Source organism: Euleptes europaea, chromosome 6, assembly GCF_029931775.1.
Source record: "Euleptes europaea isolate rEulEur1 chromosome 6, rEulEur1.hap1, whole genome shotgun sequence".
NCBI lineage: Eukaryota > Metazoa > Chordata > Lepidosauria > Squamata > Sphaerodactylidae > Euleptes > Euleptes europaea.
This window is the reverse complement of record NC_079317.1, coordinates 104,324,048-104,396,136: the sequence shown is the minus strand read 5'-3', so window position 1 is coordinate 104,396,136 and position 72,089 is coordinate 104,324,048. Positions and strand designations below refer to the sequence as shown.

Sequence of the window (72,089 nt, the reverse complement as noted above, 5' to 3'; positions counted from 1 at the left end):
AAGTGCTAGGCCACAGCCTATGTTTCTTTTATATTACAATACCGATTTAAGACTAAATGAACATTTTCATAGGTTGTTGGAAGCCAGCTGCAATATACAGAGAGAAATCCAGTCCTATTCCCCAAAGCTCAAATTCAAACACAAGAACTTTCCATTTACTACAAGCTAAAATCCACACTAACCAAATTCTGCAAACTGATCATGTGTCAGGCCTGCTCTCTGCTGAGACAGCAAGACTGTGTATGTTTTGGTTCTACCAGGTGCGTCCCAAGGCCAGGCTTGTTAACTATCAAACTCCTTTCGCTAACTTTGTGGGAACTGCTCTCATAGGGAGGGTGGTTGCCATGGCTGCCACCACTATCTGATATGACCAATGCTCTTCCATATAGGCCTGTAGTTCTCATTCGTGCCAATTTACCTGTTAGCATAAATCAACTCTCTTTTGGACTACTCGTCTGTGGATGTTGTTTATGGGATTACCATGGGGATAAGTGCTCACATTTTGGCACGAATGCCTCTCTACCTTTTACCTGCCTGGCTGAAGCCCTGGAGGGATCGCCAGGATCTCGGATGGGAGCAGGGAACGTGCTCTCCGAGTGAGTTGCCTGTGGCTGAAGCCCCGGAGGGTTCGCCTGGGTCCTGGGTGGGAGTAAGGACAGTGCTCCCTCGGGTAGAGGGTTCCTGGCTGCAGCCCTGGAGGGTCCTGGACCTTGGTACCTTCCGTTGGGACCTTCGGATGAATTCCCCGACGACCCTACTCTGCTGAATGACATTCTTGCTGAGGCGCTGCGGACGGATGCGGAGATCAGTCGCCTAGTTGGACTTATTCGAGTTCAGTGGCGTCGCCTTGCTGAAACGACCCCCTGGACGACCCACGATGCAGATCAAAGTGCCCAGCACGACCTCCGGACACTGGATAGTTTGTTGGAGGAAGTTCGGCTGGCGCAGGAGGATTTAGCGACATTGACCCGTTTGTTAGCGGGATTTTTACATGAGACACAACAGGAGTCGGCGGCGGCCCAGATCTGCCCTGTGTGCGGCTCTCCCATGGCGGGAATGCGGGAGGAGGGGGTCCCGATATCAACCGTTCCCGATCCCAATGTGTGCCTGAAGGAGGCACAGGATGTGGCAGCCCGGACGGCTTTACAGTTTGTGGGACTGACCTCGGCCACGGCAACGGTGGCCAAGATCGCAAAACGATTAACCCCGGAGTTTGGACCAGACACAGCTGCTTTAGCAGTCTGGGTTCAACCATTGTTGGACCAAAAGTCCTCTGAGCTCCTTCTGCTTCTGGAGCAAGAGGCCCTCCCGATCGTCACAACGGCGATCGCCGTTAAGCTCGAGGCCGACCAAGCGCTCGCCGATTGGAAGCGAGCTGAGCAACAGTTGCGGGCCGCAGATGCGGCTGCAGCTCAGACGCTGGCCGATCTGAACAAGGCTGAGGAGCTACATTTGGCTCAAGCGGCCAACGCTCGAAGTAGCACGACAACGGCAACGGACGTGCGTCCCAAAGAAAGCACAGGGTTCGGATTGTTCCCGTTTTTCCCGACCGATGGCCCGCCTCGAGACGTGCAAGGCGCACATCGGCTCGCTGGTCGCTGGGTCAAACCGGATTACTCGGATGAGGAGGACTTATACTGTGAGGAGTCTCACTGGGCTACTGGCCTCCGAATCAGCCAGGCCCGACCTACTGGGGGAACTGGGGACGAAATGCGTCTCTTACGGGGCCAGAACCGGGACTTGACAGATCGTGTGGCCCATCTGCAGGACCAAATGGAGCTCCTAATGCGAGAAAACAAACGTTTACAGCGAGCTCAAACGCCCCCAGTTCGACCGATGCCAGGGCATCCAACTCAGCCACAGGTTCCGCCGCTGAGACCGCCAACTCTGCCCCCTCCGGGGCAACCGGCTCAGCCGGTCCTGGGGGCACCAGTCCTACCGCCTCTGGGGCAACCAGTTTTGCCGCCCCCAGGGCAACCGCCAGCGCTACCCCCAGCGCCCCTCTCATGCAGTGGAAGCAACCATGGTTAAGGGTGACTTACGAAGGCTCAGTTGAGGCTCTGCCCTGTTTCCTACACCAAGTGGACAATTATATGAGGGAACAGGGGCAGCACTTCCCCACCGAAGACAGCCGGGTACGATTCATTGCCTCACTATTGACTGGAAAGGCCGCCGACTGGATGGTTCTCCAGTTTGACACTTGGGCCCGATCCATACGCTCACTCGATGATTTCATGCGAGCATTGCGGCGATGTTTTGAGGACCCCTTCCTGGAGAGAAGGCCAAGGCAGCCCTCCTGCAACTTCGGCAAGGACCTACACCAGTGCGGGAATTCGCGGACGAATTCCAAAGGCTCGCCAGTAAAATAGTGGAACTGTACTGAGGCTACCCAAATACATTATTTCTGGGAAGCCTTACACCCTGAGATATTGAACTGGGCTTATATGCGACGAGACCCAGACACTCTAGAAGAATGGATTTTACTGGCTGAAGAAGTGGAAAACCGCCACCAATTCATTTCGCTGGCCTGACGTCGGGCCAGGGAGGGGGGCAACCAAAAGCCCCCGCCTAAGGCTGCAACTCCTACACCGCGGAGACCTGCTCAACCCTCGCAAGACCGTGTGTCTCGGTTTCAAAGGGGAGACTGTCTCGTTTGCGGAGCCATGGGCCACTTTGCTGCAGCCTGCCTGCTTCGACCGGACCGGTTAGTCCCTTCTCGACTGGATGGACCGCCCCGGAATCGGGGGTGAACTCAGCAAAGAGGCACCGCGGCCAACCATAGCGCTGCTCCAGGACGGACTGCACCGTCAGCGCTTCATGTCGGAGATGCACCCAACGAGTCTGCACCGACGGACCCATCGGGGTCCCGAATTATAAGTGCCCCGGGAGGGGACAGCTCACCTTCTTCGGATGAGGACAGAAGCTGGGACCCCCCAGCTTTGAATCTAGAGTCTCCTTTGGATCTGTCAAAAAACGGGCGGGGTCTGCGGTGAGTGGAGCGACACCGCGGACCCTCGCAGCTGTTCCTGCAAAACCCAAGGCTCCTGTAATGGTGAGTGAGATCGAAGATATTGTGTATGTGGACGTAGTGTTACAACACTACATAAAGGGCCCCCAATTACAAGTCAAAGCACTAATAGATTCCGGCTGTGCCCCGCTCCCTAATCAATGAGGCCACTTTCAAACCGCTCGAAGTCAAATCAGAGACTCTGTCAGCTCCCATTCAATTTGCCCAAATGGATGGCAGTGACTTTAAGGGTGGGCCAGTTAATCGTTGTACTCGCGGGGTAGCGATGGGCATTGACCACCATTGGGAGCAAATAACCTTCACCATAGCCCTTATCAAATACGAAGTGGTGTTGGGAATAAACTGGCTCAAGGGACACAGCCCGTATATTGACGGGGGGGCTGGGACCATACAGTTCTCTGGTCCTAACTGCCACCAACACCGTCACGAAGTAGCTGTTGTACCTCCAACCTCGGCTTTAGTCTCAGACACCCCCTCTTCCTCTCCACTGCCTGCTGAATATCAGGACTTTGCGGACGTTTCTGATGTACGGGAGTGTGATGTACTACCCCCCCACCGCAAAACGCACTGTGCTACTGAGGTGGTGGGGGATGGGAAACTACCTAAGAGTAAAATTTACCCCATGAGCGCTTCCGAACGCACAGTGCTACGTGAATTCTTGGACAAAAACTTGGCTCGAGGTTTCATCCAACCGTCTACCGCCCCTTCGGCCCCCGCTTTCTTTGTACGCAAGAAGACTGGTGACTTGCAATTATGCATCGACTTTCGCAAGCTCAATGCAGTCACCCAGTCCAATGCCTACCCCATTCCTCTGATCTCCGATCTTTTGGGGCAACTAAAGGAGGGCCGTATATTCACTAAGTTAGACTTGGTGGAAGCTTATTACAGAATCAGGATCCGGGATGGGGATGTGCCCCTAACAGCCTTTTCCAGTTACTTTGGCACGTATGAATTCTTAGTGATGCCGTTTGGACTAAAAGGGGCCCCGGGGGTCTTCATGCAATTCATTAATGAGATCCTACATGACTTGTTATATAAAGGAGTGGTGGTTTATTTGGATGATATTCTCATTTATTCTAAAACTATGGACGAACACGTTGCTCTGGTGAGGGAAGTACTGCAACATTTCAGAGACAATCAGCTCTATGCTAAGGTGTCCAAGTGCGAATTCCACCAAAAACAGTTGACTTTCTTGGGCTATATAATTTCACACCACGGTCTCACTATGGACCCTGAGAAGGTGCAGTCTGTAACCAATTGGGAACCACCCTCAACCTGCAAACAGGTTCAACAATTCCTTGGGTTCGCTAACTTCTACAGAGGGTTCATCCCCAACTTCGCTCAAGTCGCACTCCCCATCACTGATCTTCTTAATTCTAAAGGAAAGGGAAATGCAGCCACATTGCCTTGGGCTAAAATCAATTGGACCACCCAGTGCCAAACCGCTTTCGATACTCTCAAGCGACTGTTTACCTCCGAACCGGTGTTAAAACACCCTGATCCTGAACAAATGTTTATTGTCCAGGTTGACGCCTCGGACGTGGCAATGGAGGGTGCACTTTTACAGCAGGGGAGGGATGGTCTTCTGCATCCATGCGCTTCTCTAAGAGGTCCGCGCAATCTCAGCTCAACTGGCCGATCTGGGAAAAAGAAGCGGCCGCCGTCCACCATGCCCTCACGGTGTGGAGACAGTTTTTGGAAGGTTCTAAAGTCCCTTTTGAGGTATGCAGCGATCACAAGAACCTGGAGGCGCTCACAGGGGCCCGTAAACTGTCCGTGAAACAGGTACGCTGGGCAGACTTCTTTGCTCAGTTCCGTTTCGTATTAAAACATGTACCAGGGAAGCAGAATATCCTGGCTGATGCTCTATCCAGACTTCCCCAGTACCCAACCAAGGTTGAACGCCCCACAGAGTCCCTGTTCACTCCTGCTCAAAGAGGTTTGCTGCCCACTCTAGCAGTCCAAACTCGATCGCAAGCCCGGCTCCTGCCACAGCCTTCGCATGGGGGGGTAACTCCAAGCCCAACCACACCGGTCAGCCCGACCGCGCCACCCCCGCCTCCTTCGCCAGCTCCGCCTGCTCCCGGTCGCCCTGACGATCAAGCCATCCGACCCCCCTCGGGGACATCAGCTTCCCCTCCCGCCAGCACGGTGCCCACAGTGCCAGATAGGATGGGTCTAACGGACTCTTTTTTGAACTCACTTCGTTCCGGTTGCCAAGCCGAACTCTCTGCGCAAACCCTCCCCACCGCTCTGACTGAACGTGGGGGGTTTTGGTACAAAGACTCTAAGCTGTATGTGCCTAAAGAACTATGGAAGGAAGTACTACAGCTAGTCCATGGAGCCAAGACCTCAGGACACTTTGGATTTCTCAGAACATTGCATTTGTTACGGAGACAGTTTTGGTGGGCGGGCATGCGAACTGACGTGGACTCATTCGTCCACAGTTGCCCAGTATGTGCTACTGTCAAAAGGTCCCAAGGTAACCCCCCCCGGGTTATTGCGACCATTAGAGACCCCCACTAGACCTTGGGAAGTAATTGCAATGGATTTTATGACTGATCTCCCCCTCAGTGAAGGAAAAACTGTACTTTGGGTAATCACGGACCTGTTCTCTAAATAGGTGCATCTTGTCCCTTGCGCAGGTATCCCGTCCGCCCCAAAACTGGCCCGCCTCTTTGTGTCACATGTCTTCCGTCTCCATAGTTTTCCGCACAAGGTGGTCAGCGACCGTGGAAGTAGCTATGTAGCTAAATTCTGGAAAGCTTTCCTAAAATTGGTGGGGGTGGAACAAGGTCTCTCTAGCGCTTTCCATCGCCAAACCGACAGCCAGATGGAACAGGTAAATGCTGTGTTAGAATGCTACTTGCGTTGTTATGTTAACTACCATCGAGATGATTGGGTTGAATTGTTACCCTTTGCTGAATATGCATACAATAATGCTGTCCATCAATCCACTGGGTATAGCCACTTCCGGGCCGTGTATGGTCAGGACTTCGGCCCCATTGGCCACAACGATGTCTCAGGGGAGGAGGGGGGTGAAGGTGTAGCCGACTGGATACACACTATTCAAACAACCTGGCCCTGGCTGATTAAAAACCTGGAACGGGCCAAACGTAAATACAAGGCTCAAGCTGACAAACATCGCTCACCAGGGAAGGATTATAAAGTTGGGGATATGGTTTACTTGTCCACCAAAAATCTGCGTTCCAACCGCCCATGTAACAAGCTCAGTGCCAAGTACGTAAGACCCTTTCCCATTTCTCGAGTCATCAACCCAGTAACTGTGGAGCTCTCGCTCCCAAAGCCTTTAAGACGGATCCATCCCGTGTTCCATATCAGTTCGCTGAAACCGCATATACCCTCCCCAGAGTGGCATCCTGAACCTCTCCCAGAACCACCGGTGATGGTGGGGGGGGGGGGGAAGAACATTTTGAAATTGCAAAAATCCTGGACTCGCGTCTCCCATCATGGTTCCCTCCAGTATTTGGTTCGTTGGAAACACTTCAGTTCTGCACATGATGAATGGGTGCGCGCACGTGATGTTTCTGCACCCCATTTAGTCCATCGATTCCATACTGCTTACCCTCACAAACCAGCGCCCTTGCACGGGACTGTGGGAGGGGGGCCTTAAGGGGAGCAGGATGTCAGGCCTGCTCTCTGCTGAGACAGCCAGACTGTGTATGTTTTGGTTCCACCAGGTGCGTCCCAAGGCCAGGCTTGTTAACTGTCAAATTCCTTTCGCTAACTTTGTGGGAACTGCTCTCGTAGGGAGGGTGGTTGCCATGGCTGCCACCACTATCTGATATGACCAATGCTCTTCCATATAGGCCTGTAGTTCTCATTCGTGCCAATTTACCTGTTAGCTCTGTATACCTGTAGGTTTTCTAATAAATCAACTCTCTTTTGGACTACTCGTCTGTGGATGTTGTTTATGGGATTACCACGGGGACAAGTGCTCACATCATGATCAGAATTATTGTTTGTTTTATCTAGTCAGTGAAATTTGAATTTTTAACAATCAAAACTGCAGTGTCAGAAGCAGCAAACTTGCAATTATGTCCTCTATACTGGGTTATGTACTAGACCTGCACACACACACCAAAAACACAGAAAATCAGCAATCTTTTGAAAGTTTCCAGTGAGAGCATTAATTAAAACTAGTCACTTATATCTGTGCCAAGGTGGTATTCCAAAACCCCAATGATGTAAACAAAAAAAATTACCCCCCCAACCACTGTTTTTAAATCAACCTATCAATAATTGGAAACACCAGATTTGAGTTTAGCAAATTGAATTGTAAGGGAATGTTTAAAAAACTATTAATATTGGGATTATGAATAGCACTTCCTGTTCAGGGAGGAGAAATCTAATAATTAATATCACCCAGATGTCAATGCTTTCAGTCAAATGGTGGCAACATACAGTGCTGAGGCTAAGAGGAAGGTAGGGCAACAGAAAGAATAGCTTGATTATTGTTAAAAGGGGAAGTAGGGCTTAGTGGGAACAGGAAGAGACATAAACAGAAGTGTGACACTGAAGACAATTTTTTAAAAGAGAAATGCAAGAATTACACATTAAGCAACCATTTTAACACACAAAACTGCTTTCTACAGTTTCTACACTGGTTCATCACTGACTACTCTGGCAGCTTCTGTCCAGGGTTTCAAGCAGAAAAAGCTCCTACCCTGTCCATACTAAGGTCCTTTCACTGGTTCTTGTTCCCTTCTAATTGCCCAATATGTCCATGGGGAAAGTTCTTCACTTTTCTCCATTAGCATTCCATCCTTGGCTCTCTGTCTCTTTACACTGGATACATTCAGGCATCTCATCATAATTTGATTTGCTTGCAAAAGAACAATAATCAACTCATATACAACATCCAAGTAGTACAATCCTTCTCTGCCACCTCATGCTCTGACTGGCTTTTGACTTGAATTCTGCAACTTCCTTCTCTGGTTTTCCATCATCATACGTCAGCCATTTACTTCTATCCCAGAATCCAGCAAGCTTCTTTTCCTTATTACCAAAGCCTCCCTTTTATATCCTGATACATTCCTACCCATGACCATTGCTTTCCAACTCCCTCCTCTCTCACTTGCTCCTTTTTTGCATGGAACCACCTCTCAGATAAAAGCAACTGGACTGAGGACGAGTGATTCATTTAGCTGGAATGTCAGGGATTGAGTCTACAACTATCCACAAGTAGAGATGAGCTTTATTACTGAACTACAATTCCTTTTTAAGTACACCACCTTTGCTTGAGAGGCAGAGTATACATTGCTTCCATCTACCTTTGTAGTATGGCCATTATTACTTTGGGGATAAAGCCTCTCAAGACTATCATGAGCTACTGTACTGTACATGAGCACCTGCACACTGTACCCAAGGATTACCAGGTTTAACAAAGTATACCCTTCTAAGGGAACTTTACATTGAACAAAGTAAATGTCTTCTGGAGTTTGCTACGTAAAACATCTTCAGCTGGCTTTGATGTTCTCACATACAGGAAGAGAAATATGCTTTTTCACAGTTCTGAAGAGAACAAGGACTCACATACTTGTGTTTCCTCATAGCCACTATATTTCATGCTGCATTTCCTACAGCTGCTGGCTGTGTCAGGGCCTCTCGGAGTGTTGGACCGATTTGTGCGTACTTCCTCAATGAACCATTCCTATTAGCTGTTCTCTCCTCCACTGAGGACTTTCATCTTCAGAGCATGGATTTATCAGCAGCTCGTCTTTACTAGACTAGTTGCTTCTAGCAGAAGCCTTGCTGTCAACACACACAGATACTGATTTACACAGGAGAAAACACAGCAAATATCAAAGTACCAAGTTTTTTTTGATGGTTTTCGTGATGTTAATTTTCAAAATCATGGAAATTGATTTTTTTTGCCGTCTAGTCACAGCTGACTTATTGTGACCCTGTGGGGTTTCAAGACAAGAGATGGTTTGCCATTGCCTGCCTCTGTGTGGGTTAAGAGTTCAGAGAGAACTGTGATTGTCCCAAGGTCATCCAGCAGGTTTCATGTGGAGGAATGGGGAATTGGAACCTGGTTTTCCAGATTACAGTCTGCCACTCTTAATGACTATTCCACACTGGCTCTCCCAGGGAAGTATACTGGCCTAAAAAGCTACTTCTGCAATATGTGAACCCAAAGGCCAGGGTAAAAATTCAGGTACAAACCAGAAGACGACTAGAAGAGCAACAGATCAGTAGCAAAGGGCATATCTTAGTGTACCCAGCCATTTCATATTAGAAATAGAGGCCTAGATCAGAAGAGGTACTAAGTAAGCATTTGCTAACGCTTCATATCAAACTAAACCGTGGGTTCAAGAACAGCAACACATTGCGAGAAAATATTCACTTTTGTTTGGCTTCAGCAGAAAAAGCTCATCTTCCTGGCAGGATAATAGACTGAAAAGGATCCTTATTGTGAAGGTGGCTTTGCCTCCAACCTGTGAAGCACTTCAATAAATGCTGCCTAAGCAGTAAGAAGAGCCCCATGGCGCAGAGTGGTCAGCTGCAGCACTGCAGTCCAAGCTCTGCTCACAACCTGAGTTCGATCCCGACGGAAGTGGGTTTCAGGCTCGAGGTTGACTCAGCCTTCCAGCCTTCCAAGGTTGGTAAAATGAGTACCTGGCTTGCTGGGGGTAAAGGGAAGATGACTGGGGAAGGCACTGGCAAACCACCCCGTAAAACAAAGTCTGCCTAGTAAATGTCAAGATGTGACATCACCTCATGGGTCAGGAATGACCCGGTGCTTGCACAGGGGACCTTTACCTTTAAGCAGTAAGTAAGAGAATGCAATGAGAAATAAAGCAGCACCTTTCACCTTAGGGCCAGGATTTTTAAAGGCTTCAAAAGTTTGAGTCATATGACTACTGAGACTCCTCTTTTCAGCTAGTCTTAATACCCTACTCTGCTCCCCTGAAGGGAGGTTGAGTGACTAGAATGATCACTCTCGTGCAAACAACGCAGAAGGTGGCAATTGAACAGCATGCATCTAGCACCTTAGTGGCCTCCGAACACCTGAAACAACTGGGTTCAAAACCAATTATTCAAATTAAAAAACTCCTATCCAAGACCAAACAAGCTTTACAAGGGCCTATAACTTTGGGGTTTTGGTCCAGAGGATGTTAGCTGTGGCCCTTTGCCATAGAAATACTTTTTAAAATATAGGCAGAGGAGTATGCACAATGCAATTCCACAGGAGTGCAGGATGTGGCTTTGGGTGTAGAATTCAGTCTCCTAATAATCTCAGGTTCCGTTTTGAAACAAATTTCTAGAACGTATAGTTAGGAAAATGTCAGAGGGTTCTGAATAAATTTGTAGTATTTTGGAGCAGTGCTTTAAGTGCTATTTTAACTCACTCTCCCCTTCCACAAAAGAAATATGTAACCGTAAGAACTATAAATTATGCAAAAAGTTACACAAATCTGTTATACTATTACAAATCTGTATACTATACACATGATGCCGGAATCTAGCTTTTCTTGGCACACAATTTAGATTTTCTATAGACTTGGATATAATAGGTAGGCAACCTCATGGCATGAAGCTACATTTGAGGACTCAGGATGGACTGGCCCTGAATTTAAGCTCATGTAATCAATATTCAGACCCACAATTTTTTTTCTTGAAATTTTTATTCCAAAATCCACCCCATGAAACAAAGTTTCCCTCCAGAGGCTGGTATCTTTTCTTCTTCCCCCATCCACTTCTCCCATTTCTGTGGTAATATGTTTGAGGAAAGATTCTCTAAAATCATTATTGGCAAATAATTAGAAAATGAAAAACCCAACTAGCTCCCCTCCCTTTAGCCCCAAGTATCACCCAACCCTAAACATGTCAACTGAGAGAGCGCAAGACTTGAGTTTTTTTTACCCTTAATGCTTACATTTAATTTTAAAGCACAACATTGGAGATTGACTCTAAGTTAGCAACAAAATATATATTTACAATTTCTTCAAAAAAACACAAAAGAACAACCAAACCTTTTTAAACAATAGCAACTTTCTTTAGGGAGTTTTATTTAGGGAGCAGGATTTTTTTTTTTAAATCACTAAGTGATTTTCATATATAATTTCTCTTTCTTTTATGTCACCACTTGCCTTCTGAGGTGGTGGCCAGTTTAGGCAATGACATTTCACAATTTTTGCTTCTGAGTCTCTTAAGCCACAGTCATTCGAGGGCCACATTTGAGAAGGCTGTAGGACAGCAAAACCTAACCCACAATTCTACCCTCCCCAGTCTTCTGCTTGCTTCATCCTCTTTGCCGCAGGACAAGATTCCTCCCAGACTAATACTCCTGACATGCCAATCTGCTGCAGTTCAGCACTCCTCAGGTTGACCAATGCATATGGAGAGTTGTGAAGGTGCTCCCACTTTTGGAATACAAACAAAAAATGCAAAATACCCAGAGCCTAGAAATCTCCAAGGTGGGAATTATCTGGGCAGATGCACTTGAATCTCCTATTTATGGCTATTCTCACCCTCCTCCTTTGAAACAAAACAAAATTAAAAACCCAAGAGAATGATTCTACAATATTTTTTCCACAGGAGCCAATACAACAAGGCAGAAAGTTTCCACTTCTGGGAGAAGATCAGTGGGCATTTTTGCAGAAAAATTCTATTTGCAGCAAAGCTCCTGTGTACTGAGGCACTCTGGAACTTATCACACTAGCACTGTCCTCTCAGCAAAGAAGCCCGCTCCTTATATGGAAGTGAGGGGGAGCCTCTGGGTTTCAATAGACCTAAATTTACATCCTCCCACCCCCTCCCCAACAGTACAGGGCAAGGTGCTCTTCCTTGAGGCTCAGGTGCCACAACGTTCAATGCAATCGGGCAGAGCAGTTTGGAGAGCTATAGGTGTGGATTCCTCCCCCTCCCTTATTGCTTCAGAAGCAGCAAGGGTGCATTGGGCTTCTCTGATTCTATAATCGCTTTTCCTTTCCCTTGCTGCGCAGACATTGGAGAGCTCTTTTCTCCCATGCGAGGCTCAGAGGGGGAGGCAGGGGTGAAGGGCAGTCTAATTTGTGCTATCACTATGGGGAAGAGAGCAGAGTGCAAAGTGTGCATTCAAACCCTGACAAGTTCAGACAGCTGGAAGGAGTGTCCAGTCACTCAGGCAGGGGGAAATAAAATAGGGATCCAAAATATTACCTTTCTTTCTAAAGTGCAAAAAGCTCTCTGCTGCCCAAGAGAGAAGTTCTTTGGACCGGCCATTCATTGCAAAGGAAGAGAGGCAGCTAATGGGGGGCATTCACTCGTCTCCCAGCTCAAGAGCCAACAGCTATGCATCCCAAGATGTAGGCATTTCTTCTCCAGCCAGCATCTCCAAGAGTGGTTTGTTTTAGCAGACTGTAGAACATGGGGCAAGCAGAGACCACTTCCACTGGTGTAAGAAATCCCACTAGATGCCTCTCAAGCCTTCAAGCTCTGCTGCAGCTTTTCCTCTGCAAACACTGTCATCTTTTCGGAGTAGGAAAGACAGGTCATGCCTGCTTGACCTCCCTCTTGGTAAAGCCTGGACATGTGTCTAGGCATCATGGCTACCTCCATATGGAAGCTTAGCCACCCCCTCACTAGCCTGAAGTTGGAAGGTGCGTGCAGGCTAACCCAAGGCCACATGGAGATCCCTTCATGACATAAAGACACTGCTATTGGGGCATCACAGCCTCTGAGAAATCAGCACAAAGCAGTAGCTGCCCATTCAGTTGCTGAAGGGCAAGAAAAGGAAGCTTAGCAGAGTGTGGCAAGAGAAGTTACTCCCAGCCTAATGACTCTTGACAATCATATGTGAAAATGAGGGGAACAGGGAACAAAAGTGCACCTGTTCTACACCATCCAGGTCTGATTTCCCCATAAATCTGATGAGGAAGTGAAATCTGTTTTTGTGGAAATTATGGGAGAGGTGCAGGGTAAAGATGAGAGGAAGCAGCACCTTCCCCCTGAAAAAGCTGCTACAAAACATCAGAGAACGTAGCAAGTACCCCAATGAGAGCACCAGTATGGCAATCTCTAGTTGCCATTCTTCAAATGCTAACCTGCCTGGTGGGATTTCTGGTCTGCAGAAGCCCCGAGTGGAGGAGGGACAGTGCATTCACGAACAGGCTGGCCTCACCCCATGCCTGTGAAGATGGGGGAACTGGGGGAGGGTCTGCTCTCCAAGAGGGGTCTGTCTGGGATCTTTCCTTCTCTTCAGTCTGTCTGTGGTAAATCTCTAGCTGATTTTCTGGATCAGCTTTTCATCAGACAGGCAGTAGAGGCTGTTGATTGACAGGTCTGAGATGAAATGCTCGCAGGCCTTGCGGGTGATCTGCTTGCAGCCTCGCAGATCTATCAGGGTGACATTTGAGATGCGCCGCAGATACAGCAGGGTCTGGTCTGTGAGCTTATTGCAGCCTGTGGAGAGGAAGACACTCTTATGTTTTACAAAATTCTCATTCCACACTTTCACAGCAGTATGAGAGTATACAACCAAAAATACTGCACGAGTCAAAAGATGCAGTTATAACAGTATTCAGTGACTTCCTGAAGAAAAAGTCCCACACCAGCAGTATTCTGACTTCCTGAAGAAAAAGTCCCACACCAGCAACAGCCCAAGGACCAGAGTAGGAAACTTAGGTGTGCAGCTAGAGAATCAATTTAGTTCTTTATAAGCCTTCTTCAACCTTTCAGCCTGTACTCCAAAACATAATGCCCTTCAAGCTGATACACGGGAAGGAAAGCTGGCAGGACTGACAGTTGTTATGGAACAGGGCAAGTCTGATTCTTGGACTGAAATACACAAGAAGCCATGAATCAGGTAACTATAGAGCTGACATCCTTCATAGCCACTTCTTAAGTTAGAAAAAATAAGATGAAACAGACTTCTTCCTTAAGGCTATTTTTTCATTTGAAGTCATCTTGTACTCAAACATGGATGATGAAACAGCACTCTGAATGCTTCCACCACATACCTAATACAATATTTGGCAAGGGTATATCTGAATTTGAAAGGAGACAAGTGATGAGTAGACTTTCAATGAACACAAAATGTGTAAAAGCTGTGTAAAGATTGCTAGAGAGACCCTCAACAGTTATTTGACTACTGGTTTAAAATCCTTCACCTATTTTTAGGGACTATCTTAAGCTGCAATCCCCTCTTTTCACCAGTGACAGAAATCCCAGGGAAAGAAGAGGTCATGGAGCCTTTGCAGCATCATCCGTCCTTATATGTCAGGGAAGAAGGACCAAAAAGCAGCTCGAAAACATCTAACTGCACATACCTGCCATGTTGATTTCAGTGAGTGAATTTCGTGTGGAAGACCCCACAGCTGTTAATAGGTTTGTTGACTGGTCTGTAAGGTGATTGCAGTGACTAAGATCAAGTCGTGAAAGGAGAGGCATGTGACGGATGATAAGCCGGAGTGTGGCATCAGTAATGTCCAGCCCAGCCAATCGGAAGTCTATCATATTACGGAGTTTGCTGCGATTGTCTTGACCTGCACAGACAAATGAAACAATGCTGAACGAAGACGAGTCTTATCATCTACAGCAGTAGTTCCCAAACTTTTTGAGCCATGGAGCACTTTTCAGGAGAGAAATTTGTCACGGAGCACTAATTTTCACCTAGCACCTATATGCTAAACCGAATGGCAGTAGTATTTTTCTTTCCAATCTCTTCACAGAGCACTAGATGTTTCGCAGAGCACCAAGTGCTCCATGGAGCACAGTTTGGGAACCACTGATCTAGAGTGAATATGCATATATAATGTGCTGTGGAGTGCAACCTATACTTCTCACATGTAAACTTTGTTGCCCTCTCCCTAACCAGCAAACAAATATTTGGATGCATCTAAGAAGGAAGACATACTTGGTTTATCTGACGGAGGTGTGAGCAAGTCCCGAATCTGTGGATCCTTGATTCCTACTGCCCACCGAAGATCGAGGGTCCTGAGAAGGGGGCAGATGGAGGTACTAAGAGCAGAGACTGCTGACCAGGAACAGCCTGCTAAGATGAGGTCTTTTAGGCCTGCCAGTGACAGATGGAAAAGGGGAAGAATGTTATAATTTGTAAAGTATATAACAATTCCTTTCCCACACGCTCAATTAAGTTCATTGAATTCACATACATTGAGCTGTACAGCTCTCTCCCTGTATTCTTCTTCAACCCTCTGGGGAATAAACAGAACCAATATTCTGAGCCCTTATTGCAAGCTACAAGGATGGGGAGCAGAAGATCAGGGAATGCTAGTTTTGGATGTTACAAGACACATGTCACAAGACACATTTCCTTTCTATTTGGCACAATCTCACAAAAGCCAAGAGCTTGTCACATCAATCTATCTAGTGGTTATCTCCGTAAAGGACCCAGGGATACAATCTTACAGAACCACAATCCTGTATAGAAAGAACAGTCTTTGTGATCAAAAACATATTGAAAATTAAGCTCTGCACATTTAAACTGAAACAAGGGTAGAAAGATAATCTCATCTGCATACCCGGTAGCCTGGCAATGAGCCAGGTGAGCTGTTTTCTGGAAATATTGGTCCAGCTGAGGTCAAGGCTGACTGGCTGCCTCCTGATAATGCCACCTAGAGCCAAGGGTGTGATGGACTTGTATCTGCTCAAATCAATCTTCGTCCACAATCTTCTGTCACCACACCTAAACAGACACACATTGAGTTATACAGGCAATGTCCCATCCTGATACCACCACTTCTGTGTCCTTGCTATCATCTGGTAAACCTTTGCAGCAAGCTTCTTTTTGGGTAAGAATACATTTGTGGAGCAGTAGCCTGATGAGTGCCTCCTTGAAACTGAACTGTGGAGTTAGAAAGAACCTCCCAATCTCTATTGGTTCTTGTAGGTTATCCGGGCTGTGTAACCGTGGTCTTGGAATTTTCAGGAAAGAAAATTCCAAGACCACGGTTACACAGCCCGGATAACCTACAAGAACCAATGAACTCTGACCGTGAAAGCCTTCGACAATATCCCAATCTCTACTTCAGCTCTGTCACACCTCCTATTCCCCCAACAGTACTTTTTAATAGAATATTCTTAAATATATTTTGCCAATGGCCATAAGTTGGAAGCCACAGTTCTTGCAGGCATCTAAAAATAGTTTGAACGACCAGCTAAGACGTTTCTTGCTGTACTAATCGTTAATGACATCTTTTTGAGTTTCTAAAGCCCTGTAGCACTTAATACAACTTGGTCTCTGCTGATCGTCTATTATATGCCCTCCTGCAGCTAACTGGAAGGGTATTTTACTTTCTGTTCTGTAGCATCACAAACACTTTAAAGAATACATTTGAGGCTGAGTAAACTCATGCTCACAGTGAAAAGGCTGAGTAAACTCATGCTCACTCATGCCATCTCCTATTTGTGAGATGGCAACCTGCTTACAACTGGTTCAATATTTACAATCCTGAAGTAGTGATGTGGAATGGGGGAGAGTGGGAAGTTCTCTCAGCAAGTCTGAGGAAAGGAGCATAATTAAGGGACACCTCTCCACACACAAAGCTGCAGAGGATGTCAGGTGGAATCAACTTGCCATCCTCCAGTTTCCCTAATAAGTGATATCCTCCTTGAGTAGGAGGCAAACATGGGCTGATGACCCTACATCCTTAAAGTCAGTTTTTTTTCTAGGGAGTTACCTGGATAGGGTGACAAAAATTCTCTCAGCAAAAGGCTTAACATGGCTAGGTCAGAGATTAACTGGTGATTAAGAATGCCTTGCTTGCCTCCTCAAAACTTTGTGGCACAGAAACCAGATGGAGGAAATATGGCTATTCCAAGTCAGGACATATATATGGGATTCTTGGATGACTGTCTCTAGGACGAAGCCTTACCCAGCCCCTTATGTGGAAAGCATATTGCCTACACAAAATACACAACCAGCAGGGGTTATAAGGATATTCTGGTTCTAGAAATATTTTAATTAAACCTTTCTATATCATAATAAGTGACAGAATTGAGGGAGACTACCCTGCTTTATTTGCCAAACACAAGTTGTAGCTGGATGATGCCAGGCCATTGCTGGACAAGTTCCAGCTATCAAGATTGATCCAGGGTGCTGTTATTGCAAGAACTAGACATCTAAAACCTCAACAGCCTCTTAACTTTCAGGACAAAGTAATGTTGGCAACAGCATTTCAAATGTTTTAGAAGAACTGAACCTTGAGATAGCTACAGAAGTGAAATTATAACAGAAAGCCCCAAGAGGTACATCAATTTTATTGCAGCACATCAATTTTATTCTTGCTAGTGAAACTGGGATGCAAGCCAATCAACCAATACACACAGATACTCACTAAAAAGACTTGACCGTATTTGTTTACCAACAGCTTTTCTAGTAGTAAGAGTTTTGAATATACTGGTAGGATAGAGTCACAGCAGGTCTGTTTTAAAATTCCTTTGGTCAAAGCTTATAATGTACGTTTTGTTACAGACAGCAGAGTTAATGTGAAAAGCATTTCGTCCATAATTTGTTCTGGCAAATACCTGAATATTTTACATCTGGACCCAGATCACTGGTTGTGGATGACCAGAGGGAAACAAGCCTTTGCCATTTGATGTTATACAAGCAAATTTTTGGAATTTAATAACCAGTTATTAAACTGCCACGGGTTAAAGACAGTTTTGCAGGGGACCAGTACAGAGGCCAGTTAAACCATGACCAGCCATGAAGAGACTATTTAGATAATTCTAGATCAGATTAGGATCAATGCCACCATTTGGCTTCTAACAGTGACCAGACAGGTCTCTTTCTGAAGCCCCAAAGCAGAACTGGATGCCAACAGCTATGTCCCATTTGTTCCCAAAATCTGGCACTTCTATATATGCAGCACCTAAAGGAAGTTCCACTTGTAGCTTCAGGGATTTACATATTGCAGTGGGTTGAGATAAATAGCAGCAGGTTGAGATAAAGTCAATACATAAAACACCTGTTGACAGATCTATCAATGAATTTATTTAATCCCCTTTTAAAGCCATATATGCTAATAGTATTTGCCACAGCCTATGGCATGAATTCTAGAAGTTAATTATGCACTGCTTAAAGACTTCCCCCCTCCATCTACATCTCTCCCTCTTACATCTACTTATGGATGTGGGGGGAAAACACCAACTTGTGATTGAGAAGGTTAAATTGGGTCTGACGGGCTCTGAATTACAGAAATGCTACACAAAAACAAATTTTGGTTCAGTTGTCCACTTACCATTTGTACCAGGTTTTGCATACACGCATACATTCACAGAGCTCCTTGCGAGTGAGATAGCGGAAGACAGACATCCACACCTCCTTCTGCATCCAGATCTCCTCACCATCGAGTGCCCTCCCACCTTGACCATTCAGTCTAGCTACCCCACTCTCCTCAGCACTCTCGTCTTCTTCATCTGCGCTTTCTTCCTCATCATCTTCCTCAGCAGCCTCTTCATCTCCACCCCGCTGGGGTGTTCTGGTTGAACTTTGGCGCATGACAACACGGGGTGAGTGCCGCAGATTGGCGGAGGAGGCAGTGATCGCCTGCAGCTTGGGCACAATGGAAGTGCCATGCATGTCTTTGGTAGGTCTTTGTAACGTGACTGTAAGGTAGGAGCCATGGAGCTTGGCCTTTTCTACCTCTGAAAGCTCTTTCTTGCCGCTAGGGTTGTTTTCCTTTTCCCGCACCACTGTGCGCTCTGTGCCCTGCAGCCGAAGTAGCTGACGTCGCTTGAACCGTTCATCTCGGCTGGCACCATGATGATCACTAGGCCCTGCTCCTGGAGAGGATCGTGTCACCACACCACGAGGTGATACGGGGTCATGGATCAATTGCAGCATTGGGGTGGGCGAGTGTGGTGGTGGAGTCAGAGGCTCCTCACAGCTTCGTAGGGGGCGTAGGACTTTGGCTTGGACTGTGTCATCGTCACCATCATCCATTTTTCGCTTCTGCAAAGCAAGCAGCAGCAAATTACTGGACCACAACTAAGTGTAATGTAAGTAATGTGGCAGAATGGGCTAGGAAGCCAAATGAGCCTGGATGGGATGGAATCATAATGCCTACTCAACTTAAATTCAAGGGTAGCCAAATTTCTCTCATTGCTCTTATCACAAGAGTTGGTATCAGCCTATTAATCCCCATAATACTCAAAGGAATCAAGAGTTGCACTGATTTACGTGGAGGTGGGGTCTTTTAACCGACCCCCCCCCCACCCAAAATCCACCCAGTGGCCAATATGGACCACACAGACCATTTGTTCAAACATACAGAGCTATAAGAGTCAGGAGGCAGCACTTGGGAGGGGGGTGAAATTGCCCTCTCCTCTCAGCACAGCTGCACTAACAGAAGAGAGGGGAGATGGTGATTTCACCCTCCCCCCCCAGTGTAGCCCACAACCTTTCCAACTATTAGATTATGGTCTTGGGATCCCACGAATAAAGCTTCTCAAGGTGGGAAAGGATTGCTGGAATAAGGGGAATGTAGGAAATGCCTGCAGCTGGTACGACCTTCTGCTGACAGATCATAGGATCCAACTCCATGTATGAATTCTATTGTCTCCAAGCAAACAAGTCTGAGCAAAGCTTTCCAAACAGCTCTCTGCAAGTGAAGTTACTGAAACTACTTGATCACCCACTTGAATATACTAACCTCAACCCATTTCAGTGTCTGTTTCAATAATACTTTCCAAATCACCCTCAGGTTATGAAGATCTTCTGCTCTACCAAAGCTAATACAAGTTGAATGTCTATAGCCAAGAACAATCCTGCGAAGTTGCAGAAGCACATATTCTTTCCACAATGGGCAAATTTGGGGATAATAGAGCTAGGCAGCCAACAGTTATGCTAGATTTAAGTCACACAAAGTTTATCTATAGCAGCATTTTACAAGGCAGGTCACAGACTAACCTCTCATACCAGATTAAATTCTCAGACAAGCACTGAGAGAAGGATCAGAGGCAATTCCTTCACTTAGCTGGGCTGTAGCTTATTATAGCAGAAGACTCCCAACGTGGTAAAATACAAGTGGGAGAAGGAGCAAAACCAGTGCTTCTGAGGGGGGGGGGGGGGAGAAGAGAAAATTTCCTCTGCTTTAACCTCAATAATAATTAGATCTTCCCTGCCCACTTGCTTCTCCTCCTTGCTTGCCTTCATTGAAATGCTCTTTGCTAGGATAGGAGGCACAGCTCTGCGCAGGATCTTGTAACCATATTTCTGCTGGAGCAGTGCCGTCAGCCTCTGCCATCGATAACAAGCTTGCTGTTTAGTAGACGGAAGTTGATGCCGCTGGCTCCTCAGGGACTGTTTTTTCTGCAGGATGCCAGGGTTTATTCGCTGATAGGGTCTCTGCAGATGCCAGTGGCAAAGCTGTAAAGTGGCTCAATTATGAACAGTGTGTTGTGTTACCAGTGCCCATTTCCAGGTAGAGTTATTTTATTCGATTTTTGCTCCACCAAGTGCTCACCTGACAGGCACTTTTCACATGCCTGCTAAGCTTTCTCAAGGTGTGCAGAGACAAGACCTTAAGACACCCGTAAAACCTTATCCTAGCAAGAGCTTAGGTGCAGGTAAAGTGAGTGTTTGGCACAGTGCGTGACCCAAGAAGATAGCAATGCATATGCTTTATAAAGTGAACAGGAAACTGTGGTGTGCTCTTCGAGAGTGTCTTACCTGGCCCTTCTCCGACTCCTCTCCCTTGTAGCACTTTGGACACTCCCAGCAGTTGGGCAACTCATCATTCAGTATCCCTTCCCCATCCATCTGTACAGGAAAGAGTCATTTTCAGCAAGAAATTTATTCCTGATGCTCCAGTACTAAAACCAGTTGCTCCCAAGCTCAGACCTTACCCGTAGGCAGCCAGGATGAACAATTTCATTGCAGATGCAGCATTCCATTAACTTCTTCTCAAAGTCCTGTGAATCCTCATTCTTATCTACCTCCCCACAAAGTGCACATGTGACAGAGTGAGGCAGTCGGGGCTACAAAGTAAACAATGAAGCATCAAGTCACACCACAGAATTTCCCCCCTAAACTTCTGGAGTAACTTTTTTTTTTTTTGCTTTGCTCTGTGATCCACAGATGAATTCCAGTGTTAACCCCAGCCACCAGATCTGGAATCTCAATCTCATCTGTTTCCACTACTTTTGAAAAGAACAGTAGACTACCCCCTTTTCCCAAAGCAGTCTGAAACCAATTCTTCCAGATACACAAGTAGATTTCCCACCCAGTATGCCACTCACCGCCAAACACTGTCGCAATACACAAGACTGCTTCATACGACCAGGCCCACCAAACTTCTTCATATCCTTGCAGTAGTGGCACATGCCACATTCACCCTGCAGGCAGGCCTTGCATTTTCGACATCGCACCCGCCTTCTGCGAGCACCAGACACTATAGGAGAGACTGTGGGCCTCACAGTTGCAGGCCTTGGCGCTGGTTTCATGGTGTGGGGCTTGGTGATGGGGATGGTAGGTAATCTTAACTTTGGCCGAACCTGAAGTTTGAGCTGTCAGCGATAAGGAAAGATAGGGAGACGTTAGGTGGCTCCTATGTCTGTCTCACTGGAGGATGCATGTGTCTGTCTCAAGAGGTCTAGGATAGCTGTATGTGGAAGTTCAATCTCATGGACCGGAAACTGAAGTCATGGTGCACTGAATGAATTAGGACTTTGCTCCCAGTGACAGACATTCTGAAAAGGCTTATGTTTATCATTAACTAATTTTGGTTTTGGCAAAAACTGCTCCCAGAAACTGAGGCCATGATTATGACCTTTCTGGTTTATCCTGAATTTCCAAGACTTGTAATTTTCATAACCACAGCATGCAAACACCAACTTCTCCTTTAAAAATACAATGAATGGGGCAGATACCTCTTTTCAACTTTTCATCTTAAACTAGGAGGGATCTTCCAACTGCCAAATCTTCATGTTCCCCACACCAAAGTCTCTCGCTATTTGAGCCAAGTCACAGACCCATCATTTACCTTATCCCTCTTTGGCCACTGGACAATAGGGATTCCAGTAAGTGCCAGCTTGGGATCACTGCTTGCGTATTCCTCCAGTAATAGCTTCAACAGAGACAAGAAAATAAAATTTCAGTATTTTTTCATACAGTTTACGTGTTCAGAGAACTTCATTGGTTTCCTGGTAATCTTTATAACTCTGTAAGTCAGATCATTGTTGTTCTTGTCCCCATGTTGCTAATGAAAGGCTGAAGCAAGATTTGAACTGAAGACTCCTTGCCTCATAGTTCATTCACAAGCGATTACACTAGCTCTAAGGGGGACACAGACATAAATATCTTCCTTTCAGACTGTGTGGTCTTTTCCACACTGCTGCAGTGTCCTCTGTATCAGATACATATATAGCTGGGTTCTGTTTTACTCAAACAGCAAGCAGGAACCAAAGGCACCCTTTTCAATCATACTGCTTTAGGTGGTCTATCTTTCACAATGTAAGCTATGTCACTTCCAAACCATATGGCTGAGCATTAGCAACAAGTGATTGCAATCTCCATGGATCAAGGATCCTTTCCTTTAAGCGTACTTCCCAATGTATCTGCTGTCCACCCCACCTACCCCTGACTGCCATTTCAGAACTGCTTTATTTACTTGAGGTTACTATGGTTACATTTTCAGGAGCCTCCTGCTGGCATCCCCATGTGCAGGAAGTGCAGTGTTTCTAGCTGCCAAGAGGGAAAGAGCACTGCATGGGCTGGGCTAATTCTCCCTTGCAATTAACCAGAGTCAGGGGATTCATATTCCCATAGGAGGTCTTGCACTGGGAAACTGATTCCCAGCTTGGTGGATTAATTTAAATCACCCTTAGAGGGGATTAAAATAACTGATTTAACAAACTTCTACCTTTCTAATTCACATCTTTCTGAACAAAGTATATTAATTGATGCTACAGCAATTAAAATATATCTTATTTGCAAGCAATTACAGCCTTTATATTATGCAAGAGCTTATTTCAAGATCTGCAGCCTCTCATTGATGCTACAGAATCTATATCTTCTTAGGGAAACAACTGCGAGATTAAGGTTTTCTGATTGATTCTTTATGCATGTAAAAACACTAAGAAAAATCATTTAGTTATCATTTATTTTTGTCCCAGTTTGTTATTTTACATACAATAGCAAGCTCTCACTCAATGTTTGATAGCGGATCATGGATCCACTTTAAAGATATCACGAGTGCAGTGTTTAATATGTATCTTTTACTTTAATTTTTTACTTTAACTAATTTTAAACAAAGTTATTTAACGGATATAAAATAACGAACTTAAAACCAAATTTATCCATTCTTTTAAAATACACTCACACACACACACACTTATCCAGTACCATTCTCCTCGGCAGCTGTTCCTCCGCCCTTCAAGAGAAGTCTGTGGGTGGAAGGAAGTGGCTGCCTTGGCTAGTCCGGCAGAACGTGTAGTCTCCAAGCCCCACCCTCTTCCCTACAGCTTATACTTGAGGAAAGGTCGGCATTTGAGGGCATGAAGACACATGCTTTACAGGGCAGAAGGGGAAACACTCTCTCCATTAGCCTGGGGCACTTTAGGGGTGGCTGCACAGGCATGCAAGCTCTGGGATGGAAACACCCAGCTCCACTACCTCCCACAAGGGGTGTTAGAAAAGCGGCCCCAAGGGAAAAAAAAGGGCATGCGCAGATTTGCACACTACACAACACCCGGAAAAATGTCCCTATTTCAACAGCCGAGTTAAGGAGGCCCCTGTAGTGCCTCTATATCAAATACCTTTCATACAACGGTCCCCGCCAAGCAACCACCAGATAAGCACACCCCACAGTGCTGGGACGGGAAAATCCCGTTGGCAAACAGCAGCAACAATCCTGCGGGAATGCGGGAAGCAGCTCGCTTCCTCGAGAACAATTCCACTCCCAGTTCTGAGCCGTGCGCCAAAGCGCCGTATCTGCCTGACCTTGCGTACTTCGTTCCGCTGAAGGTGCCGAGACTCTCAGAAACTTCCTCCGAGACCCTTTGTTTTCTATTAGGCCAAGTTACAGAGCTTGGGCTTCGATGTCTTTTCTCCGGTACACAATCTCCTCACAATCTTCCTTCACAAGAGAAGCCCCGAAGAGCTGATCATTCCTTAACTCTACCAGCCCAAGCAACTGCCCCGCCAGCAGCATGCTCCTTCCAGAACCCTTCAGCGGAAGCTTCCTGTGCCTGCAAACAATGCTGCTGCGTCACCCACATGCAGTTCCCAGCAATGCTTTGCAGCGGAAGATGGCAGAAAAGAAAAAGAGGCCGAGAAAGCAAGCGAGGCAACGTACCGGAGGGCAGAGCCGTTCTGCTGCAGAGTTGGGGAGGGGGGGGGGCGTACCAAGCCATTGGCTGACTGCTGATTGGTCAGAATGACAGCCCAGGCCGACTCTTCTCCCCTCCCCCAACACTACTGCAATTGGAGAATCCTGGGCCAGCCCCCCCCCCGGAGTATGGCAGACTTTTAGAGAACAGAACAGAAAGCTTAACTCTATGCTGCAGTTTGCCGTGCTTCTCTATCCCCCCCCCATTTGCCCTTGTCTCGCTATTTTCTTCAGCAATTCCTGCTTAATAACAATGTCGCTGTGTGAACACCCACATTGACATTTCTTACTTTGGTCACATGCCCACATCTCCATGCCCTGGAGCAGCTGAGAGATGGAAAGACTCATTTCTGTTGTAACAGCCATTCAATGTATTTGAAATGTCGATATGATGATACAGTTTCCAGCAACCTAGGAAAGCTTAATGCTTCATAAATGTAACTAATCTAAGCAATAGCTTCTCTGTTCTTCAGTGTCTCTCACATGGACATCTTGGAAGTTTCAAAATTCAGTACACTAGTAAGCTTGCGAAACCAAGTATCAGAAGACAGGTAAGCAAACAAATATACCAGCCAAACAAGTATTACTGGATGATGTGTTGCATTACTGGTTAGTTAAGAGCTAACTATCCTGTTAGAACCCTCTCCTACAAACGAACAGATAAGCAAAGCATCATGCCTATGCATTTATACTGCAATAGCACAACATAACATAATGTGTCATAACTTCCTTGGACCTTACAAACACCAGCCTCTGATGCTGAAGTACAGAGTAGCCCATGAAACAGTCCTAAGGCAGGATTATATCTTGCTGCAAATCCAGAGAATTCATATAAACATCTTGCAGAGGCTTGAGACAAAGGAACTTCTTGTAAATACTACAGCTTACAATAGTTTGGCTATCTTTGCCAGAGGCTTGTAATTGCAAGCACCCCCTCTTTTATTCACACAAGCCATAGTTTGCTTGTAAATTAGAATGAAACCAGTTTGAAGTTTATGCAATTTGTGAGGACCACAGTTTTCATCCAAGAGCTAACCATATTTGTGGTAACAAGGAAGCAAAGGACAGAGGAGAGAATGCCTAAATCATGATTTGCTATTGTGTGGTTTATCTGAAACCTTTTTAACCCACACCACAAGCAAAAGTTTTTGGGGCAGTTTATGAAGGACTGAGGATAAAAACCAGATGAACAGAGTAATAACCATAAAACAATTTTTTAAAACCCAATAACATCAAGTTAGCGCAATGGATTTATACTTTTTTGCAGACCTTGATATAAATATGCCACAGAATTCTAATTAATGCTCACGAGATCACTAGGAAGCAGAGATTCTATATTCAGCTTTGTTTTCCGACTCCAAGGTAGTATTTAGGAATTGGTAGTCAAGAACTACTTTTGCATAAAGCCAGCTCCAATGAGCAGATGTTCAATTTGAGTGGCATCAATAAATATTTCCATGTCTTTTAAGACTCTAGGGTAATTTAGACACTAATTCAGGCTCAGTCAACTTTCCCCCTAGGAGATGTCAAATTACATCACATGTAGTATAGCACAAGATAAGCAAGTAAGAATGCCCAGCATCTTTAGAGGTGTGAGAAACTTGTACCTTTGTCATTCATATTCCTCCAAACTTAATTTCAGTCAGCTTACAATAAAGAAACAACCTTAAATTTTGCCTTTTGAGTTGGTCATTTCCCCGTCTTTATCCATTTATTTGAATCCAGAACATGTCGCATGATATCACACATGGTAGAGAGGAGCAATGGGGGATAAAGAGATGTAGATTGGGATGTAGATTACTGCATGATACAGCCAAAGTTAATGAAGGAGTGGATATGCTGTTACCTTCATCTGAATATGCAATTACATACAGATTACTATTAATTACCACATCTTAAGAACATAACATAAGAAAAGCCATGCTGGATCAGACCAAGTTCCATCTGTTCACACAGTGGCCAACCATGTGCTTCTAGGAAGCCCACAAACAAGACAACTGCAGCAGCATTATTCTGCCTGTGTTCCACGGTACCTAATATAACAGGCATGCTCCTCTAATACTGGAGAGAATAGGTATGCATCATGTCTAATATACAAGCCAAGCCTAGAATGATTTAGGGACTCCTAAAAGAGAATGAGTACCCAGCTTGCTGGGGGTAAAGGGAAGAGGACTGGGGAAGGCACTGGCAAACCACCCCGTAAACAAAGTCTGCCTTGTAAACGTCAGGATGTGACGTCACCCCATGGGTCAGGAATGACCCGGTGCTCACACAGGGGACCTTTACCTTTTTAAAAGAGAAGCAGCAGTCATACGACTGCATGATCATAATGCAGTTTCATATAGAAGGTTTGGATACACCTTTATTTTCCTCAGTATAAAAACTGCAGAGCAAAATATCAGATGCAAAGTACCATTAAAACGTGCAATGAAGTTGATGACAACCATCCCCATATATTGTAAATACGGTAGAGTCATGTATTTTATCTCCACTTCTCTTCAATCTATATGCAGAACATATCATAAGGAAAAATGTCGATGAAGGCAGAGTGAAAATTGGTGGAAGGAACGTTAATTGGAGATATGCAGATGACACCACATTACTGGCAGAAAATAGTGAACACTTGAAATGACTACTGCTGAAGGTTAAAGCAGAAAGTGCTAAAGTAGGATTACAGTCAAACATCAAGAAGACAGAAGTACACAACTTTAAAGATGATGGTGAAGAGAAGAAGAAATTTAAATTGTTCAACATTTTCTATTCCTTGGCTCCATCATCAACTAGAAGAGAGACTGTAGAAGAGAGACTGCAACCAAGAAATCAGAAAGAGATTGAGAATGTGAAGGGCAGCCATGAAGGAGCTAGAAAAGATTCTTAAGTATAAGGAGGGGTCATTGGAGACCAAGATCAAGTTAATTCATGCTATAGTATTCCCAAGATTCTCCCTAGAAGTTAAAATGACTAAACTGAGGCTATTGTACTTTGGTCACATCATGAGAAGACAAGAGTCATTAAAAAAGACAATAATACCAGGAAAAGTTGAAGGCAGCAGGAAAAGATGAAGACCCAACATGAGACGGATTGACTCTATAAAGGAAGCCATGGCCCTTAGTTTGCAAGACCTGAGCAAGGCTGTTAATGATAGAACATACTGGAGGACATTAATTCATAGGGTTGCCATAAGTCAGAAGTGACTTGATGGCACTTAACACATACACATGTTGGATAGCTTTGTAAAAACTGATGAACACACAAATGCAAACAAATGCCACGAGGAAGTCATGCTAATATGTTACAGCAAACACAAACAGACTTGTAACACCTATTTTTGCCCAACACATCTGAATCAACCTCAAAGAGAAGCTAAAACAAGACAAAATCCCTTGGACTGCACTGGTCTAAACCACAGCTCACATAGGAAAACATCATTGGGCTAGATACATTCACATGGCTAGCACACTATAGAAAAATTAAAAGCAACTGTGTCTTTGCTTCATACCTTAACGTCAGCAATCAGGGCGTCCTCATCCTCAATGCCAGTTGGTACACACTTCTTGTGCAGAGGCAAAGATTCCAACTTGTCTACAAGACAGCACAGACCCTCGAGTTCAAACTGTGTCAGATGTATCTTGTTGCCCTTATGAGGGCTGTTGCTGTGGGAGTCCCAGGCCTGGCCATTGTGAGAGCCTCGGCTGGACTCAGAGTCCATGGACATAGTCCTCTTAAGACCTGGCAAATTCCGGCAGCTTCTACCTAGCTCCTCATAGTCTAGGTTAGCACCATTGGCCACAGGGCTAGTGAGTATTGATCGTCTGGTGACTGGACGCCTTGATTCCTTTCCTGCTTCTGCATCGTCTTCATCTATGTTTCCAGACTCTGAGCTACACAGCTCCATATCTGACAGTAAAGAGAATAACAATGAGATCAAATGTCTGCCTCTGTGACAATTTTAAAAGGAACTGAGGTATTTCTGCATTTGTACTATTCACCCAGCAGCAACAGCACTGGAGAAAACACATGCATAAACAAATGTACATGTTACAGTGCTCTGCTGTTTGTCTTGGGAAAACATTTGTGCTATAGCAGCTGGGGTCCATTTGCCATTCAACTGCCAAATGGAGGCAATTTCTATTCATCCTAGACTACTAGAAAGTACCTAACTATATTGTCTGCTTTCTGGTACTATCCTGATGAAGAACAACTGCTTCTTCAAAGTTAACAGTATACCTCAGTGAAGCAACACCAGCTAGCACATAAAGGACATGTGGGCTCACAGGACAATCTTTTTACTAAAATGAGAAGGTGTTTTAGAGCAAAGGAGGAAATGACTCTCCTTATTCCAACATCAATCTTGAAGGCTTTTCAGTAGAGGAGAGAAAGAGTTCTCGGATTTCACAGGAGCAAAAAGGTGAAAAATAGCAGCTCTTACCCATGCTGAGTGATTCCTTTTGAAAGTCCTTAGTCAGGTGGGAATGGCTGGTGATGCAGTACACATAGCGTTCTAGTACATACCAGCACATTTCATAATAAAAGGGATACCGAAACTTATTTGGGACCTGTCAAGGAGTAAGGGAAGATAAGATCTAGTCAAAGAAAGGCTGTTACATACTTTCACCAGTTCATCACATTGGGGAGATAAGAGGGGCTTGGATCTCACAGTAAATCTCTGTTAACAGAAGGCATTTTTGACAGTGCAACAGGACTTCCTTGCCTCACCCCAGATCCTGCAGCCTGAAAGCTGGAGGTCTGCAGTGGGAAGATTTATTGTGGGATTTGGGCCACTGCAAGCATACAAAAAAGTTGAACAGCAGTTTAATCAATGAATACTGGTAGCTAATATTTTATTCTGCTGTATCCTTAAGTAAAACCACTGATTACTTTCTAGTCCTCTGGTAAGGTTGCTGATTTCAGTAATCAGTGAAACATCAGTTTTTTTTTAAAAAAAGTTTTAAAGAGTCCAGTGAAAGTACAGACTTGTCAGCCTAACTCCTGTCTGAGATAAACTGGTAGCAATCCCTAAAATTAGAATTATTCAACAGATAAACAAAACAAAACAAAAAACAAAGCATCGTTTTTGCAAAGACAAGTCACATCATCAACCTTTTAATTTTTTCTGTAATTGCCAAGTATGCAGGTAGGGACTAAACTAATATATATTACTTAATTTGATTTCTGAAAAGCTTTTTCAAAATCTCTTTTACAAAAGTTTAGCAAATCTAGAATAAGACAATTTGTAACTGGTTGAACAAGCGGAGTGGAAGAAGAAACTGACAGTGTCTGCAAAGGAGAAGCAAGCAGTATGATCTTCCAATGATCTATACTGGTTCAGCAGTATTGTGTATAAATGATCTACACTTAGGTACAGACAGGGAAGTAGGCAAAGTTTGGATGACACCAAAATTTCAGGACAGTGAAATGCCAAACCAATGGAAAAGCTTGAAGAGGATCTGTTTATACCAGTGAGTAAAATAGGTAAAGGTCCCCTGTGCAAGCACCGGGTCATTCCTGACCCATGGGGTGACGTCACATCCTGACGTTTTCTAGGCAGAATTTGTTTATGGCAGGGATGGGGAACCTCAGGCCCGGGGGCCGTATGCGGCCCCCGAGGACGTTTTTTGTGGCCCTCGGGAGCTCCGGGCCCTGCCACGGAGGTGGGGCGGAGGGCGGCCCTCCCCGAGGATGTTCCTGGGGCCGCAGCTTACAGAGGCGCTGCAGTGCCCTTTGGACCTCCTCTCGCCAACTGTCTGCTGTTGGTCAGCGAGAGGGGAGGGGGACGCTTCCCCCAAGGCTGCCCCCTACAGCCGCAACGTGCAGGAACACTGTGGCACATAGTAAGCCCTTCTCGCTGACTGTCGGCTGTTGAGAAGTGAGGGGGGGAAGAGGCCGACGGCTCCTGGATGCAGAGCATGCATGCGGGAGCCAATCGGGCTTCAGGGGGGCCTTTTATGGACTCTGGGGGGGGGAGGGCACGGAGACTGGGGCCCAGTCGCTCGGGGCTCCATGTGCCGCAGGGTGTGTGTGTGGAGGAGGCTTTGCTCTCTTTTCGTCCTCTTTTTCTGTCACTCTTTCTCTTTTATCTCCCTCTCTTTCTCCCTCTTTTTGTCTCCCTTCATCCTTTTCTTTCTTTCCCTCCGTCTTTTTCTTTCTTTCTCCCCCTCTCTCCATTTCTTTCTCCCTCCCTTTTCCTCTTTCTCTGTTTTCCTTCCTCCCTTGCTGCGCCCCCCTGGCGCCTCATTTGCTAGGGCCCACTCCTGGCTGCCCTCCTGCCTGGGAGGGGGGGAACGGGGGTGACCTGCAGGCCTTCTCTGTGACCTCCCCTGGGGTTGCCAACCTCCAGGTGGTGGCTGGAGACTTGGCAACCCTAGCCTCTCCCCCCCACCAGGAAATCTACACCTGGTATGGCCCCCGAATGATGTTATAAATGTGCAAATGGCTCTTGGCAGGAAAAAGGTTCCCCACCCCTGGTTTACGGGGTGGCCAGTGCCTTCCCCAGTCATTTACCCCCAGCAAGCTTTACCCCAGCAAGTCATTTACCCCCAGCAAGCTCATTTTACCGACTTCGGAAGGATGGAAGGCTGAATCAACCCTGAGCCGGCTACCTGAAACCAACTTCCGTCGGGATCCAACTCAGGTCGTCAGCAGAGTTTGGACTGCAGTACTGCAGTTTTACCACTCTGCGCCAAGGGGCTCTTACACCAATGAGTAGGCAACAGAAAATACATGAGATTCAGCATAGACTGTACACTGGGACAAAGGTACACTTAGGCGATCTGAATTATCTGCAACTACCTAGTATAGATTCTGAGGTTAGTGGAAAAGCCACTGGAAGTGTCAACTCAGCATGCGCCAGAAATGGAAAATGTTATGTTGTCAATATTAGGCAAGGGACTAAAAAAACATCCTCTTTCATTGTTTATTTAATGGCCCATCTTGTGGACTGTATTCACTCACTCTGTGTAATCCTCCTTGAATCCAAGTGAGAATGGTGAAATATAAACAATGTAAATTATGTAATTGTTATACTGTTACATAAACCTATGGCATGAACACATTTAGAATACAGACCATGATAGCTAAACAGAATTATCATATTCAGGCAGAGAACTATACCAGCAATTTCTAACTGGACTGATATAGCCCTGGGGCCATCCATGAAACTCAGGGGGCAAATAAGGAAAATTTAGGATTTTAAGTAACTCATTCTCTCAACTTGTGACTGCTTCTGGTAACTACAGAGAAGAGCTTTATATTGGTTACTCTACACTGAGAATTATATCCCAGATTTCTCCCCTGGGCCCTTAAAGTTGCACAAAGCAAATAGGAATCTAACCTAACATTAAGGTATTAGCTAATGGTCATTAGACACAAGGATCTCATCAAATCTGAGGTCTGTACATCATATGCTCATCAATATATCTAATTCTCAACATGGCCAAATCTGTATATACTTAAATCTGGAAACTGGAGCCATGAACAGATAAGACAAGCCTAAGAAAAGCCCCAGGTTTGTAGAAATATTTGAAATACATAAAAAACCTAAACAAAACAAATCACTGGGGGGGTTAACTCCCCGCAAATAACAGAAGCAGCACCTGTAGCTTTACTAAACAAATGCTCTACAACAGTACTGCCAGTTGAAGCCTTGGTTTCTATCAGTAAAAGGCAGGGATAGGGAGCAGGGCCACACCCAGTAGCAATCTTGCATGACTCACTCAGGCCTGGCTGTTTGCTATTGTTCACCCTACAAAAGCCAGTGTTGCATAGTGGTTAAGAGTTACAGACTAGGAGGAGATTTGATTCACAACTCTGCGGTAGAAGCTCTGGGTAACCTTGGGTTAGTCATACGCATTCAGCCTAACCTACCTCACAGGGTTGTTGTGAGGATAAAATGGAAGACAGAATGATGTTGCTTTGGGCCCCCATTGTGGAGAAAGGTGGGATAAAAATGATGTAAATAATATAGCTGAAGATGGGGGGGGCAGATAAAAGGTAGATTGGTTGGTAGGTGGGATAGAAAGAAGTAAGCAGGGTAAGGTGAGGATATGGGGTTTTGCCAGGAAGAGGGAAAGATAAAATAGTATGGGGAGTGGGATATAAGGAAAAATGAGGTGCCCTATGCATGTCCACACTATGCAACTGGACCCAGTTGAGCAGTCTGCATTGCACAACTTTGCTAGACTTTTCCCAGGAAAAGGCTGCCCTGGTATCAAAAGAGGGAAACCGGGGGAGGGGGGATAAAGCTAAGTTTGGCTGGTGGGTGGGAAGGACAGAGGGAAGCAATAAAAGGGGAGAAGGAAGGGAAACAGGAAATTGGTATCACTGATAAAGAAACATGATTCTTATGGTCTCTATCCTTACCACCATGATGGAACACACATTGATATTTGCAAAATTCCCTTGTAATCAATATGCTTTGACCTTCTTGCTATAACACATGTTAAGCATCGTTCAGAATAACTGGAGGGGAGGGTAACTGGCAAGATGGACACTTACAATTAACCTTCTTTGCTGGCCCAAGTTTATGTTTTTCTATAGTTTGAGAACGAAACCTTGGCTTACCTGTGAAGGTTCCTTCTACACTGAGGGAGGAGTACATCTTCATCAGCGGGTTTTGTCGTTCCCATGCTCAGGGAGGCAGGATCCAAAAAACCTTTGCTTCCTGTCACATGTGCTAGGACCGCCCTCTGATATCCAATTCGAGGACTTCCATAGCAGAATTTTTAAAAACAGAAAGACAGACGTGCACCCAAAAGAACAAGGAGCAGCCATTGCAAAAAACACAGCTTAAAACCAAGAATTAGTAACAAGTAGAACATGAAAATACTTTATTCTAATTCCCCTTATTTATTATTCCTATATGTAAAGTATTGTTTTACCATTTTTTATTATTTTTTTAAATTCAGCTTTATCTGGACACTTGACATTCTTCATCTTGATCCATTCTTCATCCTGGGCGGGCAAGATGTACTCCTCCCTCAGTGTAGAGGGAACCTTCACAGGTAAGCCAAGGTTCCATTCTCCCACTGAGTTCGGAGTATATCTTCATCAGCGGGATCTTCAAAAGCTGACGTTCACTGGGAGGGAGTCTTCATTGAATATTTGATACAACGTTCTGGAGGACTCTCCTGCCGAATGCCGCGTCGGATGAAGAATAGGCAGTTATCTTGTAGTGTCTTATGAACGTAGAAGGGCTCGACCAGATCGCAGCCTTACAAATTTCTTCCATGGATGCATGGCCATCAAATGCTGCTGAAGTAGCGGCGCTGCGGACTGAGTGAGAGGTAATTCCTAACGGCACTGGTATGTTGCTAAATTGATAGCACAGCTGGATACAATGTTTGATGCACTTGCTGATAGCTGCCTTTGACATTTTGCAACCTTTATTGGGTGATGAAATAAAAACGAATAAAGACTCAGAGCGCCAGAAAGGTTCCGTCCTTCTCAAAAAGATGCGTAAAGCTCTTTTCATGCCCAGAGTGTGCCAGTTCTTCTCCTTCGGATGAGAAGGGTGAGGGCAAAAGGATGGAAGATGGAGTTCCTGTTGTCTATGGAACTTAGAATTAACCTTCAGGATAAAGGCCGGATCTGGACGTAGTACTACTTTATCCGCGTGGAAGACGTAGAGGCTTTTTCTAGATGACAAAGCTGCCAGTTCCGACACCCTTCTAGCTGATGTAACAGCCGTGAGGAAGAGAACTTTCATCCTAAGGTGACCCAGGGAAGCCTCCAGTAAGGGTTCAAATGGGTGTCGAGTCAGAGCCTAGAGTACCACGTGAAGTCTCCAAGTCGGAAATCTATGAATTGTCGGAGGAGAGATGGCCGAGGCTCCTTTCAAGAAAGTGACTATGTGGGGATGCCTTGACGTTGGGTAACCATCCAGTTGGGAACAACCGTCACAATCGCCGTCACCTGTCGTGTGAGAGTAGATGCCTTCAGCCCTTAAGCTAATCCCTCCTGAAGAAAGTCAAGCAAGTTGCCAGTGGAAATGGTCAATGGATCAGTATGTTTTCTCCTGCACCATCTAGCGAAGGCCTTCCAGGAAAAATTGTATATGCGCCTGGTGGATTGTTTCCTGGCTTCCAACATGGTGTCGACGACCTCTGAGGTATAGCCCATCTCTAGCAACCTTGACCTTTCAAGAGCCAGGCGGTCAGCTTTAACCAGGCTGGATCTGGGTGTACTAAGGGGCCCTGTTGGAGAAGGTCCTGGACTGGAGGTAGGGACCATGGCTCCTGGATCGATAGCTCTCTCAGTGTCGCAAACGAAGGTCGTTGGGGCCATCAAGGGGCTATGAAGATGACCAGGGCCCTCTCTTGTCTGATTTTTCGTAGAGCTTTGGAGATCACTGGTAGAGGTGGAAATGCATAAAGGAGACCCCGTGGCCACGGGGACAACTGTCTATTCCCTCGGCCCTTGGATGCATAAATCTTGACAGGAACCTTGGAAGCTGGTGATTTTCGCCTGTTGCGAAGAGATCCACAATGGGTCTTCCAAATTTCTGTTATTTGAAGGAAGGTCTCTCTCTTCAAGGACCACTCCCCCTCGTCCACCTGCTGCCGGCTAAGCCAATCTGCCTGCTCGTTTAGTACTCCTTTTATGTGCTCTGCCCTGATGGATGCCAAGTGAGCCTCTGCCCAATTCAGAATTGTCATGGCTTCTACATGAAGGGAGGAGGAACGAGACCCGCCTTGCTTGTTTATGTAAGCTTTTGCTGAAACATAGTCCGTTCTCAGCAGGACGTGACTGTTCTCGATTCTTGGCTGAAACTATCAAGGCTTTCTGGACTGCCCGTAACTCTAGCCGATTTATGTGGAGATGACTCTCTTCCGGTGTTCAACGACCCTGTGCTACTTGTTGCTGCAGAATCGCCCCCCAGCCTTACAAGCTGGCATCAGTGAAAATCTGGATCGTGCAGATTGGGAGATAGTTCTGGCCCTTGGCTAGGTTGTGGGACCTGGTCCACCACCTTAAGCGGTCCTTCACTTGTCTCGGGACGGTGAGGCGTGGGTTCCTCTTTTGAGTTATCTGCAGTTGAAATGGCTTGAGAAACCATTGCAGGTCCCTCATGTGGAGGCAAGCCCATGGCACAATCCCTATGCATGCCACCATTTTCCCCTGCAGTCTGACTAAGGACGACAGGCCGGAGGATTTGGAAAAAATCACTGTCCTTGTCAACTTGACAATGGAGGAAATCTTGTCCGGCGGAAGAAAGACTGTATATTCTGGTTCGTATCTATGAACACCCCCAGGTGATGGATGAACTGGAACGGAGAGAGGGTGCTCTTGATCCAGTTTACCAGGAAACCATGGAGTTCTAGAGCCCGGAGGACGGTCTCCGTGTGCTGTAAGGATAGTTGTTCTGAAGGAGCGCTCACCAGGTATCGTCTAAATATGGGAAGACGTGGATCCCTGCCTCTCTCAGGTGAGCCACCAACGTCACCAGGACCTTGGTAAAGACCCTTGGGGCCGATGAGAAACCAAACAGGAGGGTGATTGAGATGATAGTGATTGAGATGATAGTGACTGAGGTTGTACGCAAAGCGGAGAAACTTTCGGTGCTCAGGGTAGATGGGGATGTGTAAATACGCTTCCGTCAGGTCTATCGACGTCAGAAACACTTGGGGACAGACTGCCTCTATGATGGACCTGAGTGTCTCCATCCTGAAACGTTTGAGCTGGATAAATTTGTTGACGTGCTTTAGATTTAGGATTGCGCGCCAATCTGTTTCTCTTCGGAACGGTAAAGAAAACGGAGTATACCCCGGGGCACCGTTCTGTCTGGGGGACTGGTTCGATGGCCCTGATTTGAAGCCTGTGGTCTATGGCTGCTTGATTGCGGGCTATCTTGTCCAGTTTGGAAGAGGAGGGGGAGAGAAAGAAGCAGTTTGGGGGGATTTGCATAGTTCTAGGCTGTATCCCTCCTGAATAATCTTCTGCACCCAAGTGTCTGGGTGAAGGGAGTCCCAGCTATTGGCAAAAAGCTGGAGTCTTCCCTCACTGGACTGTCCCAGCAGTCATTGTTTCCTGGGTTTCTTGCTAAATCTGTTGGACTTGTCCAAGTGTTGTTGTGGCTGGAATCCCTTGTTAAATCTGGGGCCCTTGCGAAAGGATCCTCTTCCAGAATTCCAGTTGTTCCTTCTGTTGTCTGCTCTGCCCCTTGCCAGGGTGTGAGAGGTTCGGAAGGGACGAAAGGAAGAAGAGTAAGAGGTCTTACCTTCTTTCCTTATATATTTTGGCAAGGCCTTTTTCTTGTCTTTTGTCTCAGCTAGTATGTCCTCTAGTTTAGAGCCGAAGAGCCGGTCACCCTCGAATGGGTATCCCAACAGGATGGATTTGGAACCGAAGTCAGCTGACCAGGACAGGAGCCAAAGTGCCCTCCTAGAAATAGAGGAAACTGCCAGTGCCCTGGCCGACATAGTCATGGAATCAAGTGTGGCGTCCACCATAAAATTTACTGCTTTCAGAACTCTGTTAAGACCACTCAGAACCCTTTTATTGTCTTGTGGAGTCAGGTCAATTATTTTTCTGATCCTCATGATGGATGCTCGAGCCACCAATGCTGCCGTAGCCGATGCTTGTATGGATACGGCCTAAGCCTCATGGACCTTTTTGATAGCATAATCAGCATTTCTATCTAGAGGGTCCCTGATGTTGCCAGCCCCATCCTCAGAAAGTAAGCCGGTGGATTGCAGAGCAGCGACTGGTGCTTCAACTAAGGGAACCTGAAGGAGGTTAGCAGCTCGGGACTCTAGATTATACATTCTTCTAACAGCAGTGGGGAGCTGTCTGTTAGAGAGGCTTCTCCCATTCATTTTTGAGAAGGTTCATAGTATTCAGGAAAAGGCACAGCCCGGGTATGGGTCCTCAGTATGGTGAAGAATTCCTTCATGCCCCTAAACTTAGCCTTACTTTTGGAAGCCTCTGAGTCCTCATCCTCATGAAGATCTAAGGCTGCCAATACCTTGCTCAGGAACGCCTGATAATCTTCCCTGGCAAATAACCGGGATTGTTGATCCTGATTTTGAGTCTCCTCCCCCTCCTTGTCTTCTCCTGAGGAGAACTCGCCCTCTTCTCTATAGCCAAAAGAGGGAGAAGGGGACCTGTTCCTGCTGGAAGAGGACAATGGTGCCTGCCTTGCTGCCTTAGTTGGCCAGGCATGGCGTGTGTCGCTGGAGCATTCCCCACATTCTAATTCCGAGTGGATGGAAGCCCTGGAACCCGGGGATGAGGCTCTGGATCTTGTGACGTCCCCACAAGAATGGTCGCTAATTTGGGCAAACTCCTCTCTTAATGCCTGCCGCATTAAATTTATCCGACTTAAGTTGCCCCCCCCTTCCGCAATTAAAAAATGAGCATTTTCAACACTACCTGAGGTAGTCCCAGTCGCATGAACTCCAGAGGAGCCGGCATCACTGGGATCAAGTTCACCCTCGTAACCTCTAGAGGCCGAACGGGGAGTTGTGGCGGCCATCTTGTCCATGGGCGTCTTTTTTGCACCGTTTTGAACGACTCCCGGCTGGAGGCTCCATTTTTGTGCCTCCGCCTGCAAATCGGGCCAATTTGCCCGTTTTTCTCCTTCACGGCTCTTGGATGCCGCTAGGGAAAGCTTCAGGGGGAAAAGGAGTCCTTCAACGTGCTCCTCGTCTCCTGACATTAATTCCTCTGAAGCCCTATCTCCACTCTCAGACATATTGTAAATGGAGGAGGGGGGAGGGGAGGGAAGGGGGAGACAGAGGCAACACGAGGGAAAACAGTAGATACAAGTGGAAAAGGCTGCTGGGTGCACACAGACCAAGATTAGGACTAAGAAAAAACACAGAAATAAAGTTAGACAGGAATAATTATTGAAGTGCAAAGGCTAGGAAAGAAGGTTTGCTACAGAGCTAACCACAAATGCTGCTTCTCCCTCTAAGGCATGAAGAGAAGTGGATATCAGAGGGCGGTCCTAGCATATGTGACAGGAAGCAAAGGTTTTTTGGATCCTGCCTCCCTGAGCATGGGAACGACAAAACCCGCTGATGAAGATGTACTCTGAACTCAGTGGGAGAATGTTGAATTTATTCTGTTGTAAATAATTAGTAGCAACTCAACTGCTTATTAGTCCAAGTGCTCTAATGCAATATTACCTTGGTCAAGGATTACCGTAAGCACAGCTAGAATATGAAAGTACAGAACACCAGAAAGTCCATCAACACATTTTCCAAGTATGAACTAGTGCATGCCTGTATCCCCTTAGACTTAAAGCAATATACTATATAACAGCACATGCTCCTCAGAACATTTTTTAAATCTCCTTTTTCCTCAGTCTAAGCAAGGAAGGGCCATAGCTCAGTGGAAGAGCATCTGCTTGGCATGCAGAAGGTCCCAGGTTCAATCCCCGGCATCTCCAGTTAAAGGGACTAGGCAAGTAGGTGATGTGAAAGACCTCTGCCTGAGACCCTGGAGAGCTGCTGCCAGTCTGAGTAGACAATACTGACTTTGATGGACCAATGGTCTGATTCAGTAGAAGGCAGGTTCATGTGTTCAAAGAGCAAAGAAAAACTGGTAATTCTATATGGAGGTACAAGTCTTGCTCTCAAACAAAAAAATTAATTATTGTTTGAAAAACTCTTTGAAAGTACTTACTCGTGTGCGATCTTCAATGCTATAGATCCGCAACTGCATTGGGATGTTGAAGCTATGCAGAAAGTTACCACCAAAAACCAGGGTGTCCGTAGGAGTGTATACTGCATGGATCCAACCTGAAGGAGAATCACTGCAGATTAGGTCCTTTATGCAGTTGCATAGTTAAGAGTCATACCTCCTAAAAGTTGATTTCTATCACTTCTAGCTTCAGATTCACGCTTTCAGAACCCAAAGCTGCCAATGGGCAGAGAAAGGGGATTTCCCTTAATCATAAGTCCTCCTAATGTTATTAAAACTACAGTGAGCTTCTACGTAAGGACTGTATATGGTTTTATTCAACAGTCAGGATGAAAAATGCTTTGATGTAGATTAGTGAATATGGGTTTTGTGGTTTCCTCATTTTCTACAGCTGACTGTATCCCATACCCTTGAATTCCCTCCAATGTAAATAAGATGCGTATGTAGCAGCCATCCTCACTATAACTAAATAGGGAACAGCTGCTTAAACTAAATATTGCCAATGTTAGCCACCAGAAACATCTTAGTAATACAACATTTAGAAGTTCTGTTTACATCCCCATACCTGAGGGTATGACAAAGGTATAGCCTTGCTTGAGCTCAATACGCTGACAATCTGACACCCGGTCACCAAGAAAAATGTCCCCTTGTTTCCCCGAGAGCAGCCAGTTTTCATATAACTCTAGGTTCTGAGGAGTGGGTGGGATTAACCAGAAGATCTGCAAGTCGAAAGAGACTGATTAAAGAGACCTTCCTAAATGAATACCTATTCATTGCCTAGGCTCAAAGTAATTTAAAGGAGCATTTTAACCACACAACTGATTTAAGGATAGTAATTTTAGTGAGACCTTTCTTTCAGCACATTAATTGCACCTCCATTGTGGTCATCATTATCTATTTGTCTCTAACTTCTCACAACCTCTGCTATTAATGCAGTCACTGGTATGGATGCTAAATGCTGAAAGGGTACTAACCCCTTTATTGCAAGAGGTAACGTCTCTGTTGTGAATAGTGTGGGGATTACTGTTCATGAGAAGTACAGAATGCCTTGATTAAGTGGTCAGTAATAATGTACAAATGAGAATAAAATCCCACACTGCAAAAGCAGTGCAGAGCCATTTCATTTCAGAAAAAACAAGCGTCACTGCTGCAGTTAGGTATGCCAAGAGTGAGCAGAGCACAGAGCAGAAGAGTAAAAAAACTCAAGCCATCATTAAAGAGACAGTGTGTGAAAACTTCATGGCCTGCATTTTGTAGCAGTCTCAGACTATGCCTGCATTTTGTAGCCACCTTATGATTCTTTCCAGTAGTAAGGAACAGAGTATGGCAACTTACATTCAACAAATGTATGCATTTACAGAGGAATTCTACTTCAAGATGTGATTGACACACTGCAAGTTACTTGCCGTTCATAATTAAATTTACTAGAGCCAAATAAGAATTATTGAAAATCACACTAAAAATAGCATTTATGCAGTTTCACAATGAAACAGGAATCTCTCAATTTAGCACTTTAAAAAAAATTATAAATATCATAAAGTGGAGAGTTATATGTAATCACACTAGTAAGACTCAAGAACAGGGGAAAATCTTCGTAAACCCTCTGGCCAGATAAAGGTAAACTCTGGTCCTCAAAGCCAGCGTGGTGTAGTGGTTAAGAGCGGTGGACTCTAATCTGGTGAACTGGGTTGGTTTCCCCGCTCCTACACATGAAGCCAGCTGTGTGACCTTGGGCTAGTCACAGTTCTCTCTGAACACTCTCAGCCCCACCTACCTCACAAGGTGTCTGTTGTGGGGAGAGGAAGGGAAGGCAATTGTAAGCTGGCTTGATTCTCCTTAAAAGGTAGAGAAAGTTGGCATATAAAAACAAACTCTTCTTCTCCTTCTCAATATGGTTCAAGAATTAATGATTTGTTGGACATGCAAGAAAGTTCAGAAATTTTGGCTACAAATTCATCAAGAAATGCAGAAAGTTTTAAGAATCAAATTTCCTTTGAACCCAGAAACTATGTTGCTAGGAATTGAGCCAGATGATTTGGACAGAAACCATAAAGAAATATTTGGCTACGGCGGCTAGACTAGTACTGGCAGCATCTTGGAAACAGGAGGATATTCCAGATTTGGAAAAGTGGCAACAAAAGATGGACAAATTTGCGGTGATGGCCAGACTGACCAGCTTGATGAAAGAGACGACTGAAGAATCCCAAAAGAAATGGGAATGTTATTTTGATTATGTTAAATGGAAAGGATAGATTGTTAGATATAAGAATCAGCTTAATAAATTCCTTCTATACTATATAGTAAATTTTATATCTAAAATGTAGAATATAAGAACAATGCATAAGATGTTTGAAATGTAAGATGAAATAGACTCCCCGAAGGAGTGCAAACTGTGTGAATGTATGTGTATGTTTGTTTTTTCTTGAAAATGTTAATAAAATATCTTTTTTTAAAAAAAGAATTAATGATTTGTTGTTGTTAGAGGAGAACCAATGTGGTACCTGACTAGGACCCAGGAGACCCAGGTTGAAATCTCCAGTTAGCCATGAAGATCTCTGGGTGGCTTTGGGCCAGTCACACTCTCTCAAGCCTGACCTGTTGTGAGGATAACATGAGGATGGAGGCAAGGGATATCACATATACCACCCTGACCTTCTCAGAGAAGAGCCAGGATATAGATAGGAGTAATCTTCAACCATGCCTTAGGTTTCTAGTGCAAAAAGGTTAAGCTATTGATGTTCCATATCTATACCACATCTACAATAAACCAAGAAAATACTGCTATTTCCTTATCCTTGGGAAGCCACAGAAACAAGCACCTCTAGTATACAAGAAATAAATGTGTACCAAACTATATTTCTGATATGGGGAAGATGGGGTGAGAAAAGACACCATGGACAGTCTAGTATGTTTGAGCATGCAACAATGGTAATGTTCAGACTTGTAATATACCCAACTACAAAAAAGCCCTGAAACCTCAATCACAAAATAGGAGTTGAAAGCAAGACTGACAAGACTGGAGAACTTGAAATATCACATCAAGATACTATTCCACAGCAGCCCTGAAGTTCCTCTCCTTCACCCTATAACAAAAACTCAAAGTTTTAAAGCAGATCACTAGACATGCTGACCTCTTGCCGTTTGTCTTATCTAAAACCATACCATTGAATTATCTACTCCTGTTGGAGATTTGGAAGCAACACTGATCAAGCACAATTTGATTAACTATTCCTACATTTCTTTTTCAATTGCTTATGTTAAATTAATTACACTATATAGGGAACCCTATTTGCAGAGTAAGATCTCATGGTTCTATGTTTGGATGTGCTAAAGGCCAGGTAATGAGCTGCATATTGCTCCCATGGTAATCTGAATAAAGAGTAATGAAATAGAAACCCCTCAACTGGCAGTGTGTGTTCAGAGCACAACAGAACCTGGTCCATACTGCTTTTTGCACTTCCTTCTTTCATATGCTCAGACTGAATCAGCTCTGAAGAAAGCAGAAGTAACCTTATGATTCACAGGGTTAGAAATTATATGATCACAATGAAGACAAACATGAAAAATTACCAACTCGGCTAACTGAGGTTAAATAGTGTGTTGTGAACCAATTATGAGAAGTACCCAGATAAAGATAAAAGGAATATGGAACAAAGTTCTGCTGAGGAAAAGGAAGAACGAAGAAAGAAAGGTAACAGACGTATTTTGTGGCTCATGTCCATATAAGAATAGCCAAACATACTAAACACCCTGTATCAATAAAGTACATGGGTTCAGATTTCTAATTCTACTCTGTTAAGCTTGTAATTTTTCCCTTCCACCTTTCTCCAAAATCTCTTCCATAGAACAGAGCAACTTGCTGAGATGCTACTGTACCTTTCCTCCTCTGTGAATATGATACCATACAGAAGTGCCACCAAAGTCCACATGGAAGTCAGTATAGCAGCCCTTGACACTCATTAGACAGTATCTGAAATTAAAAACATGAAGCTGTAACTCAACTCCAATCACGTTTGCATTTCTGTGGGCGGCTACCAGTCTGAATTAGAGCAGTAATCATGCACAATCTATATATTAAGCATGCTGACACCTGCAAATTGCTGATGGGACAGCAATTCTGAGACTCTCCCTATTGTACTTCTTGTTCAGTGCTAATGTTACATATGGGGGTGCCCAAGGCACGTACTACTGAAAAATAGAGTATTTTTGTAGAGGCTGCTACAGGAGAACATTCTTTCTGAAGTCTAATTTTTGTGAATGGCTGTTAACTATCAAATCCAGAGTCACTTACTTCTGCACTTTGGGATACTGCATATCCAGAATGGCATTTGTTGATTCTGTCTGGCTTTCTTTAAGATGCCTTGGCCACATGTTGTCAACCCAATCAATCAAATCCACCTGTAACCATACAGATATGATAGCAAAACTTAGACATAAAACACAGGTAGCAGAAGCTCAAGTATTAGTTGGAGCTTTATTGCCACAGAAATGAATATAGTTATGGATTATATTTCGAGGATCACATTCTGTTGTAAGAATGAAACCAGGGACCCTTTTTAGCTACAGCTGCAACTACCTAAGTACTCCATATAAATATGAATGTAACATCTCCCAGTAATGTCTCAAAAATTAACTTAATGAATGCCATAAACATAAAGCATACCATCAGCACCTTTTGCTGATAGATCACAGGATCCAACCCCTTGCAATGGCCAATCAAGTGCACCTTATTCAAAACAATGAAGTAGTCAATCTGCTGTCCCTCCATTACCCTTCTACAAAGGGAAGTCCTGCTTCACCAATCTATTGGGAGTTCTTTGAACAGGTTACTCAAGCATACGGATAAAGGCAAGCTGGTAGACATCATATACTTGAACTTCCCAAAGGCTTTTGAAAAGACTCCTGAGTATGCTTAGCAGTCATAGGATAAGAGGATGGGTCCTCTTATGGATTAAAAATTGGATAAACAGCAGGAAACAGTAGGAATAAACGGACAGTATTCACCATGGAGAAAAGAGAGCACCGTGGTTCCACAAGGATTGGTATTGGAACTAGTGTTATTTAATTGTTCATAATTGAGACTGAGCAGTATTGTAGCCAAGTGGGCAGATAATAGCAAATTATTCAGGATGAAAACCACAGCAGACTGAAGAGCTGCAGGAAGATCTCTCTAAATTGGGTGAGTGGGCAACAGCTTGGTAAATGAAGTTCAGTGTGGGTAAGTGTAAAGTGGTGCACGTTGGAACAAAAAATCCTAACTTTAAATATATGCTGATGAGGTCTGAACTAGTTGAGACAGATTGAAACATATTGGAGTTGTAGTGGAAAGGTTGATGAGAATGTCAACCCAGTATATGACAGTGGTGAAAACAGAAAACTCCATGCTATGAATTATTAGGAAAGCAATGGAAAATAAAATGGCCAATATTGTAATGCCCTTGTATGAAGCTATGGTGTGATCTCATTTGCAATAGTGCATGCATTTCTGGTTGCTGCATCTCAAAAAGGATACTGCAGAGCTAGAAAAAGTACAAGGGAGGGCAAACAAGATGATTAGGAGGTTGGAGCACCTCTCCTATGAGGAAGAGTCTGGAGAGTTCGGGAATTTTCAGTCTAGAAAAAGAATGACTAAGGGAAGCCATGATAGAGGTTTATAAAATTATGCATGGTATGCAGAAAATAGCTTCAGAACAGACAAAAGGAAACCTTCTCAATGAGTAATTAAACTGCAGAGTTCACTGCCAGGGGAGATAGTAAGGGCCATGAACATGTGTGTGTGTGTTAAGTGCCGTCAAGTCGCTTCCGACTCATGGCGACCCTATGAATGAAAGTCTTTCAAAATGTCCTATCTTTGACAGCCCTGCTCAGATCCTGCAAATTGAAAGCCGTGGCTTCCTTTATTGAGTCAATCCATCTTTTGTTGGGTCTTCCTCTTTTCCTGCTGCCCTCAACTTTCCTAGCATGACTGTCTTTTCCAGTGACTCTTGTCGTCTCATGACGTGACCAAAATACGACAGCCTCAGTTTAGTCATTTTAGCTTCTAGGGTCAGTTCAGGCTTGATTGGATCTAGAACCCACTGATTTGTTTTTTTTGGCAGTCCACGGAATCCGTAACACTCTCCTCCAATACCACATTTCAAAGGAATCTATTTTCTTCCTATCAGCTTTCTTAACTGTCCAGCTTTCGGACCCATACACAGTAATAGGGAATACGATTGCATGAATTATTCTAGTCTTGGTGGCCAGTGACACATCCTTACACTTCAAAATCTTGAAGCCATGAACATAGATAACTTTAAAAGGGTGTTAGACAGATTCATGGAGAAGTCCTTCAGTGGTTTAAGGGGCAACAAACGGATTTGGTACATAGGCCAAAAATTCCATTGACAGCATGGGTCTGGCCAGAAGTGGCTGGAGACAGAAAATTACATTCTAAGCCTGATTCAACCAGGTTCTCTTTGTCAGCAATATGGAAAAATATAAAACATCAAACACCAGTCTTACCAAGCTATTCCCCATTAATGCCATTTCATTTACAATAGTTTGAGAAGGCTAGAATGGCTGGAATCTCAAAATAGATACAAGCAAGTTTAAGTCATTTTATTGACTTTAAAGAGGGTTGTTTCTCTTTATAGGAAGGGGAAATAATAGACTATACGCCTCCATTGAGATTTTCATACCAGCAAATAATCATTCTGTGCAAAATCCAGCCCTTAGAACACATACAAAACTAACATGTCAGAGAGGAAGCTATGCTACAACCCCACCTCTGACATGGTGGCTTTCCATGGCTATTGGTAGGAGGCAATTCAGTCATGCATTCCTACATCAACAATCTGAAGTTCCTGTATCCTTTGCTTTTACCAAACCGGGCTGAAAATATGGAGGTGCTTCCCCGTGGCCTCTTCTACTTCTATTCCCTCATAGGTGGAACCAGAGACTCTGGCTGTGATTCAGTGGATGAAAAGCTACAATTTTGTCCTCTCAGCCAATCTTTATGGTGGAGCTGTAGTTGCCAATTATCCATATGACAAAGCCCAGTTGCAAAGGAGCCAGAACAATTGGCACAGAATGGACACCCCTACTCCAGATGCAAAGGAGACGGTCTGAAAAGTTAACGGCATACACCAGATCATCTGAAGGGCTATTGTCAAAAAGTTATGGTATACTGCAGGAGCTGGATAAGAAGGAACTTGCCTATAGAGCAAAATGGCAGGCAGATCGAACACAGGAAATCTCAAGTAATAAGTAGGAAAAAAATTCATGGATATATGGACTACCTCTATTAATATAGAGAAAATGTTGAAACTGTTTAGATGGCATACTCTACGCACGTTGGTAATGTTTCTGACCAATGTTGGAATTGCTGACAAAATAAAAGCTCTTTTCCCCATATTTGTGGAGCTGCCCCATATTTAATCAATTCTGGAAAAGAATATATACAGTTGAGTACATATTGAGTTGCTTGTGGTATAAAACGTAATCTAATGCTGATTCGTTTGGCCAAAGGGAAAAATCATTGGGGAAAAAAGCATGGTTACGTTTTGAGAAGCAAGACTACTAATCACAAAATATTGGACGCAAAGTAATGTGCTCCAATTGATATGTGGCTTAGAAAATGCTGGCTAATTATGATTTTTTATAAAACAGCAGTCTGTAAACAGATGAAATGTGGGAAAATTTGTTCAAAGATAGTGCCCGTTTATAAGCTACTGGAAGAGAGTCAAACCAAATGTAGTGACTCAAATAACAATTTTGAGGTATATCTGAAAGTTGTTATGGAAGGTTTAATATTTTGGAGGTATAATTATTACATGGATAGAGTTTTTAATAACTCTATTTTTGATTATTCACTCATTTATAATTTTGGCATTCCTAATTCAAAATGGCTACTAGCCATGGTGACTGAAAGGAGCCTCTATGTACAGCGGCAGCGAACCTCTGAATACCAGTGCTGGGAAGAAGCAGCAGGGGAGGGCCTTGGCCTCTATGTTCAGATTGTTTGGCCTTCCAAGGAAACTGGCTGGCCACTGTGTGAAACAGTATTCTGGACTAGATGAACCACTAGCCTGATATAGTATGCTTTTCATAGAATCATAGAGTTGGAAGGGACCACCAGGGTCATCAAGTCCAACCCCCTGCATAATGCAGGAAATTCACAACTACCTCCCCCCCTCCACACCCCTAGTGACCAGAAGATGGCCAAGATGCCCTCCCTCTCATCATCTGCCTAAGGTCACAGAATCAGCATTGCTGACAGATGGCCATCCAACCTCTTCTTAAAAACCTCCAGGGAAGGAGAGCCTACCACCTCCCGAGGAAGCCTGTTCCACTGAGGAACCTCTCTAACCGTTAGAAAATTCTTCCTAATGTCTAGACGGAAACTCTTTTGATTTAATTTCAACCCGTTGGTTCTGGTCAACCCGTTGGTTTCTTATGTTCTTAATTGGCAATACCAACCAGCATGCAATACTGTGCGTTTCAGAAATTAACTGTTTCGTGTTTTTAATTCTGTAAGCCTGAATGCTCAGTATATGAGCTAAAAATTCCAAAATAAACACACAGAGCAACATGAAGAATTTGAACCAATGGCACAGAACAAAATTTTCCATCAATAGTACCAGACTATCAGGGTAGTTGGGAGTCATACACAGATCCTTTACTTTTTTCCCTTGAGCACAAGCTAATTTCTAATCAAATTTATTGCTACTAGTGAAACAGGTCATAGAATCATAGCATTGGAAGGGACCACCAGGGTCACCTAGTCCAACCCCCTGCACAAAGCAGGAAATTCACAACTAATTCCCACCCACACCCCCAGTGACCCTTGCTCCATGCCCAGAAGATGGCCCAAAAAAGCCTCCAGGATCCCTGGCCAATCCGGTCTGGAGGAAAATTGCTTCCTGACCCCAAAGTTGGGATCAGCATTTCCCTGGGCATGTAAGAGAGGGCCACAACAGCCAAACACTGATGCAACCCTGCCTCACTTTCATGATCTGCCAAAGTTCATAGAATCAGTATGACTGACAGATGGACATACAGCATCTGCTTAAAAACCTCCAAAGGAGAGCCTACCACCTCCCGAAGAAGCCTGTTCCACTGAGGAACCGCTCTGTCAAAAAGTTCTTCTTAATGTTTTCCAGGAAACTCTTTTGATTTAATTTCAACCTGTTGGTTCTGGTCCGACCTTCTGGGACAACAGAAAACAACTCTGCACCATCCTCTACATGACAGCCGTTCAAGTACTTGGGAGATGGTTATCATATCACCTCTCAGTCGGCTCCTCTCCAGGCTAAACACACCGAACACCTTCAACTTTTCCTCATAGGTCTCCAGACCCCTCACCATCTTCGTTGCCCTCCTCTGGACATGTCCCAGCTTGTCTATATCCTTCTTAAATTGTGGTGTCCAAAACTGAACATAGTACTCTAGGTGAGGTCTAACTAAAGCAGAGTAAAGTGATACCATCACTTCACATGATCTGGACGCTTTACCTCTATACAGCCCAAAATCATCTCACCACCTTAAATTTATGTTAAACATACTGCAGCATTGGATATATATATAAATATATAATTTCTAATTGCACGCTACCACTCACTATTATATTGTAACCTCTACTTCTCATTAGCATTAATAACTCTATTGAAATTTTATCCTGGATCTCAAACCTATCAACAATCCTCACTGTAGAAGGGAAATTCAAATTTCATCTACAGTGAGATGTTTAAAGGCAAATGTATATTATGGAATAGGAAATAACTTTATACGCTAACTAGCTACTGTAATCTCTGTGAAATTAATCAAAGTTGATGGGAATTACTGATGGTGCTCCAAAAGATGAAAATGTACAGCTTCCATCTGTTTGAGTGAAACGGAAAATGCAGCGAGATATTGCCAGAGGAAGAAAAAGACCCACTGACCGTTGTTGGTCTCTGTACCAGGTTCTCAAGCCGGGTATGACTGAACTCCAGGCTGATAACATTATACAGCTTCTCACGCTCCTCCTCTGGCGTTTCATAATAGCGTGCCCATTGTGCCATAGTCATCTCAATGTCTCTTTGTGTATTCACATCCATGACATCCACCATCCTCCGACTCCCTATTGGGACAGATACATATTGTATTTACTAGAAAGGAACACCCCCAAAATTTTATTTCCCAAATATTTTTTCATTGGATACAACTGTAACTTGTATGAGTGTTTAAGATGGCCTCCTCTTTTCATGATGGCATACCTGGAAAAAACCTAGTCTTGCATTTGAATAAATGCAGGAAGGATGACATGATAAAACAGGGACATGAGGGGCGCAGAATGTAGAGCCCCCAACCAAAGAAATCTTTGATTTAGGAGTCTTTGACCTCTAATACCAACACACTTTCAACTGTGTTTCCACAATGTAGATGTCTGAATTTTATTCAGAAGTCTAATCAAAATCCAGCTCAATGCCCGATTCCAACTGGTATGCTGTGCATTTTTTACATATATCCCATACCATGAGGGACCTAAGATGGGAATACATAATTACCTACATATAGTCGCACATCACTCACACTGAAGTCTGGATCTGGCATTCTGCAAACAGAAACACACTACATGAGAAGTCATACTTTCAAGTCTACTTCCCACAACTTTATGCAACCATTTCAAATACACACTAGTCTATCCCATCAATGTGCTGCAGACTTTCAAAACATTAACGAGTGGGTGACACATTCTCTATTCATGCACCCTGGCTCCTTGACCTCCCATCACTGACTGTAGGATTCTCTTCCTTAAATGAACCAGTAGCCCTTATAAGGAATATGAAGCATCATGTCTATAGCCTGATATTGTGTCTGATAGCCTAACACTACTTTTCTCAAGCAAAAGGGGCAGCTGTCTTAATACTGACTTTTAAACACACAGAACACATCACACAGGCAAGAACCTTCATAAAGCCAGATAAATGTTCTATTACACTATTCATATTAAAAATCTTCCACCCACCCCATAACCTTGAGCTTTGTGCTGTGAAGAGGAAAGGGGAAGTTCTATGTTACATTAAGTCCCTTTCACTATTCTAAGCCTCTGATTAATCAGCTAAATCAGTCACCTGTGCCAACACAGGAAACTATACTAACAGAAGCCATAGAATATCCTACATGTAATGGTGAACCTGGTACCCATGCAGACCAATATATAAAGAGAATGAGGCCAGGTTCAGAAAGGAGGAATTTTTCTGCAGACCTGGGAAACCCCCTGGTTTGCAGAAAAATGTAACCCTCAAAATGGAGGGAGGTTTAAATCCCCCCAAAGAGAAAAAACATTGTCTGTGCTTGTGCAGACAACATAATGAACTGCCTCCTTTCGGTGGCTGTGGGGCAGGTGGATGAGCGGGAGCTGCTGCCACCACAAAAGCACAAAATGGGTAAGAGAGCCACCACAGCATGTGCCAGGCAGGTGGAGGTGACAGCATTGTGTGTGTTTAGGTAGGAAGCTGGAGCCGCTCTCCTGATCACCCCACGCTCCAACTTGCATGTGCCAGGCAATCATTGGTGGAATCTCTATGGTTGGATGGGAAAACTGGCCAGCACACCCGGGGGAGGGGAGGATGGGTTCTCCCCCTCCCATACAAGTTCTGTGGTCCCCCCCTTGTTCACCTGTATCTGTGCTATTATTTCACTTATCCAGGAGGAAAGATTACTACGGTTATGCCAGTGCAAGGTAGCAAGGCACATGTGCTTGAAGAAAAAAATAGTTGTGCTGCACTACTGAATCTTGGAATGAATATGTGTAGAGCAAACTACAGCTGCATTCTGCCTCATAGTCCAAATAGTAAAAAGGATTGAAGGAACAATTTGGCTTTGTAGTTTAAGCTCCATGGAAAGAACAGATGGGTTCAACTTCCTTTTACAGAACTAACTGTATATGCCCAGGATTCAAAATAGTGTTTCATTAAACTTCTGTGATGTACAGATGATCATTACTATGATGGGGGATCCAACAATCATTTGACTAAACTAATCACAGTTATTCTTTGTAACAGAATGAAGATGCCAGCAGACAGGGTAGGATACAATTCCAGCTTCCAAGATTTAGTATCCAACTCACCTGCTGGAGGTGGGATCCCGATTCTGAGTTAGATCCTATTGAAAAACTATGTAGGGAGTATATTCCAGGACTCTGTTACAGACTTGGGAGTTATTTTACTACTGGTCACTGAATCTAGCATCAAAATCTAATTAAGCCTATACAAACTCACTTTATTCCAAGTCCATCAGCATTCTTGAAGATTAAAGGGTCTCTTAAACCACCATGCTGAATATATTCCACAGTGAAATCTGTCGAGAGAAAAAGGAATGTTCTTCTTAGTGACTAGCAACGGAGAAAATTGGGCCAGGAAAATGGAGCTGCGGTGAAAGGGGATGGGGGACAAGACAAGCAACAGATTTTCATCTGCAAACACACCAACTTAGAAAACTACTCTGGCAACAGAAGCACACAAGTTATAGTGGTCAACAGCTGGGTTAGCTGAGCAGGATAAAGTAGTTTTCACATCAAAATATTCACTCTCGATGTTAGGTAGTTTGAAGCAATGCTCTCAACCAACTGTGCACCAACTTCTCTGCCTTCTAAATTGTTTTACTTGTGTGTTAACCTTGTTTCAAAATACTATTCCCAAATCTTGGTTTCCAACTACAGTTGAAAACCAAAAAGAAAAATCTCCTTGTACAGAATTTTCCATTTTATGCTGATTACATAGCACGTGAAGTCCCTCCCCCAGCAAGGTCTACTTTTCCTACAGTCTCATCTTTCCCACTCAGATAATGTTTTTGGAGAATGGAAGCATGCCTAAGGCTTCAAAAGCCACACCCTCTGAGCAAGGAGAAAATTCTGCAAGAGATGTCATACTTTCATTTTAGGCAGCAAGGGAGATCCATGCCTTTGCTATTACTATAATAGGCTATGTTTTGACAATTAATTTCTCCTAAGACGTGCTCAAGAATTCAGCAAAAGAACACCTCCAGGTTGACCTTTATAAACATTTCTCCTCATTACTCTCAGAACAGTAGTATTCAATATGTAGCCTAAGTCACCTCATTTCACTGGTAATTTGCTGGTTACTACAATTTCAAAAATTAACTTTTCAGTTATCAGTTTCTCTACCCTTCAACCTGACTAATTTATATTGTGCAGGGGTAATTATTTGTTATCACAAAGGAATAAGAAAACTAATTTCCAAGTTATGAAGACTGGTATGTTGCGTGTCTATGATGCTTTGGCATTTTCCCTATAATTTTCCAATCTTATCTGCAATCAAAGTGGCATAACTTCCATTTTGAAAACACCCCCACAGAAAAGAGTTCTATTACACATGGTGCAGAACATCTAGCACAATGAAGACAACACACTTGGTGCACTGGTGTAGAAGGGAAAGTATACAGGTGCCTGTATTTCTGAAATATTGTTCATTAGACAAAAATAATCTGGGGACCGTAAGGGAAAGGACCCTCACCTCTGCCTTCCATAAAGACAACAAAGTTGGCATTAAATTTGTTGGTGGTAAGCTTCTCTTCAAGATCAAATGTTCGTTTGCCCTCAATCTCATCATCCGAGATGCCATCATCCTCATAACGACGTCTCATAGCACCACGCTGTGGAAACAGTGACAGGTTATTAGAACTGCAACAAACCCAGCAAGTTCAATGAACCAAACATATCAGGATATACAACATTGTACATGCATAACATTTGCTTAGATTGGCTTCTTCAGTAAAGACAAACTAATATATCCAATAAAATAGCAAGGATTTTTGTTCCTTCCTTCAGTAACGATGCTAACTATTACACAGAATGCTTCCCTTTTAATTAATGTGTTCTCTCCCTGTGTTAATGGCAACACCATAGATCCCTGTGGGATTTACAGTTCCCAGTGATGCATCATCCAGGTTTCAAGTATTGTATTCTAAAACCAGTCTTTTATTCCCATTAAGCCCCAGAAACTTTCCAGAAGGATATACCAGTCCACTGTATCTAAAACCATGTGATGGCCAAGAATGCAAGCTTCCCAATGTGGCATCAATGTATTTCCTGGAGTCTGCTTACTGCTGTGCTTCCTGTTGCCTTCCATATCCCTCTTCAAGTTCTTCTTTGTCCTCCATTGCCCTGTTTACATTCTTCCTTCTGTTTACCTTTCACATTCCTTTCATTTTCTCACCACCACCCCATCTTTTCCTCCACCCCAACTCAATGTCACTCACATCTACAGCTGGACTATAAAGGTGATAGGACAATAGGGAGTGATGGTTAGTGTATTGGGCTAGTATCTGGGAGATCCATGAACTCCTACTCTGCCATGGAAGCTTGCTTGGGCCTGTCACACACGCTCAGCTTAATCTATCTCATAGGGTTGTTGTGAAGATGACATGGGTAAGGAGAGAATGCTGCAAGCCAATTTGGGTTCCTGCTGGAGAGAAAAGTGGGGTATAAATGAAATAAACTGGGGGTGGGGGAACAGTCAAGCTTCAGCCACCACCTGTGAAGTCTAGGCAGTTGCCACAGATTAAAGGGTAATGGGGATACAGCCTGATTTTGTTTGTCGTTATGAGATTTATATATTTACCAGAAGCTATTTTGCCACAACAGCAGCTCCACCAGTATCAGAATGGGTGAGCTGAAGGAATGGGGGAAAATTGTGGAATTCCCTGCCCCAGGATGTGGTGATGGCTGCCAAATAATGCCTATGGCATTACATTTCTCACTCATGTCTTGGGGAGCTACCTTACTCTTGTGGATATATTTCCTATACTGCTGAAGGGATGTGAAGGCCTGGGGGGGGGGGGGAAGTCCCCCCTCCCCAACTTCAAAAAATGTAAATGGAAAAACTGGGAAATGTGGGGGAACGGAAAAAACTTTCCCCCTTCTGGAATGAGTTAAATGCTCTTTAAGGTAAGATTTCCCTCAACATTTATAGTATTACTAAACAAGAGATGACCATGTATGCTGCTTCTTGGAAGAAGGGCAGGATATAAATAATACCTTGTAAATGTAATACACATAAGCAAAATGCTATGATTGCTTAGATTAAAATCCTAGCTAGGTGATTATTATTCACCCTGAAATAACTGTTAGCTGTCCTATGTGTGTGTGTAAAGTGCCGTCAAGTCGCAGCCGACTTACGGCGACCCCTTTTTGGGGTTTTCATGGCAAGAGACTAACAGAGGTGGTTTGCCAGTGCCTTCCTCTGCACAGCAACCCTGGTATTCCTTGCTGGTCTGCCATCCAAATACTAACCAGGGCTGACCCTGCTTAGTTTCTGAGATCTGACGAGATCAGGCTAACCTGGGCCATCCTATACAATTTGTTAAATGTAAGATTACGTATGCTGGAAAATACAAGATTTTGCTAACGCTTAATTCTTACTGGTATTTCAGGTATGCAGTATTTCTGAATAAGTGGAGCCACTTAACTAATAATTCCATATATGTTACTAATCACCAAATCACTGCTATACCAAAAGATTTTTTTTTCTTGCTATCATCACATCTGACTTATGGCAACCCTGGCCTATCTAGGTCAGGGCAAAAGACTGGAGAGTAGTAATGACCCCATTTTTAAAAAAGGGATCCAGAGGAGATCCAGAAAATTACAGAAGAGTTAGTCTAATGTTTGTCCCAGGCAAATTAGTAGAAAATTTAATCAAAGATAGAATAATTAGGCACATGGAGGAACAAAGCCGGCTGAGAGAAAATCAGCATGGCTTCTGCAAAGGGAAGTCCTGCCTCACCAGCTTTGAGAAAGTGAACAAGCATGTAGACAATGGTGACCCGGTAGACCATGGGTTCTCAACTAGGGGGGAATTCCCCCTTTTTTGGGGGGGGAATTGGGTTCACTATTCAGCAGAGTGTGATGTCCTGTAGATTATGTACAATCTGTAAAATTATATTTTGTTTTTAATTTAATCTGCGACATTCAATAAAGTTTATGACTATTTTGGGAAGGGGGAAATTATATTCTGAACAATGTTGAAAGGGGGGAATGGAGAAAAAAGGTTGAGAACCACAGCGGTAGACAATACCTATTTAGACATTCAAAAGGCTTTTGACCAGGTACCTCACCAAAGAGGATGGAATGAGAGGATGAATTCTCTTATGGATTAACAACTGGTTAAATGTCAGGAAGTAAAAAGAATAGGAATAAATGGACAGTTCACACAATGGAGGGAAGTATGTAGTGGGTCCCACAAGGATCAGTATTGGGGGTGGTACTATTTAATTTGTTCATAAATGATCTGGAATTAGGGGTGAGTAGCCAAGTTTGCAGATGACACAAAATTATTCAAGCTGATGAAAACCAAGGATGACTGAAGAACTCCAGGAGGATCTCCACAAATTGGGTGAGTGGGCAACAATGTGGCAGCTGAAGTTCAATGTTGGTAAGTGTAAGATGATGCACATTGGAACAAAAAATCCAACTTCAAGTACAGGCTAATGGGGTCTGAACTTGCCGAGACTTAGAGAGGAAAAGATCTTAGAGTTGTTAGTAGATAGCTCAATGAAAGTGTCCACCCAGTGTGCTCTGGCAATGAAAAAGGCAAACTGTGTTGAGGACTGATCACAATGTGTAGCCATGTTAGTTTGTCTGTAGCAACAGAAAATAGCAAGAGTCCAATAGCACCTTAAAGACTAACAAAATTTCTGGCAGAGTTGGCAGCCAGAGAAGTTTTAGCATCAATGTGGAAGCAAGATGAAATCCCAGGGATTGAAAGATGGCAACAGAAAATGGCAAAATTTGCAGTGATGGCCAAGTTGACACAATAAAAGACCCCTGGGGGAATTGCAAAGAAAATGGGAAAGTTATTATGATTATGTAAAACAATTGCCAGGTTGAAGCATAACATTGAAATAGTGAAATGTATATTAAGATTGACATGCTATAGTTTTTTAACAGTATTCTTATTGTATGGTTGGAGCAGTCATTCTAAACATAGCGATTTTATTAATGTGCAGTTTGCAATGTAGAATGTTATTTGTATTTAGAATGTTCTTGAACTAGTATTAAGATGAATAATAGTAACTATAAAATTAGAAATGAGAAGCAGTAATAATTAGGACAAATAGGATATTAGGAATTTTCTATTATAATATTAGTAAATTAGATTTTACTATTTGCAAGTAAGAGGCTATTATTAAACAATATGATGGATATAGGCCCACTTTGGAAGGATGGAAGTGCTGTATGTATGTGGTAGTATGTTTGTTGAATTTGTTATGTTTTGGTTTTCTTTTTTTAAAAATAATAATAAAATTTGTATTAAATAAAAACAAATTCTGGCAGAGTATGAGCTTTAGTCAGAGGTCACTTCAGATAAGTGTATGTTAGGGACTATTAGGAAAGGGATTAAAAATAAAATGGTCGATATTATAATGCCCCAATAAAGATCTATGATGGGGCCTCATTTGGAACACTGTGTGCAGTTCTGGTCACCGTATCTCAAAAATGATATCGAATAGCTGGAAAAAGTACAGAAGAGGGCAACCAAGATGATTAGGGGGTTGGAGCACATTCCCTGTGAGGAAAGGCTGAAGTGTCTGGGACTTTTCAGTTGAGAAAAGAGACGACTAAGGGGAGGACATGATAGAGGTTTATAAAATTATGCACAGAGTATAGAGAGTTGACAAGAAGAACTTTTTCTCCCTCTCTCAAAGTACTAAAGGGCATCCAATGAAGCTGATGGGCAGTAGATTCAGGATGGACAAAAGGAAATCTTTACACAGTGTGATTAAAATGTGGAATTCGCTGCCAAAAGATGTAGCGATAGCCACAGGCACAGAAGGCTTGAAAAGGGGATTAGACAGATGATAGGTTTATCAATGGCTACTAGCCATAGTGACTAAAGGGAACCTCCACGTTCTGAGGCAGTAAACCTCTGAATACCAGTGCCAGGAGGCAACAGCAGGGGAAGGCCTCAGCCTCTATGTCCTGTTGTTGGACCTCTAGAGGAACTGATTGGCCACTGTGAGAGACAGGATGCTGGACTAGATGGACCACTGGTCTGATCCAGCATGACTCTTCTTATGTTCTTAATTCTCTTACTTTAGAGGCTACACAAGAAAAGGACAGAAATAGGAAGGCCTAAAAAAAGTCAGAAAAGGTTTTTTGTTGACAATACTGTTCCAAGCAACACTTCTGTCGCTTACAGAGCATGCAACTACCTAAGACATTTTAAAAGCAAAAGTATAATCTGTGATTAAGGTCAATGCTACATTGCTCTTAAATAAGGCACAGGACTCTAGATTTTAGAATTACAGCCAGTGTGTGAATTTATTTATTATCGTATTTGATTTATACTCTGCCCTTTCCTTCAAGAATGAGACTGGTACTAGGAAAGGTTAGTAGTACCACTGTCTTCTACAACGAATATGCTACTGCTTTCTGTAGAAGTACAAACCTCCAAGAAAATACATTTTTGTTATATATACACACCACAATATAGTGCCTCAGCAGAAAATCAAGAATTCTCTACAGGTGCTACTGAAATTATTCAGACAGCCTCCTTCCCAAGCAGAGCATCTATCAATGAACTCCACCACCCAAATCTGACTGTTCAAGTAACTTAATAATATTTTGCTTCAGGAACAGACCCCAAATATATTTAATGTGGCGATGATTTATGTATCCTGTAAGATACAGCCCCCAACATCTCAATTTAGAATTCAGGTCATCTTACTTTTGGTCATAAATTTACAGATTTCTTCAAAATGCAAAGCATCCAAGGACAAAGAGCATTTCATGATGTTGCTTTAGAAACACAATTGAAATCTGACACATTTTCTTTAACCATGTTCTTCTCAAAACCTCCTCTTCTTAAGGTGTACTGCTTAAAACAAGAGAAACTAGCTGGACTTCATCCAGCATTATTCTCTGAGACATTTTTCCAAATTCAAAGTCACTTAAAATAAAGTTCTATGAGTATTTTAAGTCTTCTGATTATAGGTTCCACATTTTGACCTGTTTCCACAATTTTGCTGCCTAGGAATTATTGCCAATAATTGCAAATTCTAGGAATTATTGTGGGGAAAATATTGCAGACTTAGATCATACTGTAGGTAACTGCTGTTACTAGATGTCTTCTAGGGCTTTAGACATTGGCTAACAAATGCAATTATTAAATTCAACATTTAATCTTATATTAGAATTTGCTCATCAGTTAACTGTAGGGGTAGCAAAAAGATTCTGGATCTAGAAGAACCCCTCCCCATGCAGACTGGTGCAACAACTACCTCCAAAGGGGGGGAGATGCATAGGTGACTTTCTTATAGTTTGTATCCAATGATAGCAGATAATTTGCCTTTTAGTACAAATATTTTATTCATTTCATTCTAAGCCCTATACAGAAGTGAAGTCAGTGAACTGATGGTATCAGTTGGGGTTAGGTGTTGCTTGTAATGACATTTCATACATTGATGACACTCCACTACAACTGTCATTCATAAAATCTCCAGAAGCAACTGCCTTGGTTAGGCCAGAATCTGAATGATGTGGTCAAGTAGATAAGGATGGGCAAGTAGAACCTAAAGTACTGATTTTATGCTGATTTTGGTTATCCTTAGGTTTGCTGTATCTTCTTGTTTCTGTGCTGATCTTGGTTGTTAATGTGATTTATTCCATTGTTGCTGATATTGGGTTGTTCTCATGATTTACTACTGGTTAAATATTTTTGTGACTGTTAAGAGTCACTTCAGTGACTTCTTTCTGGATGGATAAAATAAATACAAGCCGATCATTTCACAGTCTCTTCTACCTAGAGCTTATTAACAGCTATCAGGTCCAAATAGACATGTGAAGGCCTGGGTTTTTTCCAATGGTTCCAAAGGAAAAACGGGAAATTAAGGGAACCAAGGCTGCTTCCACATGGTGATGATCCATGTTATTGCTGCTACAAAAAGTGTCGGGGTGTGCATAATGAAACATCCAAACCGAAGGTATGCACAGAAATTGCTGATTCAGGTCATTGCCACGTTTTTCTGGAATAGTATCAGGAATCTGCAATTCTTAGTGAAATGAAACTATGCACTCCAAAAAAATCTGTGTTGTTTTTAAGTTTGGTAGCCGCTAGCTGACTACTGTATGTGCTTGTGTTCTTCCTTGATTCTACTGGTTTGTTGAGCAATGACATTTCTTGTTTCCAATTGAATCCTTGCAAAGGAGGAACACACAGTGCTTTTAGCTGATCACCTTTGGAGACAAACCACTAAGAGCTGTAGTTCTCTTTCCTTCCCTCCTTTTTTGGGGGTGGGGTGGGGAAGCGCAGATCCCTTTTGTTCTTTAATGGCTGGGTAAACAGAGAGCTTGGGATGGGATGAACTAAAATGAATTACAAGAATCCCTATTGGAAACAATGGAAGATGCCTGATGGCCCACTGGATACAATGGGAGCCAAGAATGCCAATTGACTTGCATGGACTCCATTGAAATACATTATTAACCTACACTACTTCTATCATACCCTGTGCTCCATTCTGTTCACCTAGTTGGGGGAAACCTCCCTTTTAAAATAATCCTTTTTGACTTTTATGGCTTCCTTGACTTGGGTTGTTAACTACACTGGCATTGTTCTAGGCTTGGTGGTGCCTTTTCTAACTTGAAGCATAGTTTATACGGGCCTCTATTAGTGTGATTTTAAATATGTATATGTACTTCAGCGCTAGACTGCTAAGGTTTAGCACTAGGTGGGCAGAAAGTTTCTTTGAAACTCAGCAGCTTCACCCTATTGCACTATGGGTAAGAAGAATTTCCCAAATGCTTATCCTCCATGCAACTCCTCACTAGCCCCAAATTTATTGTCCAAAAGGAAACATCAAGAAGGCAATGAAATGGCCTACCCATACCCACATATAAAGTTTGGGCTTCTATATACTTGGGGACTCCCTAGGTATACATGTAAAATTGCCAGAAGTTTTGAAGCCATGGGGGAAAAAAACCTTTCCCTATTCCCCCCAGAATTAACAGAAATTCTGGGAAAAACCAAAACATAAGCAATACTTACTTTCTTATCAACTCTAAACCTATTTTGCTGCTTTAACATAAATTATATCATTTATAATTTATCTAGTATATAAAATTATATTAATAGGCATATTTACAGAATTTAATATAATATTATATCTGGCAGCCCCATCCTAAGAACAGTTTCATGGGAGTAAGCCACAGTGAATAAAATGGGCCTTACTTCCAGTAAACACGCTTTGGATTGCTCCCTTAGCTTTCTACAAAGGAAACTGAACATACACTCAATACTAAAGTGAGAGAGCTATAAACTCCCACCCTATGCTATTTGAGCATTTTGCATTCATTCTAACAGAAAAAAATATTTCATAGAAATTTTTAAAAAACCAAAATTTTCAGCCAGTTGCCTCTCAATTCCCTTCTTTCCTATTCGTATGAACTACACTCTCACAACCCAAACACTGATTCATACCACCCTTACCTTAACTCTCCCCACCTTCACAAGCCCAGCTGATCTTAAATGATGACTGAGCAGAGATAGCTTTGTTCCCGTACAATACCCTCAGATCAAGAAGGTGGACGTTGAAAGGAACTAAGCACCTACAGAAAATGATGAGTATTGCAAAAGAACAAAATGCCTAGTTATAACTGAAAATGTACTTCCTTACCCCTTTAAAAAGTCTTTAAAGAATGTCATATTAGTAAACTAAGGGTTACCGTATATATTCGCGTATAAAGGGCTGAAAAAGCCGGCCTCGGCTTATACGCGGGTCAATACGGTAGAGGGGGGAAGGAGGAGGGAGGAGGGAGGGGGGAACTTACCACCGCCATCTTTTCCAGGCCGGGAGCGGCCTCCAGAGCCCCCCTGCGGCCGCAGGGAGGGCGCTCCACCGCCCCCGCCGCCTTCTCCCGGCCGGAAGAGGCCTCTAGAGGCCCTCTGCGGCCGCGGGGAGGGCGCTCCGCCGCCCCGCCGCCTTCTCCCGGCCGGGAGAGGCCTCTAGAGGCCCTCTGCGGCCGCGGGGAGGGCGCTCCGCCGTACCCCCCGCCTTCTCCCGGCCGGGAGAGGCCTCTAGAGGCCCTCTGCGGCCGCGGGGAGGTCGCTCCGCCGCCCCCGCCGCCTTCTCCCGGCCGGGAGAGGCCTCTAGAGGCCCTCTGCGGCCGCGGGGAGGGCGCTCCGCCGCCCCCGCCGCCTTCTCCCGGCCGGGAGAGGCCTCTAGAGGCCCTCTGCGGCCGCGGGGAGGGCGCTCCACCGCCCCTGCTGCCCCCGCCGCCTTCTCCCGGCGGGGAGAGGCCTCTAGAGGCCCTCTGCGGCCGCGTGGAGGGCGCTCCGCCGCCCCCGCCGTTTCCCGCCGCCAGGAGCCCAGAAGGTAAGTCTTGGGGGGGGGAGGGGTTATAAGCCGACCCTCGGCTTATACGCGGGTGCCTAATTTTTCCCCATTTTTGGGGAGAAATTAGGCACCTCGGCTTATACGCGGGTCGGCTTATACACGGGTATATACGGTACTTGGAACTTTTTTCTTGGCAGTAAATAGGTCATATTCTAATCTTGTTTAGACACAAGAGAAATGCCATCGTCTTGTAAATTTAACAAATAACTATGACACTTCTTTCATCTAAATATTACTCCCAAAACAAGCATTTCCTATTTATACTGATTCCTCTTTTTTATGCTGGATGCTGGGAATGAGCACCCAAAACCTGGAACATTAGAACTATGCCTTTTGATAAGGCACATACCGTAACTATTTCTGCTTGGGAAGACAGACATAGCTCCTCAGAATGCCAAAACGTTCTGTACTTTTACCAGTTTTCTTGGAATTGAGTTATTGCTAAATCCTTCAGTAGCAGTACAAACAATGGAATTGTTGGGACACTTCTAATGCTAACTTCAGTAACTATTGAAAATGCAATGCAAATACATTAGACATCCTACAACATTACAATTTAAATGTCCTTTAACAGGTTTTGAATTTTTAATTCAGTCCAGGCAACAAGGGATGGTTTCAAGTATTTATAAATACTCAGAAGCTTGGAAGGCAGTGTGGAAGAAACCTCCCATCAAGACAGTGTCAGTGAGGTTACGAAAAAACTCTTTGAAATTATTATATAGATGGTACTTTATACTAGTAAAATGAAAAAAAAAAAAAAAACATCCTCTGCCTGGTGCTGGAAATGCCATAATAATATTGGTGTATATTTTCATTTGTGGTAGAACTGCAAAAAATATATTTGGAAGGTCATATAAAATGAGATTAATATGTTGAAATTTAATACCCAATCCAAAAGTGGCTGTGTTAAATTTATTTACAGAAGAAAATAAGAATTGACACAATTATTTTTTTTTTAAACAGCTGTGAGATCAATTGTACCTCAACACTGGAAATCCACAACAAAAATTACTGTTAGTATGTGGTATGAGTGACTATGGAATATAGATGTGTTGGATAAATTAACTCATTAGATTAGCAAAAATATCAAGTGAGTGGAGTGTTGATGCTTATTATGCCATTTGGAATCCATTTATAACTCTATAAATCCATTTTTATAAATCCCTTTATAATTGTATAACTCTTCATCCTTCACTCAATATTAACAATCTATGGAAAGATATTACTGGACAAATGAAGCAGGCAGAAGCAATGGATCCCTAGCAACATATGGCAATTATATGTAAGATCACAATGGGTAGCCATGTTAGTCTGTCAATACGCTGTCAACAGCAGTGGACTCACATTCTAGTTGTATCTGAAGAAGTGAGCTGTAGCTCAAAAAGCTCATACCCTGCCATACATACTTCTTTGAAAGCTTGTTGAACAGAATATATATTTAAACGAGAGTTCCAGCTTTGTTCTTACAGTTATTGCTTATTATTCCAAATTGTTATGTATGAGGTACAGTGGAGACTGACACGGATCTAACAATGATCACTCCAATATAGTTTCTCAAATTTATGAGAACATTAACCCCAAAAGATCAGCAACAACGTTTGGACTTCTTCTTGCTTGTGAAGTATTAGTGGATAAGGATTTACGGACTCACCCAATCTTCTATGGAAATGCATTCAATTTAAGCATGGCTCAGTGATAAGGAATACTAATTAATTTAAATTATATAGAGAATTCTCTATATCGCTTCTCAGCCTTTTGGCTAAGATCAAGTGTATGTGTTTATACAGAAGTCAACTATTTTAGCCAAGTAACACCATTTCAGCCATCAACTCCTATGTTCCTCTTTATGACAACCATACATCACTTCTCAAATTCCCTCAAATGGAACCAGTTCTAAAGAAAATCAAATCATGATCAGTTAAGGGTGCTTAAGCATTCTGAACCACAGTTTGCTTGCAAACTACAATCACCTGCCCTCATTCCATTTTTCCATATGTTTGCACTCTCATGATACTTTGTCACAGCTATTCTTCCAAAAGTATTTCTGCCCAAAGGCAGAAAATTACCATCAGCTTGTTACAGCCAAGAACCTACCCTTTCTTCTTCTTTTGGTTATTTCCTGAAGGTGGCTAAGAAAGCCTTGTTTAATTTAAGTTTGAGTTCCTAGGTTTAACAACACATGCCCACACCCCCAGACTATGGAAAATAAAATTGACCAAGACCCTCACTGGCTAAGAATTTGGAGGCACCCTGCTCATAGCCCAGGAATCTGAAATGAAAGGGACCAAAGCCCTCTTAGACATTGATATGAGCACTTCTGGAAAACATAGAGGCAAACAAAGAAGATTTGGTTTTTATATGCCGACTTTCTCTACTGCTTAAGGAAGAATGTTCCTGTCTGTTCAAAGTGAGAAAGGAAGAGGAAGCATGCTGCCAACTGCACAGGTTCAGGAGCAGTAGGTAAAGGTAGTCCCCTGTGCAAGCACCAGGTCATTACTGACCCATGGGGTGATGTCGCATCACTACGTTTACTAGGAAGACTTTGTTTACGGGGTGGTTTGCCATTGCCTTCTGCAGTGATCTACACTTTACCCCTAACAAGCTGGGTACTTATTTTACTGACCTAGGAAGGATGGAAGGCTGATTCAACCTTGAGCCAGCTACCTGAAACCGACTTATGTTGGGATCGAACTCAGGTCATGAGCAGAATTTTGACTGCAGTACTGCAGCTTACCACTCTGCGCCACGGGGCTCTTCTTCAAAAGCAGTACATACAACTAATTTAGCTGCTTTTAAAAGACATCACATTATGACCTGGTGCACAGTAATTAAGCGTGCATAATCAAAAATTACCTAGCTAGTAGTCACACTGAATACTGCCACTGCCCTGCAACTGCACAGAAGAACTTGTAATACTGCTCATTTTGAATTGTGAACAAGCCTCAGATGTAATCAAGTTCAACTTGAGCTTATTTTGCCACAAACCACCACTATAATTATACCATATGCATCAAACTGCTTTTTTGAATTAATATTTATTTTTCAATGCTTCAGCAGTGCTGGGCCCTCACCAAAAAGTGACCTTTTAATGATTCAAGCTGATATTTTAGTTTGATCTCCAATCCAACAACACTGAGCACATAACATTAAAATTTCAGTCCCACCACCTCTTCAAATAAAATTCCTGTTCAAAACACAGTATCAGAATGTGTTACCTGCCACACTCTAAATATTAAAAGCCATCCAAAATTGTGTTCCAGCTGTTAGGAAAACTGTTTTGGTTTGGATTGTGGTTATTGCCTGGGAGAGCATTTCGGTGGCCATGTACCCACCTCTGTGAATCTCTGATTTAATAGAAAACCAAGCCCTTGACCACCTTGAATTACCCATGCAGGTAATAGAAAACTGGTACAAACACTGGAGCACTGCAAGTATACTTTACAGCACACTTCCAACATGAAGCTGATGCACAATATACTAGTGAAAGTTCAGCACAGCTCTCAAAGCTAACCTAACAAACAACAGTCTAGCCTTAATGTTATGGACATGAATGACTCTTGCTAGGTCCACAGTGGAGAAAAATTGTCACAGCCTTCTCACCAAAGGTAAGTAATGAAAACACTCTAGCCATCACCAGGATCTAGCTTTCCGGGCACATTAAAGGCTTTAAATCTGAGCTGTCCACCAGCTATGCTGCCCTATTTTTCTCACATTTACTGCCTTCCTCACTGCCTTCCTATTGTCTGTATTCAGCACCATTTCCAGTTCTTTAGCATGGCAAGCAGTGTGCAAATTATGTTAAATGATCAGCTATAACCACTAAAAGCTAAAGATTACAAAACCGAAAAGAGATCCCATTAATAATCACTTGGAGGAAGATATATTGCAACATTTTTTTAAAAGTATTTGAAATTAATCTAAAGTGTCTAACATAAGATGGCATACTGACCAGTCTTTTGCTATAACGGATCCGCTCTTCTTCAGGCTCCATCTCAGACTCTTCTGATGAGAGTGAGAAGGAGATATCAGAACTGCTGTCTTCCTCCTCAAAAATCAAAACAGAGCACATTATTTAGAGTTTTGTCTCTTTTTTTGCCATAAAGTTCTCAAAGCAATCCACACTTATAGAAGCCCCAAAAAATTGTGCTTAAACACAGAATATTTCTACAGTTCACCTAGTGCCCACGTATAAATACAAATGTTGAACTTTAATGCAGAATATTGTACATATTGTATAGTTTGAAATTAGTTGAAAAGTAGAAAAACATGCTCATATTTGTAAGTAAATATCCGTTGGAATTTTCACATGAAGCATTTCAAAACAATTATAAATGTCATGATTAATACCTGTGTGGCCTAACAGAAAGGCTCTCATCTCGGTTTACCATGCTGTAGCCTCATAACAAAGCAGCACTCTCAACATTTTATACAGCAGTCTGGTTTGTTTGGATAAGACACATTATACAACCCATTGTTCATTTATACACTTTTAAGGAACATCTATAACTTCAAAGCAGTGGCAGAAGCCTACATCATGCTTAAACATTGTGAATGCTTAGTGGCATACATCACCCCTAGGCCAGTACAACTAGTGACCTACCACAGTCAATATAGTCTGCCATCATGGCAGCCCATCAGAAACCAATCAACCTCACTTTTTCTGACCCACCAGGAACCACAGAAGCAAGAGGTTCATCAAGCAGCTGGCAGACCATGATAATGCCTTGTGCAGACATACCTTACCTCCTAAACCCATTCTGGTCAAAACTAAATGATAAACAATAACTACAGCAAATTACAAATATTAAAAGGTTAGTGTTGGCCCAATATGACTGCAAGTCAAACAACTTAGTCCATCCACCCACCACCTCCATTATCACAATCAGGGCATGTGCTATATACCACAGTTTCAGTGTATAATTTGGCAGGGGTTGCTGAAGTTAAACAGGAAAAGAAAAGGGGTACTCAGAACTGGGCAATTACAACTGATTGGAAATATAACACATTAAGGGTATGATGATGGAGAAAGGGCCCAAGCAGACCCTAGCTGGATTTGCATGTTATTGTAGTGGTGGAATCTATACCTCAAGCAACACCGCATGTGACCAACTTCAAATGCAGGATGTATAAATATTTAAGTAGTGTTTTAAGATACCATGACTAAAGCATGCATGTAGTCTGCACGTTGTAGGATTGTGTCAAGGAAACAATCAGTTCAGCACTTTGGTATAGAACTTGTTTGGACTATATAATGAGTACAGACAGACTACAAAGTATATTGTTTTAGGCTGCAGCTTGAAAGCTGTCAGAACTAGCTAGATGTTTTATGCCTGTCTCTATACTTCAAGTAAACTGCAGCAAGAAGGGACTGGATAGGGTGAAGAAAATTCAAACTCCTACTTCCACATCTCCTGTCCAACTTTCTCCTTTCAAATAATCCCAGAAGGACTGTAAGGGGAAGACACGCTGCCTACTATATGCAAGCCTGACTTCACGCCAGCAGCAGAGCCACGAAGTAGAACCAGCAGAAACTTTCTTTCTAGATGTCGAGCGGGAGCATACCAGTGTGTAGTTACATAAACACAACGAAACACCCAAACTTTCAACAGAGAAAAAGATGAGGCGCCATTTAAGAAAGGGACAGCAGAAAAAGTCAAGTCTTACCAGGTCTCTGGCTTTCCTTTGCCCTTTTCTAAGGACAGAAAGAGAGTCGGGAAACAAATTAATTCTCAGGTGAGTTGGTCTTCGGCCCTCGAGGTTGGAGAGCTTTAGCATCCCAAAGAGGTAGCCAGCAACAAAAAACCAAACCCCATCAGAGAAGCGAAAAGGGGAGGGGGGGGTTGTTGTCAGGTGAGTCCTAGAACAGCTATAGGGTCTCAGTTCCTCTCAGAGAGGCCAGACTAGGAGAGGAGTCAGGGGGAAGAGGGCGCCCTGGGGACGATCGCCGCTCTCCCCTCACTTCACCCCAGCCTCCAAAAAGGTAAACTCAGCACAACAACTCCTCGAAGGGGAAAAGCAACTCTCTCCCACTCATTTTTTTTTTTTAAAATAAACGGCTCCCGTTCTGGCTTAGTAACTCCCGAGCCCTCTCCCCACTTCAGACCAGCCCGACCAGCCCCTTCAGCCCCCGCAACACCTCAAGTTGCCTTTCCAGCACACACCCCCCCTCCTCAGCCCTTTACCTCAGCCCTTTACCTCAGCCTACTTGCCTCGCCTCAGAGGCCGCCCCCTAACCGAGCCCGTTCCCCCCTCCACCCGAACCCACCACCGCTCCCTGCACACAACACACGTCCTGAACTCGCACCCCCAGACGGAGCCTTGATGCCTCCAGCTCTTAACACCCCCCCGGGACACGAACCGAGCCCAGCCTCGCTGCTCTGGGCCAGCAGGCTCTCTGGCACCGACCCTCAGGGTCGAGGACGGAGGCCCAGGGCCACGCCGCTTAGACCCTCGCCCCGCCGCCGCTCCCGCTCGCTCCCTCCCCGCCACCCCCAGACTCTTCCCCTCACATAGAAGCAGCCGCCGCCATTTTGAACCCGTCAGACTCTCACATACACACATACTCGGCCGCCATACTGCGCCTGCGCGGCGCAGCCTTCTCGCGCCGACCCCCTCCCGACAGGCGAGGCCCTCCCGTGCGCAGGCGTATTCCCCCCCCGCCCGGCCACAAACCCTCCCCAACTGCGCACGCGCACAAGCCGAAGCCATTTTGGAGCGAAGCGCAGGAGGCGCATGCGCGCTTGAAGATTGGACCCTCCTCTTACGTAAAACGGTAGTTCTCGAGAGCTCCACCTGCGGGGCGAGGGCTGTTTCTGGCGCGTGCGCAGTAGCCGCACGGCAATAAAGCGGATATTGATCTCAGTAGAACGAACCCGGGAGTGAGACATTGGAAGATAAGCAGTTCGTTGCTCAGACAGGCAAGCCTGGTCCCTCGCAGTTTCCATTTTTATGTAGAGAGGCTTCACTTGACTTCTGGAGGAGTGTGGAGCTTTGGTCCCCTTCAAGGCCCATTTATCAAGATGTGGTTTTTATGGCCCAGTGTCTTCCACCCCTTTGCAAGACTTTGCATTATCCGGCGAGAGAAATAAAAAGCTGTTGCATGGAAGAAGAGCCTTCTGCCCTTGCTCTTCTGGCTCTATTGACACATGAGCCCATGCCCTTTTGGAATGCCGCTTCTACGAGGAACTTCGATCGCACTATATTTCCCCCCTTTCAATATCCAAATCCCATGCCTCTGTGACTGACATCATGCCTTTTTTACTAAGCGACAGGGACCCCAAGGCTACATTGTCAGTGGCAAGATTTGCTTCAGTCCTTATATCCCTCCAACACTAGATAGATGCTGCTCAAGATCAATGGATCAAGGAGCTTCGAAGGGATAAAAGGAAAGGAAAAGGAAGAAGAGCCTTTTACGCATTAGCATATAATATCTGCCTGAGACCAAATAGGTCAGGCGCAAAATGTACCGAATCTGTGGCACAATTTTGGACTGCAGAGGGAGCAACGAAAAGAGTCTGGCGTTTCTAAAATGGGGATTTTTTTTTCCTGTCTCATGGGGTTTACCGAGGCTGCAATCTTAAACCAGCAACTCAGTCCTGATCTGCATACAAGTATGCAATTTTAGGAAGAGGCTGTAAAACCGAGTGCCTGGGTTTGTAGGTGTTTAAGACAGATATCGTGTGAACCTTTTCTTTTTATCGCAAAACCCAGCACCGGGGCAGTAATCAAGTTTTTGTTAGTTTGATTAGATTAATTTTAAATAATTTTAAGTAATTAATTTCAAAGTTTAAAATAAACAGAAACAACTTGACGCGGATGTGTCTAAATTTTGAAACAATTTGTACGTTAGTTTAAATGTTAATAGAGTTTGGGGTAGCTGAGGGATGACCGCATACCTGTGCTTTGGCATGCAGTCCTTTCTTATGCGTAGTTACGCAGAAGTAAGGGCCACCAATAGAACTTACTCCCGAGTAAACATTCCGTGCTGCTAGTTGTTTTTTAAAATGCGTTTTTCCGGTGTTGAAACGTGGTGCTTTTAGGTACGGGACAGGCGTTCAGTCTACGTCACTGGTTCCCAACCAGGGGTCCATGGACCCCCAGGGGTCCGTGAGAACTAAATTAAGGTCTGTGAAACAAAGTTATAAACCCATAATAAATTAATATTTTCAATTATAAGTTCTCTATTATAAAATATATATTCAAAAATTATTCTAAGTTTATTGTTTAACTACAGTTATGATTAAAGTTTATTTTCAAATTCTCGGAATTTTTATTTTGAACCTTGGGGTCCCTGCACCGAACAAAAAAGTCCTAGTGATCCCTGGTCAAAAAAAGGTTGGGAACCACTGGAACCAGAGTAGCTACGCTTTACTGATGACACTCCCGTTCCGAAAACATTACATGGAATACAAGGGGTTACCGCACTTGTATTCCCAGCGATGTATTAAGAGTTTGAAAACGTTATGAAAAATACTGTCCGCACTTTGTTTGGCCCCTTTAGCCATGAAGACGTCTTCCAACCATTTATAAGCCGTGGTATCCAAAAACCCTTTTAGGGGGTTACCGCACTTTGTATTCCCAGCGATGTATTAAGAGTTTGAAAACGTTATAAAAAACATCGCTTTAAAAGGGTTTTTGGATACCACAACTTATAAATGGTCGGAAGACGTCTTCACAGCTAAAGGGGCCAAACAAAGTGCGAACAGTATTTTTTATAACGTTTTCAAAATCTTAATACATCGCTGGGAATACAAGTGCGGTAACCTCCTTAAAGTGATGTTTTTTAAAACAGTTTCAAACTCTTAATATATCAAAATATTGTCGAAGGCTTTCACGGTCAGAGTTCATGGGTTCTTGTAGGTTATCCGGGCTGTGTAACCGTGGTCTTGGTATTTTCTTTCCTGACGTTTCGCCAGCAGCTGTGGCAGGCATCTTCAGAGAAATGAATACATCTTAATACATCGCTGGGAATACAAAGTGCAGTAACCCCCAATGTTACACTGCAGTCTGCAAGTCTTACTTGCAAGTAAATATATTGATGCTCAAGGCGACCACTGTTAACATAGCCATTTTATCCAAATTAATTTTTTGAGGTACGTTTCCAGTATAGCCAAGCTACTTGTCAGGATATAGCGATACTCTATACTTCAGAAGATAAGAATCCTTGTTTGGTGAAATGCAATTGTGTTTTGGCTGTTCTTAAACTATCAATCTAAACCAAAAGAATTCCAGTTCAACCTCTAAAATAAGAACGTTTTCATAATTTTGTACATTGCTTGATATCACTTAAACATTTTTACTGACAAAGTGAATCTGGAATATGTCAACCTGAGTACATTTTATTACGGAAGCAGTCCAAAAAAGAAAATTAAGGAAGGGGCAGACATCTGAAGTCTCCTTTTCCTTACTTGGAATTTGGTTGAATTGAAATTCATATATTAGGGTGTAGCCTTTGAAGGAACTTAGCATGATGATCCTTTATATGTAAATTGGCTCTTCCTGGAGCATTTCCCCAAACAACCATGTTGCTATCTATATTGTGCCTTGGGTTTAGTGAAACCTGAAAGAAGCTAGAGATGGAGAGCTGCTTAACTTAGAAAAATGTGAGAAAGCTTAAGGAACAATAGCAATTAGTCGTTAAGGTTAGTCCTGGGTTTGTTTGTTTTTTAAGGGTATTTGAGTCACTGCTCTGGTAAGAGTCAGTTGAACCTTAACTGAATCATGGCATAGCATCTGGAGGCTTTCTTTTGTTCTCAGGCATCGAAGCCCAAAATTCATTTGCCAAGCTATGTCAGAAATTGAATCAATCTTCCTCTTTGTCCCCCACCTTTAACACCTATGCCTGAAGAAATCTACTATAAGTTTTGAAAGCTGGCAGCTTGTAAGCAACCTGTTTCAATAAAACACACTATATTGGCAATGTTTCATTTTTATTTAAATGAGAGGTTCCGGGACTTCTGCTTTGAAAACCAATTTCAGGGCTGAAACCTACTCCCGCATTAAGCTCAATACTATATTTTTCCAGCACTGGTACCTTTCCCCATCAGCCCAAATCCCCCGTCTTCCTCAGGCTCCACCCCAAAAATCTCCAGGTATTTCCCAACCCAGAGCTGGCAACCCTAGTTAAAATACTGTAACACTATGCTTAAAGATGCAGATTTAACCTCCACCATATTCAACTATAAAATAAACAGATGTCAGTGCTTCTGAAAAAAATTATTCCCTTGCTTTCCTTCTTAGGTTAGCATGATGGTTAAGCATTTTGCCCTTTTTGCAACCTTCTGTATGAATTTAACAATTTATGATTATATGCTTATATGATTATATATGATTATATATGTTTATATATGATCCTAATTTCAGCAGTTACTAATAAATTATTACTTGTTCTAAAAATCTAAATAATATATTGCAAATAATGTAGGGGATATTTACTGGATTTTTAATATATCCTTAATAAAAAGTCTTTACTAAGATTTCCCTTCCAACATATACTTATTTTTATGGCTGTGCCTAGGGTTGCCAACCTTTAGGTGGGACCTGGAATTCTCCTAGAATTACAACTGATCTCTGGACTATGAGGATCAGTTTCTCTGGAGAAAATGGTAGCTTTAGAGGGTGGACTCTATGGACTCACATCTCCACTGAGCTCCCTCCCTAGCCCCCCCCCCCAAATCTCCAGGGATTTCTCAAGCAACCCTAGACTAAATGCACATGTAGTCAACTCTGCTTCAGCT

At 43.7% G+C, this 72,089-nt stretch overlaps 1 protein-coding gene across 1 annotated transcript; it reads right to left on the bottom strand.

The window, feature by feature from the left end:
- Positions 1 to 12,586: 12,586 nt before the first annotated feature.
- KDM2A (lysine demethylase 2A) lies at positions 12,587 to 65,395 on the bottom strand. Its single transcript, XM_056852162.1, has 20 exons — positions 65,303 to 65,395; positions 52,473 to 52,611; positions 51,219 to 51,297; positions 49,503 to 49,549; positions 48,897 to 49,075; positions 43,265 to 43,371; positions 42,850 to 42,943; positions 39,539 to 39,692; positions 38,956 to 39,071; positions 28,760 to 28,886; positions 27,830 to 28,227; positions 21,985 to 22,068; positions 21,242 to 21,508; positions 20,849 to 20,980; positions 20,673 to 20,762; positions 18,241 to 18,953; positions 15,520 to 15,683; positions 14,892 to 15,050; positions 14,305 to 14,520; positions 12,587 to 13,438 (listed from the first exon to the last, which is right to left on the bottom strand). Exons 1-20 carry the CDS (start codon positions 65,342 to 65,344, stop codon positions 13,257 to 13,259), a joined length of 3,489 nt encoding a protein of 1,162 aa, XP_056708140.1. The 5' UTR covers positions 65,345 to 65,395; the 3' UTR covers positions 12,587 to 13,256.
- Between the last annotated feature and the right edge of the window lie 6,694 nt (positions 65,396 to 72,089).

Bases quoted from the DNA above. Each gene is read 5' to 3' on its own strand.
- KDM2A (XM_056852162.1), bottom strand. From the start codon at position 65,344: ATGGAGCCTGAAGAAGAGCGGATCCGTTATAGCAAAAGACTG. The intron at 52,612-65,302 runs GTCAGTATGCCA...CTGTTTCCACAG, and splicing joins TCCGTTATAGCAAAAGACTG to CGTGGTGCTATGAGACGTCG. The intron at 51,298-52,472 runs GTGAGGGTCCTT...TTCTCTCGACAG, and splicing joins TGTCTTTATGGAAGGCAGAG to ATTTCACTGTGGAATATATT.